The 55,974-nt window shown below is 47.0% G+C and overlaps 1 protein-coding gene across 1 annotated transcript; it reads right to left on the bottom strand.

Moving 5' to 3' along the window:
- Positions 1-5,237: 5,237 nt before the first annotated feature.
- On the bottom strand, positions 5,238-53,883 carry LOC124027366 (lethal(2) giant larvae protein homolog 1-like; the record flags this gene model as incomplete). The annotated part of the gene is made up of 12 exons (XM_046339815.1): positions 5,238-5,403; positions 5,707-5,817; positions 5,985-6,095; positions 6,155-6,235; positions 6,429-6,577; positions 7,983-8,037; positions 9,841-9,976; positions 11,687-11,849; positions 20,070-20,216; positions 20,525-20,682; positions 26,171-26,252; positions 53,757-53,883. Coding segments are annotated over 12 exons (1,486 nt in total), but the record flags the coding sequence as incomplete, so codon positions are not given.
- Positions 53,884-55,974: the final 2,091 nt, after the last annotated feature.

Genomic DNA, 55,974 nt, shown 5'->3' with positions numbered 1-55,974 from the left:
ATACACACCTCATCTAACATAGTGGAGACAGTAGATACACACTCATCTAACATAGTGGATACAGTAGGTACACACCTCATCTAACATAAGTGGAGACAGTAGATACACACCTCATCTAACATAGTGGAGACAGTAGATACACACCTCATCTAACATAGTGGAGACAGTAGATACACACCTCATCTAACATAGTGGAGACAGTAGATACACATCTCTAACATAGTGGAGACAGTAGATACACACCTCTAACATAGTGGAGACAGTAGATACACACCTCTCTAACATAGTGGAGACAGTAGGTACACACCTCTAACATAGTGGAGACAGTAGGTACACACACTCTAACATAGTGGAGACAGTAGGTACACACTCATCTAACATAGTGGAGACAGTAGATACACACCTCTAACATAGTGGAGACAGTAGATACACACTCATCTAACATAGTGGAGACAGTAGATACACACCTCATAACATAGTGGAGACAGTAGATACACACCTCTAACATAGTGGAGACAGTAGATACACACCTCTAACATAGTGGAGACAGTAGATACACACCTCTAACATAGTGGAGACAGTAGATACACACCTCATCTAACATAGTGAGACAGTAGGTACACACCTCTAACATAGTGGAGACAGTAGATACACACCACCTCTAACATAGTGGAGACAGTAGATACACACCTCATCTAACATAGTGGAGACAGTAGATACACACTCTAACATAGTGAGACATTATTAGATACACACCTCTAACATAGTGGAGACAGTAGATACACACCTCATCTAACATAGTGGAGACAGTAGATACACACCTCATCTAACATAGTGGAGACAGTAGATACACACCTCTAACATAGTGGAGACAGTAGATACACACCTCAACATAGTGGAGACAGTAGATACACCTCTCTAACATAGTGGAGACAGTAGATACACACCTCTAACATAGTGGAGACAGTAGATACACACCTCTAACATAGTGGAGACAGTAGATACACACCTCATCTAACATAGTGGAGACAGTAGATACACACCATCTAACATAGTGGAGACAGTAGATACACTCATCTAACATAGTGGAGACAGTAGATACACACCTCTAACATAGTGGAGACAGTAGATACACACCTCTAACATAGTGGAGACAGTAGATACACACCTCATCTAACATAGTGGAGACAGTAGATACACCTCTAACATAGTGGAGACAGTAGATACACACCTCTAACATAGTGGAGACAGTAGATACACACCTCATCTAACATAGTGGAGACAGTAGGTACACACCTCTAACATAGTGGAGACAGTAGATACACACCTCATCTAACATAGTGGAGACAGTAGATACACACTGTTCTCTAACATAGTGGAGACAGTAGATACACACCTCTCTTTCTTACATAGTGGAGACAGTAGATATACACCTCTAACATAGTGGAGACAGTAGATACACCCTCATCTAACATAGTGGAGACAGTAGATACACACCTCTAACATAGTGGAGACAGTAGATACACCCTCTAACATAGTGGAGACAGTAGATACACACCTCATCTAACATAGTGGAGACAGTAGATACACACCTCTCTAACATAGTGGAGACAGTAGATACACACCTCTAACATAGTGGAGACAGTAGATACACACCTCATCTAACATAGTGGAGACAGTAGATACACACCTCTAACATAGTGGAGACAGTAGATACACACCTCTAACATAGTGGAGACAGTAGATACACACTCTCTAACATAGTGGAGACAGTAGATACACACCTCTAACATAGTGGAGACAGTAGATACACACCTCATCTAACATAGTGGAGACAGTAGATACACACCTCATCTAACATAGTGGAGACAGTAGATACACACCTCTAACATAGTGGAGACAGTAGATACACACCTCATCTAACATAGTGGAGACAGTAGATACACACCCTAACATAGTGGAGACAGTAGATACACACCTCATCTAACATAGTGGAGACAGTAGATACACACCTCTAACATAGTGGAGACAGTAGATACACACCTCATCTAACATAGTGGAGACAGTAGATACACACCTCTAACATAGTGGAGACAGTAGGTATGGTACACCTCTAACATAGTGGAGACAGTAGATACACACCTCTAACATAGTGGAGACAGTAGATACACACCTCTAACATAGTGGAGACAGTAGATACACACCTCATCTAACATAGTGGAGACAGTAGATACACACCTCATCTAACATAGTGGAGACAGTAGATACTACACCTCATCTAACATAGTGGAGACAGTAGATACACACTCATCTAACATAGTGGAGACAGTAGATACACACCTCATCTAACATAGTGGAGACAGTAGATACACACCTCATCTAACATAGTGGAGACAGTAGGTACACACCTCTAACATAGTGGAGACAGTAGGGGTACACACACTCTAACATAGTGGAACAGTAGATACACCCCTCATCTAACATAGTGACGACCTGTCACACCTCATCTAACATAGTGGAGACAGATGACCTGTCCCTCTAACCCCTAGTGGAGACCTGTCCCTCTACACCCTCATCTAACATAGTGGAGACCTCTAGATACACACCTCTAACATAGTGGAGACAGTAGATACACACCTCATCTAACATAGTGGAGACAGTAGATACACACCTCTAACACAGTGGAGACAGTAGGTACACACCTCTAACATAGTGGAGACAGTAGATACTGTCACCTCACCATAGTGGAGACAGTAGATACACACCTCTAACATAGTGGAGACAGTAGATACACCCCTCATCTAACATAGTGAGACAGTAGATACACACCTCTAACATAGTGGAGACAGATGAGGTGTCCCTCTGACACCTGTCCCACTCTGTCCCCTCTGACGACCTGTCCCTCTCTACTGTCCACTCTGTGACCTGAGGGGGTCCCTCTACTAACATAGTGGAGACAGTAGGTACACACCTCTAACATAGTGGAGACAGCAGATACACACCTCATCTAACATAGTGGAGACAGTAGATACACACCTCTGTCCCCTAGTGGAGACAGTCCCTCTGATACACACCTCTAACATAGTGAGACAGTAGATACACACCTCATCTAACATAGTGGAGACATCTGATACACACCTCTAACATAGTGGAGACAGTAGGTCTGATGACCTCTCCCTCATAGTGGAGACAGTAGATACACCCCCTCTCTAACATAGTGGAGACAGTAGTACACACCTCATCTAACATAGTGGAGACAGTAGATACACACCTCTAACATAGTGAGACAGTAGATACACACCTCCCTAACATAGTGGAGACAGTAGATACACACCTCATCTAACATAGTGGAGACAGATACACACCTCATCTAACATAGTGGAGACAGTAGATACACACCTCATCTAACATAGTGGAGACAGTAGATACACTCATCTAACATAGTGAGACAGTAGATACCCCGACACCTCTAACATAGTGGAGACAGTAGATACACACCTCTAACATAGTGGAGACAGTAGATACACACCTCATCTGACATAGTGTCCCTCTGACGACCTGTCCCTCTGATGACCTGTCCCCTCTGTCCCTGTGTGTGTGTGTGTGTGTTTACCCTCTGTCAGCAGTCAACTCCTGTTGTCTCTGATGACCTGTCGCTAGATTCTTCCCTCCATATCGGCCAACTCTACACACACACACACACACACACACACACACACACACACTGTCCCACACACACACACACACACACACACACACACACACACACAGGTTAGATGACTGATACACACATTGCAGCAGAGAGACAATTTGTCAATAATTCATCCAGCTGTGAACGCCTGTCCCTCTGATGACCTGTCCCTCTGATGACCTGTCCCTCTGACCTGTCCTCTCCCTGTCCCTCTGACGACCTGTCCCTCTGACGACCTGTCCTCTGATGACCTGATGACCTGTCCCTCTGATCCTGTCCCTCTGATGACCTGTCCCTCTGACCCTCTGACCTGTCCCTCTGACCCCTCTGACGACCTGTCCCTCTGACGACCTGTCCCTCTGACGACCTGTATCTCTGACCCCTCTGACGACCTGTCCCTCTGACGACCTGTCCCTCTGTTGACCTGTCCCTCTGATGACCTGTCCCTCTGATGACCTGTCCCTCTGATGACCTGTCCCTCTGTCCCCTCTGACGACCTGTCCCTCTGATGACCTGTCCCTCTGACCCCTCTGATGACCTGTCCCTCTGACCCCTCTGATGACCTGTCCCTCTACCCCTCTGATGACCTGTCCCTCTGACCCCTCTGATGACCTGTCCCTCTGACCCCTCTGATGACCTGTCCCTCTGATGACCTGTCCTCTGATGACCTGTCCCTCTGACCCCTCTGATGACCTGTCCCTCTGACCCCTGTCCCTCTGACCCTCTGACAACTGTCCCTGACCCTGTCCCTCTGACCCCTCTGATGACCCTGTCCCTCTGACCTGTCCTCTGATGACCCTGTCCCTCTGACCCCTCTGATCCCTCTGACCTGTCCCTCTGACCCCTCTGATGACCTGTCCTCTGACCCTCTGATGACCTGTCCTCTGACCCTGTCCCTCTGATGACCTGTCCCTCTGACCCTGTCCCTCTGTCCCTCTGATGACCTGTCCCTCTGACCCCTCTGACCCTGTCCCTCTGACCCCTCTGATGACCTGTCCCTCTGACGACCTGTCCCTCTGACGACCTGTCCCTCTGACGACCTGTCCCTCTGACGACCTGTCCCTCTGACCCTCTGATGACCTGTCCCTCTGCCCTCTGACGACCTGTCCCTCTGAATGTGTGTGTCTGACAGTGTCTCACCCCTCTGTGTGTCCCTCTGTGTCTGTGTGTCCCTGTGATGACCTGTCCCTCTGATGACCTGTCCCTCTGATGACCTGTCCCTCTGACCCCTCTGACGACCTGTCCCTCTGTGACCTGTCCCTCTGACGACCTGTCCCTGTGTGTCCCTGTGTACACCTGTCTCTCCTGACGTGTCCCTCTGACTCCAGGCCCTGAGCGCCCTCTGACCTGTTCTGACGAGCCCTCTGACGACCTGAATGTGTGTGTCCCAGCGTCTCACTCCGTGAGTGTGTGTGTGTCCAGGTGACAGGATGTGGTGATGGCGGAGGAGTGTGTGCGTGTGGTAGGTGTGTGTGGTGTGTGAGGTGTGTGTGTGTGGTCAGGTGGTCTATTACAACCAGCGTGTCTCCTCCAGGCTGAGCGCCACCCGGCTTTAGGATCATCATAGTCTGGGAGAGGACAGGATGTATTGATGGCGGAGGAGGGGGGGGTCAGGTAGGGAGGAGGGACAGAGGGCCACCCGGTGGTCAGGAGGTCTATTACAACCAGCTCCTCCTCCAGTAGCACCACGAGGGCTTTAGGATCATCATAGTCTGGGAGAGGAAACACACATTATTAACACAGGGGGGTCAGGAGGGAGGAGGGACAGAGGGCCACCCGGTGGTCAGGAGGTCTACTACAACCAGCTCCTCCTCCAGTAGCACCACGAGGGCTTTAGGATCATCATAGTCTGGGAGAGGAAACACATTATTAACACAGGGGGGGTCAGGTAGGGAGGAGGGACAGAGGGCCACCCGGTGGTCAGGAGGTCTATTACAACCAGCTCCTCCTCCAGTAGCACCCCGAGGGCTTTAGGATCATCATAGTTTGGGAGAGGAAACACACATTATTAACACAGGGGGGGGTCTGGTAGGGAGGAGGGACAGAGGGCCACCCGGTGGTCAGGAGGTCTACTACAACCAGCTCCTCCTCCAGTAGCACCACGAGGGCTTTAGGATCATCATAGTCTGGGAGAGGAAACACACATTATTAACACAGGGGGGTCAGGTAGGGAGGAGGGACAGAGGGCCACCCGGTGGTCAGGAGGTCTATTACAACCAGCTCCTCCTCCAGTAGCACCACGAGGGCTTTAGGATCATCATAGTCTGGGAGAGGAAACACACATTATTAACACAGGGGGGGGTCAGGTAGGGAGGAGGGACAGAGGGCCACCCGGTGGTCAGGAGGTCTATTACAACCAGCTCCTCCTCCAGTAGCACCACGAGAGCTTTAGGATCATCATAGTCTGGGAGAGGAAACACACATTATTAACACAGGGGGGGGTCAGGTAGGGAGGAGGGACACAGGGCCACCCGGTGGTCAGGAGGTCTACTACAACCAGCTCCTCCTCCAGTAGCACCACGAGGGCTTTAGGATCATCATAGTCTGGGAGAGGAAACACACATTAACACAGGGGGGGGGGGTCAGGTAGCCTAGCGACGAGGAGGGCCAATCCCAGAGCAGACTAGGTGAATAATTATTATTATTTAAAATCGGTAGATGTGCCCTTGAGCAAGGCACTTAATCCTAATGGTGTCTGTGAGTCGCTCTGGAGAAGTGCGTGTCTCTCTCACCGTGCTCCGGGTCAGTGGTGTGACGGTGAAGAAGTCTATAACTCTGGATGTGAAGTCTAGAGTGACGTGTTGTTTGTCCTGTTGGATGGTCACACAGTGACGGTCTCCGTAACTGGCCCTGGGCATTCCTCCACTGTAGAGGACTACTGGACACCTACACGAGAGACAGAGACAGACAGAGAGACAGAGAGAGAGAGAGGGGCAGTGAGGGGCAGTGAGAGAGGGGGCAGTGAGAGACAGAGAGAGAGGGGCAGTGAGAGACCGAGAGAGAGAGGGGCAGTGAGAGAGGGGGGCAGTGAGAGACAGAGAGAGAGAGGGGCAGTGAGAGACAGAGAGAGAGAGGGGCAGTGAGAGACAGAGAGAGAGGGGCAGTGAGAGACAGTGAGAGAGAGGGGCAGTGAGAGACAGTGAGAGAGGGGGCAGTGAGAGACAGAGAGAGAGGGGCAGTGAGAGACAGAGAGAGAGGGGCAGTGAGAGACAGACAGAGAGAGAGAGAGGCAGTGAGAGAGGGGGCAGTGAGAGACAGAGAGAGAGGGGGCAGTGAGAGACAGAGAGAGAGAGAGAGAGAGGGGGCAGTGAGAGACAGAGAGAGAGGGGCAGTGAGAGACAGAGAGACAGAGAGAGAGGGGCAGTGAGAGAGAGGGACAGTGAGAGACAGAGAGAGAGAGGAGGACAGAGAGAGAGAGGGGCAGTGAGAAAGGGGGCAGTGAGAAAGAGGGGCAGAGAGAGACAGAGAGAGAGGGGGCAGAGAGAGAGGGGGCAGTGAGAGAGGGGGCAGTGAGAGACAGAGAGAGAGAGGGGCAGTGAGAGACAGAGAGAGAGAGGGGCAGTGAGAGACAGTGAGAGAGAGGGGCAGTGAGAGACAGTGAGAGAGGGGGGCAGTGAGAGACCGAGAGAGAGGGGCAGTGAGAGACAGAGAGAGAGAGGGACAGAGAGAGAGAGGGACAGAGAGAGAGGCAGTGAGAGAGGGGGCAGTGAGAGACAGAGAGAGGGGTGGCAGTGAGAGACAGAGAGAGAGAGAGAGGGGCAGTGAGACAGAGAGAGACAGAGAGAGAGAGGGGCAGTGAGAGAGAGGGGCAGTGAGAGACAGAGAGAGAGGGGCAGTGAGAGAGGGGGCAGTGAGAAAGAGGGGCAGTGAGAGACAGAGAGAGAGAGGGGCAGTGAGAGACAGAGAGAGAGGGCAGTGAGAGAGAGAGGACAGTAGATAGATAGTGTTACCAGAATGGACCCTAGTGACAGTAGATACTGATAGTGTTACCAGAATGGATCCTAGTGACAGTAGATACTGATAGTGTTACCAGAATGGATCCTAGTGACAGTAGATACTGATAGTGTTACCAGAATGGACCCTAGTGACAGTAGATACTGATAGTGTTACCAGAATGGACCCTAGTGACAGTAGATACTGATAGTGTTACCAGAATGGACCCTAGTGACAGTAGATACTGATAGTGTTACCAGAATGGACCCTAGTGACAGTAGATACTGATAGTGTTACCAGAATGGACCCTAGTGAAAGTAGATACTGATAGTGATAGATAGTGGTCCTGACTCCTCACCCTGACTGAATCGTCCTCCATAAGATCTTGTTGATGGCTTTACAAGGGAACGGACCTAAGACACAACGAGACAGATGACAAGTAGTTAAAAACCTGTTGAATCTAGGGGGCACTATTTTCATTTTTGGAAAAATAACGATCCCAAAGTAAACAGGCTATTTTGTCAAGACAAGATGCTGGAATATGCATATAATTGACAGCTTGGGATAGAAAACACTCTAAAGTTTCCAAAACTGTAAAAATATTGTCTGTGAGTATAACAGAACTGATATTGCAGGCAAAAGCCTGAGAAGAATCCAATCAGGAAGGGACTCTTATTTAGAAAGCTCTGCGTTCCTATGCGTCCCTATTGAGCAGTGAATGAGATATCAACCAGATTCCTTTTTCTATGGCTTACCTAATGTGTCTAGTGTCACAATACATAGTTTCAGGCTTTTATTTTGAAAAATGAGCCTGAACGTCAACATTGCATCAGTGATCAGCTGGAGTCTCTCAGAGTGTTTTGTGCGTAAGAGACAAATGCGGCCATTGTTTCTCTCTAGCCTACTAAGAAGCCACCTGTCCCGGTTGATATATTATCGAATAGATATTTGAAAAACACCTTGAGGATTGATTATAAACAACGTTTGCCATGTTTCTGTCGATATTATGGAGCTAATTTGTAATATTTTTCAGCGTTGTCGTGACCGCAATTTCGGTCTAATTCTCAGCCAAACGTGAAGAACTAACGGAGTTATTTCGGCTACAAAAATAATATTTTTGGAAAAAAGGAACATTTGCTATCTAACTGGGAGTCTTGTGAGTGAAAACATCCGAAACTCATCAAAGGTAAACAATTTAATTTGATTGCTTTTCTGATTTTCGTGACCAGATTGCCTGCTGCTAGCTAGGCATAATGCTATGCTAGGCTATCGATAAACTTACACAAATGCTTGTCTTGCTTTGGCTGTAAAGCATATTTTCAAAATCTGAGATGACAGGGTGATTAACAAAAGGCTAAGATGTGTTTCAATATATTTCACTTGTGATTTCATGAATATGAATATTTTCTAGTAATATTTATGTCTGTTGCGTTATGCTAATTAGTGTCAGTTGATGACAACGCTCCGGAACCCGGGTAGTTACAAGAGGTTTTAATGAGGTCCCAAGGGAACGGACCTGAGACACAACGAGATGACAAGGAGTTAATGAGGTCCCAAGGGAACGGACCTGAGACACAACGAGACAGACGACAAGGAGTTAATGAGGTCCCAAGGGAACGGACCTGAGACACAACGAGACAGACGACAAGGAGTTAATGAGGTCCCAAGGGAACGGACCTGAGACACAACGAGATGACAAGGAGTTAATGAGGTCCCAAGGAATGGACCTGAGACACAACGAGACAGACGACAAGGAGTTAATGAGGTCCCAAGGGAACGGACCTGAGACACAACGAGATGACAAGGAGTTAATGAGGTCCCAAGGAACGGACCTGAGACACAACGAGATGACAAGGAGTTAATGAGGTCCCAAGGGAACGGACCTGAGACACAACGAGACGACAAGGAGTTAATGAGGTCCCAAGGAACGGACCTGAGACACAACGAGACAGACGACAAGGAGTTAATGAGGTCCCAAGGGAACGGACCTGAGACACAACGAGATTACAAGGAGTTAATGAGGTCCCAAGGGAACGGACCTGAGACACAACGAGACAGATGACAAGGAGTTAATGAGGTCCCAAGGGAACGGACCTGAGACACAACGAGATGACAAGGAGTTAATGAGGTCCCAAGGACAACAAAGTGTGTATGTAGGGGTTAGGGTGTGTGCGTGTGTATAGGGGTTAAGGGGGGGGTGCATGTCTGTCTCTCACCATAGGGGATGGACGAGGACACAGGCTGGTGTGTGTACGTGTTACCACTGGCAACAGCCCACACGCTGTACCCCCCGTCGCTATGGGAACTGACGAAGGAGCTACCGGAACGTTCCCACACCAGGGACTCCAGCTGCTGCAGAGACACACACACACACACACACACACACACACACACACACACACACACACACACACACACACACACACACACACACACACACACACACACACACACACACACACACACACACACACACACAACACACACACACTGCATTTAGCCGTATGGTAACAGACACACACTGCATTTAGCCGTATTGTGACAGTCACACACTGCATTTAGCCGTATTGTAACAGAAACACTGCATTTAGCCGTATTGTGACAGTCACACACTGCATTTAGCCGTATTGTAACAGACACACTGCATTTAGCCGTATTGTGACAGACACACACTGCATTTAGCCGTATTGTAACAGACACACACTGCATTTAGCCGTATTGTAACAGTCACACACTGCATTTAGCCGTATTGTGACAGTCACACACTGCATTTAGCCGTATTGTAACAGTCACACACTGCATTTAGCCGTATTGTGACAGACACACACTGCATTTAGCCGTATTGTGACAGACACACACTGCATTTAGCCGTATTGTGACAGACACACACTGCATTTAGCCGTATTGTGACAGACACACACTGCATTTAGCCGTATTGTAACAGACACACACTGCATTTAGCCGTATTGTAACAGACACACACTGCATTTAGCCGTATTGTAACAGACACACACTGCATTTAGCCGTATTGTAACAGTCACACACTGCATTTAGCCGTATTGTGACAGACACACACTGCATTTAGCCGTATTGTAACAGACACACACTGCATTTAGCCGTATTGTGACAGTCACACACTGCATTTAGCCGTATTGTGACAGTCACACACTGCATTTAGCCGTATTGTAACAGACACACACTGCATTTAGCCGTATTGTAACAGACACACACTGCATTTAGCCGTATTGTAACAGACACACACTGCATTTAGCCGTATTGTAACAGACACACACTGCATTTAGCCGTATTGTGACAGTCACACACTGCATTTAGCCGTATTGTAACAGCCACACACTGCATTTAGCCGTATTGTAACAGCCACACACTGCATTTAGCCGTATTGTAACAGCCACACACTGCATTTAGCCGTATTGTAACAGACACACACTGCATTTCGCCGTATTGTGACAGACACACACTGCATTTAGCCGTATTGTGACAGACACACACTGCATTTAGCCGTATTGTGACAGTCACACACTGCATTTAGCCGTATTGTAACAGACACACACTGCATTTAACCGTATTGTGACAGTCATACACTGCATTTAGCCGTATTGTGACAGTCACACACTGCATTTAGCCGCATTGTGACAGTCACACACGGCATTTAGCCGTATTGTGACAGTCACACACTGCATTTAGCCGTATTGTAACAGACACACACTGCATTTAGCCGTATTGTGACAGTCACACACTGCATTTAGCCGTATTGTAACAGATACACACTGCATTTAGCCGTATTATAACAGACACACACTGCATTTAGCCGTATTGTAACAGACACACTGCATTTAGCCGTATTGTAACAGACACACACTGCATTTAGCCGTATTGTAACAGACACACTGCATTTAGCCGTATTATTGGCCCCTAGTAGCACAATAAGGAACAAATGAACTTCCTTGAACAATGGAAGGAGAGGTGCAATACGATGACAGGCAGAAAGACTTCTGACAAAGAGCCATGAAACACAGACAGAGCTGTAGTTATATTATTTACCTGTTTTCCAAGGAACATGTGTTCTGCGTTGCGGGTGCTGAGATCCCATAGGACGACCAGACCTCTGCTGTAGCCAATCAGAATCTTCCCTGGCTGCTTGGGGTGTTCCTGTAACGACTCCACCGGTCCCAGAGACTTCCCACACCTGTAGTCCTCAGGTACGCTGAAAAACACCGTTACCCATCAGCCACCTGTAGTCCTCAGGTACGCTGAAAAACACCGTTACCCATCAGTCACCTGTAGTCCTCAGGTACGCTGAAAAACACCGTTACCCATCAGCCACCTGTAGTCCTCGGGTACGCTGAAAAACACCGTTACCCATCAGCCACCTGTAGTCCTCAGGTACGCTGAAAAACACTGTTACCCATCAGCCACCTGTAGTCCTCGGGTACGCTGAAAAACACCGTTACCCATCAGCCACCTGTAGTCCTCAGGTACGCTGAAAAACACCATTACCCATCAGCCACCTGTAGTCCTCAGGTACGCTGAAAAACAACATTACCCATCAGCCACCTGTAGTCCTCAGGTACGCTGAAAAACACCTTTACCCATCAGCCACCTGTAGTTCTCAGGTACGCTGAAAAACACCGTTACCCATCAGCCACCTGTAGTCCTCGGGTACGCTGAAAAACACTGTTACCCATCAGCCACCTGTAGTCCTCGGGTACGCTGAAAAACACCGTTACCCATCAGCCACCGGTAGTCCTCGGATACGCTGAAAAACACCGTTACCCATCAGCCACCTGTAGTCCTCAGGTACGCTGAAAAACACCATTACCCAGCCGCCACCTGTAGTCCTCAGGTACGCTGAAAACACCATTACCCATCAGCCACCTGTAGTGAAAACCCTTTACCCAGCCACCTGTAGTCCTCAGTACGCTGAAAAACACCGTTACCCATCAGCCACCTGTAGTCCTCAGGTACGCTGAAAAACACCGGCCACCTGTAGTCCTCGGGTACGCTGAAAAACACCGTTACCCATCAGCCACCTGTAGTCCTCAGGTACGCTGAAAAACACCGTTACCCATCAGCCACCTGTAGTCCTCAGGTACGCTGAAAACACCGTTACCCATCAGCCACCTGTAGTCCTCAGGTACGCTGAAAAACACCGTTACCCATCAGCCACCTGTAGTCCTCGGGTACGCTGAAAAACACCGTTACCCATCAGCCACCTGTAGTCCTCAGGTACGCTGAAAAACACCGTTACCCATCAGCCACCTGTAGTCCTCAGGTACGCTGAAAAACACCGTTACCCATCAGCCACCTGTAGTCCTCAGGTACGCTGAAAAACACCGTTACCCATCAGCCACCTGTAGTCCTCGGGTACGCTGAAAAACACCGTTACCCATCAGCCACCTGTAGTCCTCAGGTACGCTGAAAAACACCATTACCCATCAGCCACCTCAGGTACGCTGAAAAACACCATTACCCATCAGCCACCTGTAGTCCTCAGGTACGCTGAAAAACACCGTTACCCATCAGCCACCTGTAGTCCTCAGGTACGCTGAAAAACACCGTTACCCATCAGCCACCTGTAGTCCTCAGGTACGCTGAAAAACACCGTTACCCATCAGCCACCTGTAGTCCTCAGGTACGCTGAAAACACCGTTACCCATCAGCCACCTGTAGTCCTCAGGTACGCTGAAAAACACCGTTACCCATCAGCCACCTGTAGTCCTCAGGTACACTGAAAAACACCATTACCCATCAGCCACCTGTAGTCCTCAGGTACGCTGAAAAACACCGTTACCCATCAGCCACCTGTAGTCCTCAGGTACGCTGAAAAACACCGTTACCCATCAGCCACCTGTAGTCCTCAGGTACACTGAAAAACACCATTACCCATCAGCCACCTCAGGTACGCTGAAAAACACCATTACCCATCAGCCACCTCAGGTACGCTGAAAAACACCATTACCCATCAGCCACCCCAGGTACGCTGAAAAACACCATTACCCATCAGCCACCTCAGGTACGCTGAAAAACACCATTACCCATCAGCCACCTGTAGTCCTCAGGTACGCTGAAAAACACTGATACTTAGGTGTCTGGTTAGACTGTAAACTCTCCTTCCAGACCCATATCAAACATCTCCAATCCAAAGTTAAATCTAGAATTGGCTTCCTATTTCGCAACAAAGCATCCTTCACTCATGCTGCCAAACATACCCTTGTAAAACTGACCATCCTACCAATCCTCGACTTTGGCGATGTCATTTACAAAATAGCCTCCAATACCCTACTCAACAAATTGGATGCAGTCTATCACAGTGCAATCCGTTTGTCACCAAAGCCCCATATACTACCCACCATTGCGACCTGTACGCTCTCGTTGGCTGGCCCTCGCTTCATACTCGTTGCCAAACCCACTGGCTCCATGTCATCTACAAGACCCTGCTAGGTAAAGTCCCCCCTTATCTCAGCTCGCTGGTCACCATAGCATCTCCCACCTGTAGCACTCGCTCCAGCAGGTATATCTCTCTGGTCACCCCCAAAACCAATTCTTTCTTTGGCCGCCTCTCCTTCCAGTTCTCTGCTGCCAGTGACTGGAACGAACTGCAAAAATCTCTGAAACTGGAAACACTTATCTCCCTCACTAGCTTTAAGCACCAACTGTCAGAGCATCTTACAGATTACTGCACCTGTACATAGCCCACCTATAATTTAGCCCAAACAACTACCTCTTTCCCAACTGTATTTAATTTATTTATTTATTTTGCTCCTTTGCACCCCATTATTTTTATGTCTACTTTGCACATTCTTCCATTGCAAAACTACCATTCCAGTGTTTTACTTGCTATATTGTATTTACTTTGCCACCATGGCCTTTTTTGCCTTTACCTCCCTTCTCACCTCATTTACTCACATCGTATATAGACTTGTTTACACTGTATTATTGACTGTATGTTTGTTTTACTCCATGTGTACCTCTGTGTCGTTGTATCTGTCGAACTGCTTTGCTTTATATTGGCCAGGTTGCAATTGTAAATGAGAACTTGTTCTCAACTTGCCTACCTGGTTAAATAAAGATGAAATAAATAAAAAATAAAAAAACACTGTTACCCATCAGCCACCTGTAGTCCTCAGGTACGCTGAAAAACACCGTTACCCATCAGCCACCTGTAGTCCTCAGGTACACTGAAAAACACTGTTACCCATCACAGTGATTCAGATGATGGAGAACCAAGACTGATAGGATCTCACCCCCCACACAGAGTGGGATTGTGCCCCCCTCCCCCAGAGTGGGATTGTGCCCCCTCCACACAGAGTGGGATTGTGCCCCCCCTCCACACAGAGTGGGATTGTGCCCCCCTCCACACAGAGTGGGATTGTGCCCCCTCCACACAGAGTGGGATTGTGCCCCCCTCCACACAGAGTGGGATTGTGCCCCCCCCCCTCCACACAGAGTGGGATTGTGCCCCCCTCCACACAGAGTGGGATTGTGCCCCCCCACACAGAGTGGGATTATTCCCCCCTCCACACAGAGTGGGATTGTGCCTCCCCCTCCACACAGAGTGGGATTGTGCCCCCTCCACACAGAGTGGGATTGTGCCCCCCTCCACACAGAGTGGGATTGTGCCCCCTCCACACAGAGTGGGATTGTGCCCCCTCCACACAGAGTGGGATTGTGCCCCCCTCCACACAGAGTGGGATTGTGCCCCCCTCCACACAGAGTGGGATTGTGCCCCCTCCACACAGAGTGGGATTGTGCCCCCCCTCCACACAGAGTGGGATTGTGCCCCCTCCACACAGAGTGGGATTGTGCCCCCCTCCACACAGAGTGGGATTGTGCCCCCTCCACACAGAGTGGGATTGTGCCCCCTCCACACAGAGTGGGATTGTGCCCCCCTCCACACAGAGTGGGATTGTGCCCCCTCCACACAGAGTGGGATTGTGCCCCCTCCACACAGAGTGGGATTGTGCCCCCTCCACACAGTGACTGAGGAGAGGGCAGTCCAGCACAAAGGATGGTCGCCAGAACCACCAAACCACGAACATTACCCACAAAGCATTTCATTGTGTCTCTCCATCCCTCACCCTCTGAACCTCCACCCCCTCTCTCTCCCTCACCCTCTGAACCTCCACCCCTCACCCTCTGAACCTCCACCCCTCTCTCTCCCTCACCCTCTGAACCTCCACCCCCTCTCTCTCCCTCACCCTCTGAACCTCCACCCCCTCTCTCTCCCTCACCCTCTGAACCTCCACCCCCTCTCTCTCCCTCACCCTCTGAACCTCCACCCCCTCTCTCTCCCTCACCCTCTGAACCTCCACCCCCTCTCTCTCCCTCACCCTCTGAACCTCCACCCCCTCTCTCTCCCTCACCCTCTGAACCTCCACCCCCTCTCTCTCCCTCACCCTCTGAACCTCCACCCCTCTCTCTCCCTCACCCTCTGAACCTCCACCCCCTCTCTCTCCCTCACCCTCTGAACCTCCACCCCCTCTCTCTCCCTCACCCTCTGAACCTCCACCCCTCTCTCTCCCTCACCCTCTGAACCTCCACCCGCTCTCTCTCCCTCACCCTCTGAACCTCCACCCGCTCTCTCTCCCTCACCCTCTGAACCTCCACGCCCTCTCTCTCCCTCACCCCATCCCTCACCCTCTGAAACTCCACCCCCTCTCTGTGATGTGACGTTGAGCCCTCGTTAGCACCGAGTCAAGGCTCTTCCCCCTAACAACCATGACAACAGGAGGCCCTTCCCCCTAACAACCATGACAACAGGAGGCCCTTCCCCCTAACAACCATGACAACAGGAAGGCCCTTTCCCCTAACGACCATGACAACAGGAGGCCCTTCCCCCTAACGACCATGACAACAGGAGGCCCTTCCCTAACGACCATGACAACAGGAGGCCCTTTCCCCTAACGACCATGACATCAGGGCCCTTCCCCTAGGACCAGGAGGCCCTTTCCCCTAACGACCATGACAACAGGAGGCCCTTTCCCCCAACGACCATGACAACAGGAGGCCCTTCCCCCATGACAACAGGAGGCCCTTTCCCCCTAACGACCATGACAACAGGAGGCCCTTCCCCCTAACGACCATGACAACAGGAGGCCCTTCCCCCTAACGACCATGACAACAGGAGGCCCTTCCCCCTAACGACCATGACAACAGGAGGCCCTTCCCCCTAACGACCATGACAACAGGAGGCCCTTCCCCCTAACGACCATGACAACAGGAGGCCCTTTCCCCCTAACGACCATGACATCAGGAGGCCCTTCCCCCTAACGACCATGACATCAGGAGGCCCTTTCCCCTAACGACCATGACAACAGGAGGCCCTTTCCCCCTAACGACCATGACAACAGGAGGCCCTTCCCCCTAACGACCATGACAACAGGAGGCCCTTTCCCCCTAACGACCATGACATCAGGAGGCCCTTCCCCCTAGACCATGACATCAGGAGGCCCTTTCCCCAACAGGGACCATGACAACAGGAGGCCCTTCCCCCTAACGACCATGACAACAGGAGGCCCTTCCCCCTAACGACCATGACAACAGGAGGCCCTTCCCCCCTAACGACCATGACAACAGGAGGCCCTTCCCCCTAACGACCATGACAACAGGAGGCCCTTTCCCCTTAACGACCATGACAACAGGAGGCCCTTCCCCTTAACGACCATGACAACAGGAGGCCCTTTCCCCTAACGACCATGACAACAGGAGGCCCTTTCCCCTAACGACCATGACAACAGGAGGCCCTTCCACTTAACGACCATGACAACAGGAGGCCCTTTCCCCTAACGACCATGACAACAGGAGGCCCTTCCCCCTAACGACCATGACAACAGGAGGCCCTTTCCCCTAACGACCATGACAACAGGAGGCCCTTTCCCCTAACGACCATGACAACAGGAGGCCCTTCCCCCTAACGACCATGACAACAGGAGGCCCTTCCCCCCTAACGACCATGACAACAGGAGGCTCTTCCCCCCTAACGACCATGACAACAGGAGGCTCTTCCCCCCTAACGACCATGACAACAGGAGGCCCTTTCCCCGACCATGACAACAGGAGGCCCTTCCCCCTACCATGACAACAGGAGGCCCTTCCCCTTCCCCCCGACCATGACAACAGGAGGCCCTTCCCCCTAACGACCATGACAACAGGAGGCCCTTCCCCCCTAACGACCATGACAACAGGAGGCCCTTTCCCCTAACGACCATGACAACAGGAGGCCCTTCCCCCCTAACGACCATGACAACAGGAGGCCCTTTCCCCTAACGACCATGACAACAGGAGGCCCTTCCCCTAACGACCATGACAACAGGAGGCCCTTCCCCCTAACGACCATGACAACAGGAGGCCCTTTCCCCCTAACGACCATGACAACAGGAGGCCCTTTCCCCTAACGACCATGACAACAGGAGGCCCTTCCCCCTAACGACCATGACCCCCTTCCCCCTAACGACCATGACAACAGGAGGCCCTTCCCCCTAACGACCATGACAACAGGAGGCCCTTTCCCCTAACGACCATGACAACAGGAGGCCCTTCCCCCGACCATGACAACAGGACCTTTCCCTTATGACAACAGGAGGCCCTTCCCCCGACCATAACGACCATGACAACAGGAGGCCCTTTCCCCTAACGACCATGACAACAGGAGGCCCTTCCCCCCTAACGACCATGACAACAGGAGGCCCTTCCCCCCTAACGACCATGACAACAGGAGGCCCTTCCCCCTAACGACCATGACAACAGGAGGCCCTTTCCCCCTAACGACCATGACAACAGGAGGCCCTTTCCCCTAACGACCATGACAACAGGAGGCCCTTCCCCTTAACGACCATGACAACAGGAGGCCCTTTCCCCTAACGACCATGACAACAGGAGGCCCTTTCCCCCAACGACCATGACAACAGGAGGCCCTTTCCCCTAACGACCATGACAACAGGAGGCCCTTCCCCCCTAACGACCATGACAACAGGAGGCCCTTCCCCCCTAACGACCATGACAACAGGAGGCTCTTCCCCCCTAACGACCATGACAACAGGAGACTCTTCCCCCTAACGACCATGACAACAGGAGGCCCTTTCCCTAACGACCATGACAACAGGAGGCCCTTCCCCCTAACGACCATGACAACAGGAGAACGACCATGACAACAGGAGGCCCTTCCCCCTAACGACCATGACAACAGGAGGCTCTTCCCCCTAACGACCATGACAACAGGAGGCCCTTTCCCCTAACGACCATGACAACAGGAGGCCCTTTCCCCGACCATAACGACCATGACAACAGGAGGCCCTTCCCCTTAACGACCATGACAACAGGAGGCCCTTCCCCCTAACGACCATGACAACAGGAGGCCCTTCCCCCTAACGACCATGACAACAGGAGGCTCTTCCCCCTAACGACCATGACAACAGGAGGCCCTTCCCCCTAACGACAATGACAACAGGAGGCCCTTCCCCCTAACGACCATGACAACAGGAGGCCCTTCCCCCTAACGACCATGACAACAGGAGGCCCTTTCCCCTAACGACCATGACAACAGGAGGCCCTTTCCCCCTAACGACCATGACAACAGGAGGCCCTTTCCCCTAACGACCATGACAACAGAAGGCCCTTTCCCCTAACGACCATGACAACAGGAGGCCCTTTCCCCCTAACGACCATGACAACAGGAAGGCCCTTTCCCCTAACGACCATGACAACAGGAGGCCCTTCCCCCTAACGACCATGACAACAGGAGGCCCTTCCCCCCTAACGACCATGACAACAGGAGGCCCTTCCCCCTAACGACCATGACAACAGGAGGCCCTTCCCCCCTAACGACCATGACAACAGGAGGCCCTTCCCCCTAACGACCATGACAACAGGAGGCCCTTCCCCCTAACGACCATGACAACAGGAGGCCCTTCCCCCTAACGACCATGACAACAGGAGGCCCTTTCCCCCTAACGACCATGAACGACCATGACAACAGGAGGCCCTTCCCCCCTAACGACCATGACAACAGGAGGCCCTTTCCCCTAACGACCATGACAACAGGAGGCCCTTCCCCTAACGACCATGACAACAGGAGGCCCTTCCCCTAACGACCATGACAACAGGAGGCCCTTCCCCTAACGACCATGACAACAGGAGGCCCTTCCCCTAACGACCATGACAACAGGAGGCCCTTCCCCCCTAACGACCATGACAACAGGAGGCCCTTCCCCCTAACGACCATGACAACAGGAGGCCCTTCCCCCCTAACGACCATGACAACAGGAGCAGTGGGAAATATACACACAACATACATACACACCTGTGACAGCTCTCCTCTCAGCTGACCAGGATGGAACCTGGAGAACCCAACCCATTCTAGAACCCAACCCATTCTAGAACAGACCCACACTACCTCCTCCCACTGGCTGAAGCAGCTGTCACTCACCTCTGCATTACCTGGTCCAGCAGGAGTGATTGGTTATCCCTCAACGAGAGGCGTGGCAGATCCAGGAAGTGTATGCCCCCTCCCTCGGTGCCGACACACAGCAGGTCACATGACCTCAACAACAGCAGAACTGTCACACGGCTTGCACTGGAGACAACATCACACACATTATAACACACACATACATGTATGTCTCTGTGTATGTATGTATCAACAACAGCAGAACTGTCACACGGCTTGCACTGGAGACAACATCACACACATTATAACACACACATACATGTATGTCTGCGTTCCAAGTGTCTCACTGTGTGTGTGTGTGTGTGTGTGTGTGTGTGTGTGTGTGTGTGTGTGTGTGTGTGTGTGTGTGTGTGTGTGTGTGTGTGTGTGTGTGTGTGTGTGTGTGTGTGTGTGTGTGTGTGTGTGTGTGTGTGTGTGTGTGTGTGTGTGTGTACCTGCAGCTCTCTAGTCCAGGTCGTCCCAGGAGACTGTAGTTGCGTTTTTCTTCCAGGTAGACCACACCTTCGCTCTTAGCCCCTCCCCTGTCCCGGGAAGCTCCGCCCAGCTCCCACAGGTGCAGCGTGTTGTCATCAAGCAGCGACAACAGACGGCCCTATCACAGAGCACAACACCAGGATGACATCACAGACCAGGAAGGAGGGACTGAAGGGTGAATTTGTAAACCTAGCACCTAAAACCAGGGGGGGGGCTACAAAATATCTGACCTCATCATGAGGGACTGCAGTGGCTTGTGGGTATGCAGTCAACTGATTTGTGCAGTTAAACTATTTCAATCCCAACAGTCAAATCCAGGATCACACGCCATCACACATATTTCTGTTAAATCAAAAATTCCCTGCAAATTCTGCCAGAGAATATTAAACCACACTATTTCTGCAAGAAAAACAGTCAAATCGTTGCATTATTGCATAACACTGACCCCATCGGCGTCCTACAGAAAGAGGGCTTCCAATTTCAACCAATCCAGGACATTTAGCATATGCACACAACCACTAGATATGCACACGACCACTAGATATGCACGATGCCTTGGCAGGAACTAATGGGGATCCATAATAAACCCCAGGAAGAGTAGCTGCTGCCTTGACAGGAACTAATGGGGATCCATAATAAACCCCAGGAAGAGTAGCTGCTGCCTTGACAGGAACTAATGGGGATCCATAATAAACCCCAGGAAGAGTAGCTGCTGCCTTGACAGGAACTAATGGGGATCCATAATAAACCCCAGGAAGAGTAGCTGCTGCCTTGACAGGAACTAATGGGGATCCATAATAAACCCCAGGAAGAGTAGCTGCTGCCTTGGTAGGAACTAATGGGGATCCATAATAAACCCCAGGAAGAGTAGCTGCTGCCTTGGTAGGAACTAATGGGGATCCATAATAAACCCAAGGAAGAGTAGCTGCTGCCTTGGCAGGAACTAATGGGGATCCATAATAAACCCAAGGAAGAGTAGCTGCTGCCTTGGCAGGAACTAATGGGGATCCATAATAAACCCCAGGAAGAGTAGCTGTTGCCTTGACAGGAACTAATGGGGATCCATAATAAACCCCAGGAAGAGTAGCTGCTGCAGGAACTAATGGGTATCCATAATAAACCCCAGGAAGAGTAGCTGCTGCCTTGGCAGGAACTAATGGGGATCCATAATAAACCCCAGGAAGAGTAGCTGCTGCCTTGGCAGGGACTAATGGGGATCCATAATAAACCCCAGGAAGAGTAGCTGCTGCCTTGGCAGGAACTAATGGGGATCCATAATAAACCCCAGGAAGAGTAGCTGCTGCCTTGGATGGAACTAATGGAGATCCATAATAAACCCCAGGAAGAGTAGCTGCTGCAGGAACTAATGGGGATCCATTGTAAACCCCAGGAAGATTAGCTGCTGCCTTGGCAGGAACTAATGGAGATCCATAATAAACCCCAGGAAGAGTAGCTGCTGCCTTGACAGGAACTAATGGGGATCCATAATAAACCCTAGGAAGAGTAGCTGTTGCCTTGACAGGAACTAATGGGGATCCATAATAAACCCCAGGAAGAGTAGCTGTTGCCTTGACAGGAACTAATGGGGATCCATAATAAACCCCCATAAAAACCCAGGAAGAGTAGCTGTTGCCTTGACAGGAACTAATGGGGATCCATAATAAACCCCAGGAAGAGTAGCTGCTGCAGGAACTAATGGGTATCCATAATAAACCCCAGGAAGAGTAGCTGCTGCCTTGGCAGGACCTAATGGAGATCCATAATAAACCCCAGGAAGAGTAGCTGCTGCCTTGGCAGGAACTAATGGGGATCCATAATAAACCCCAGGAAGAGTAGCTGCTGCCTTGGATTGAACTAATGGGGATCCATAATAAACCCCAGGAAGAGTAGCTGCTGCCTTGACAGGAACTAATGGGGATCCATAATAAACCCCAGGAAGAGTAGCTGCTGCCCTGGCAGGAACTAATGGGGATCCATAATGAACCCCAGGAAGAGTAGCTGCTGCCTTGGCAGGAACTAATGGGGATCCATAATGAACCCCAGGAAGAGTAGCTGCTGCCTTGGCTAGGAATAATAATGGGCCTTGGCAGGAACTAATGATCCATAATAAACCCCAGGAAGAGTAGCTGCTGCAGGAACTAATGGGGATCCCTAATAAACCCCAGGAAGAGTAGCTGCTGCAGGAACTAATGGGGATCCATAATAAACCCCAGGAAGAGTAGCTGCTGCAGGAACTAATGGGGATCCATAATAAACCCCAGGAAGAGTAGCTGCTGCCTTGGCAGGAACTAATGGGGATCCATAATGAACCCCAGGAAGAGTAGCTGCTGCCTTGGCAGGAACTAATGGGGATCCATAATAAACCCCAGGAAGAGTAGCTGCTGCCTTGGTAGGAACTAATGGGGATCCATAATAAACCCCAGGAAGAGTAGCTGCTGCAGGAACTAATGGGGATCCATAATAAACCCCAGGAAGAGTAGCTGCTGCCTTGGCAGGAACTAATGGGGATCCATAATGAACCCCAGGAAGAGTAGCTGCTGCCTTGGCAGGAACTAATGGGGATCCATAATAAACCCCAGGAAGAGTAGCTGCTGCAGGAACTAATGGGGATCCCTAATAAACCCCAGGAAGAGTAGCTGCTGCAGGAACTAATGGGGATCCATAATAAACCCCAGGAAGAGTAGCTGCTGCCCTGGCAGGAACTAATGGGGATCCATAATGAACCCCAGGAAGAGTAGCTGCTGCCTTGGCAGGAACTAATGGGGATCCATAATGAACCCCAGGAAGAGTAGCTGCTGCCTTGGCAGGAACTAATGGGGATCCATAATAAACCCCAGGAAGAGTAGCTGCTGCCTTGGTAGGAACTAATGGGGATCCATAATAAACCCCAGGAAGAGTAGCTGCTGCCTTGGCAGGAACTAATGGGGATCCATAATAAACCCCAGGAAGAGTAGCTGCTGCCTTGGCAGGAACTAATGGGGATCCATAATGAACCCCAGGAAGAGTAGCTGCTGCCTTGGCAGGAACTAATGGGGATCCATAATAAACCCCAGGAAGAGTAGCTGCTGCAGGAACTAATGGGGATCCCTAATAAACCCCAGGAAGAGTAGCTGCTGCAGGAACTAATGGGGATCCATAATAAACCCCAGGAAGAGTAGCTGCTGCCCTGGCAGGAACTAATGGGGATCCATAATGAACCCCAGGAAGAGTAGCTGCTGCCTTGGCAGGAACTAATGGGGATCCATAATAAACCCCAGGAAGAGTAGCTGCTGCCTTGGTAGGAACTAATGGGGATCCATAATAAACCCCAGGAAGAGTAGCTGCTGCCTTGGCAGGAACTAATGGGGATCCATAATAAACCCCAGGAAGAGTAGCTGCTGCCTTGGCAGGAACTAATGGGGATCCATAATGAACCCCAGGAAGAGTAGCTAGGAACTGGGGATCCATAATGCCCCAGGAAGAGTAGCTGGCAGGAACTAATGGGGATCCATAATGAACCCCAGGAAGAGTAGCTGCTGCAGGAACTAATGGGGATCCATAATGAACCCCAGGAAGAGTAGCTGCTGCAGGAACTAATGGGGATCCATAATAAACCCCAGGAAGAGTAGCTGCTGCAGGAACTAATGGGGATCCCTATTAAATTCAAATCTACCACATAATATGGTTCAATCAAGCCAACAAACTTTTCCCCTCAGCGCATTTTCATGACAAATTGGACAAAAATCATTGCATATTGTCATGATTGTTGCAATAAAGCATTGTAGACTGCAGAAAGAACCCAATGTGGAGGGACTGACTGAACGTTTGACTGGGCCCCCCACCTCGAGGGCAACATTTGACTGGCCCCCCACCTCGAGGGCAACATTTGACTGGCCCCCCCACCTCGAGGGCAACATTTGACTGGCCCCCACCTCGAGGGCAACATTTGACTGGCCCCCCCTCGAGGGCAACATTTGACTGGCTCCCCCACCTCGAGGGCAACATTTGAACTGGGCCCCCACCTCGAGGGCAACATTTGACTGGCCCCCCACCTCGAGGGCAACATTTGACTGGCCCCCACCTCGAGGGCAACATTTGACTGGCCCCCCCACCTCGAGGGCAACATTTGACTGGCCCCCACCTCGAGGGCAACATTTGACTGGCCCCCCCACCTCGAGGGCAACATTTGACTGGCCCCCCACCTCGAGGGCAACATTTGACTGGCCCCCCCCCCCCCACCTCGAGGGCAACATTTGACTGGCCCCCACCTCGAGGGCAACATTTGACTGGCCCCCACCTCGAGGGCAACATTTGACTGCCCCCCCACCTCGAGGGCAACATTTGACTGGCCCCCCACCTCGAGGGCAACATTTGACTGGCCCCCCCCCACCTCGAGGGCAACATTTGACTGGCTCCCCCACCTCGAGGGCAAAACATTTAACTGGCCCCCCACCTCGAGGGCAACATTTGACTGGCCCCCCACCTCGAGGGCAACATTTGACTGGCCCCCCACCTCGAGGGCAACATTTGACTGGCCCCCCCACCTCGAGGGCAACATTTGACTGGCCCCCACCTCGAGGGCAACATTTGACTGGTCCCCCACCTCGAGGGCAAAACATTTAACTGGCCCCCCCACCTCGAGGGCAAAAAAACATTTAACTGGCCCCCCACCTCGAGGGCAAAACATTTAACTGGCCCCCACCTCGAGGGCAACATTTGACTGGCCCCCCACCTCGAGGGCAAAACATTTATCTGGCCCCCCACCTCGAAGGCAAAACATTTATCTGGCCCCCCACCTCGAGGGCAAAACATTTAACTGGCCCCCCACCTCGAGGGCAAAACATTTAACTGGCCCCCCACCTCGAGGGCAAAACATTTAACTGGCCCCCCCACCTCGAGGGCAAAACATTTGACTGGCCCCCACCTCGAGGGCAACATTTGACTGGCCCCCCACCTCGAGGGCAACATTTGACTGGCCCCCCCACCTCGAGGGCAAAACAAAATACCCGTCCTACAGGAAGTGACCTAACAGTCTTACCCATCCTTGGAGGAAGTGACCTGACAGTCTTACCCATCCTTGGAGGAAGTGACCTAACAGTCTTACCTGTCCTTGGAGGAAGTGACCTAACAGTCTTACATGTCCTACAGGAAGTGACCTAACAGTCTTACCTGTCCTACAGGAAGTGACCTAACAGTCTTACCTGTCCTACAGGAAGTGACCTTAGTCTTACCTGTCCTACAGGAAGTGACCTTAGTCTTACCTGTCCTACAGGAAGTGACCTTACAGTCTTACCTATCCTACAGGAAGTGACCTAACAGTCTTACCTGTTCTAGAGGAAGTAATATAATATAATAATATATAATAATAATAATAATATATGCCATTTAGCAGACGCTTTTATCCAAAGAGACTTACAGTCATGTGTGCATACATTCTACGTATGGGTGGTCCCGGGGATCGAACCCACTACCCTGGCGTTACAAGCGCCATGCTCTACCAACTGAGCTACAGAAGGACCTTACAGTCTTACCTGTTCTAGAGGAAGTGACCTAACAGTCTTACCTGTTCTAGAGGAAGTGACCTTACAGTCTTACCGGTCCTACAGAAAGTGACCTTACAGTCTTACCTGTCCTTGGAGGAAGTGTATCTGCGATACGGCTGCAGTGTCTCTGTGTAGTCCTGTAAACTCCACCCCTGGAGATCCATAACTAACAGGACAGTCAAGGAACACAGCTATATACACACAGCTATATACACACAGCTATATACACACAGCTATATACACACAGCTATATACACACAGCTATATACACACAGCACTATACACACAGCACTATACACACAGCACTATACACACAGCACTATACACACAGCTCTATACACACAGCTCTATACACACAGCTCTATACACACAGCTCTATACACACAGCTCTATACACACAGCTCTATACACACAGCTCTATACACACAGCTCTATACACACAGCTCTATACACACAGCTCTATACACACAGCTCTATACACACAGCTATATACACACAGCACAGTCAAGGAATACAGCTATATACACACAGCTATATACACACAGCTATATACACACAGCACAGTCAAGGAATACAGCTATATACACACAGCTATATACACACAGCTATATACACACAGCACAGTCAAGGAATACAGCTATATACACACAGCTATATACACACAGCTATATACACACAGCTATATACACACAGCTATATACACACAGCTATATACACACAGCACAGTCAGGGAATACAGCTATATACACACAGCTATATACACACAGCACAGTCAAGGAATACAGCTATATACACACAGCTATATACACACAGCTATATACACACAGCTATATACACACAGCACAGTCAAGGAATACAGCTATATACACACAGCTATATACACACAGAACAGTCAGGGAATACAGCTATATACACACAGCACAGTCAAGGAATACAGCTATATACACACAGCTATATACACACAGAACAGTCAAGGAATACAGCTATATACACACAGCTATATACACACAGCTATATACACACAGCAATATACACACAGCTATATACACACAGCACAGTCAAGGAATACAGCTATATACACACAGCTATATACACACAGCACTATACACACAGCACTATACACACAGCACTATACACACAGCTATATACACACAGCACTATACACACAGCTATATACACACAGCTATATACACACAGCTATATACACACAGCAATATACACACAGCTATATACACACAGCACAGTCAAGGAATACAGCTATGTACACACAGCTATATACACACAGCACAGTCAAGGAATACAGCTATATACACACAGCTATATACACACAGCACAGTACACACAGGAATACAGCTATATACACACAGCTATATACACACAGAACAGCTCATAATACAGCTCTATACACACAGCTATATACACACAGCACAGTCACAATACAGCTATACACACAGCTATATACACACAGCACAGTCAAGGAATACAGCTATATACCAGCTACACACAGCAAGGAATACAGCTATATATACACACAGCTATATACACACAGCACAGTCAAGGAATACAGCTATATACACACAGCTATATACACACAGCTATATACACACAGCACAGTCAAGGAATACAGCTATATACACACAGCTATATACACACAGCTATATACACACAGCTATATACACACAGCTATATACACACAGCTATATACACACAGCACAGTCAGGGAATACAGCTATATACACAAGCATTTACACACAGCCTGGAGTCAAGGAATACAGCTATATACACACAGCTATATAAAACAGCTATATACACACAGCTATATACACACAGCACAGTCAAGGAATACAGCTATATACACACAGCTATATACACACAGAACAGTCAGGGAATACAGCTATATACACAGCACAGTCAAGGAATACAGCTTATACACACAGCTATATACAACAAACAGTCAAGGAATACAGCTATATACACACAGCTATATGACCACAGCTATATACACACAGCAATATACACACAGCTATATACAAAGCACAGTCAATGGAATACAGCTATATTTTCACAGCTTATACACACAGCACTATACACACAGCACTATATGAAAATATACACACAGCTATATACATACAGCACTATACACACAGCTATATACACACAGCTGTATACACACAGCTATATACACACAGCTATATACACACAGCATACCTGTTGAATTAACAGCTATTACACACAGCTATATACACACACACAGTCTACCTGGAATACAGCTATTACACACAGCTATATACACATCTACCTGTTGAATTAACTACAGCTATTCATACACACATGCTATATACCTGATCAGTCTGTTGAATTAACAGCTATATACACACAGTCTATATACCTGATCACCTGTTGAATTAACAGCTATACACACACCATGCTATATACACACAGCCAGTCAAGAATTACAGCTATATACACACCATGTCTATATACCTGATCACCTGTCAAGAATTAAGCTACTATACACCACCATGTCTATATACCTGAATACCTGCTGAATTAACTACTATTACACCACAGCTATATACCTGATCAGCACAGTCAAGAATAACTACTATTCACCAGCACCACACAGCTATATACCTGATCTACCTGTTGGAATACAGCTATATACACACAGCACAGTCAAGGAATACAGCTATATACACACAGCACAGTGGGGCAAAAAACTACTTAGTCAGCCACCAATTGTTAACTAAGTTCTCCACCACCACCACCATGTCTAAAAATGTTCTACCTGTTGAAGCATTTCAACTCCTATTGGCATACCAGTCTCCAGATCTCAACCCCTGAAAATCTTTGAATTAACTACTGTTCACCAGCAACAGCCCCAAAACATCACTGTCTATATAGATCTGCCTGGAGGAATGGGCTAAAATACCAGCAATGTCTGAAAACCTGATCTAGACTTTGAATTAACTTTTCCTCGGTCACCACCATGTCTATATACCTGATCTACCTGTTGAATTAACTACTATTCACCACCACCAATGTCAAATATAATTAAAAATCTACCTGTTGAATTAACTACTTTATTTTCTCACCATGTCTATATACCTGATCTACCTGTTGAATTAACTACTATTCATCATACACTACCATGTCTATATACCTGATCTACCTGTTGAATTAACTACTATTCACCACCACCATGTCTATATACCTGATCTACCTGTTGAATTAACTACTATTCACCACCACCACCATGTCTATATACCTGATCTACCTGTTGAATTAACTACTATTCACCACCATGTCTATATACCTGATCTACCTGTTGAATTAACTACTATTCACCACCACCACCATGTCTATATACCTGATCTACCTGTTGAATTAACTACTATTCACCACCACCACCATGTCTATATACCTGATCTACCTGTTGAATTAACTACTATTCACCACCATGTCTATATACCTGATCTACCTGTTGAATTAACTACTATTCACCACCATGTCTATATACCTGATCTACCTGTTGAATTAACTACTATTCACCACCATGTCTATATACCTGATCTACCTGTTGAATTAACTACTATTCACCACCACCACCACCATGTCTATATACCTGATCTACCTGTTGAATTAACTACTATTCACCACCATGTCTATATACCTGATCTACCTGTTGAATTAACTACTATTCACCACCACCACCATGTCTATATACCTGATCTACCTGTTGAATTAACTACTATTCACCACCATGTCTATATACCTGATCTACCTGTTGAATTAACTACTATTCACCACCATGTCTATATACCTGATCTACCTGTTGAATTAACTACTATTCACCACCACCATGTCTATATACCTGATCTACCTGTTGAATTAACTACTATTCACCACCACCACCATGTCTATATACCTGATCTACCTGTTGAATTAACTACTATTCACCACCATGTCTATATACCTGATCTACCTGTTGAATTAACTACTATTCACCACCACCACCATGTCTATATACCTGATCTACCTGTTGAATTAACTACTATTCACCACCACCACCATGTCTATATACCTGATCTACCTGTTGAATTAACTACTATTCACCACCATGTCTATATACCTGATCTACCTGTTGAATTAACTACTATTCACCACCATGTCTATATACCTGATCTACCTGTTGAATTAACTACTATTCACCACCACCATGTCTATATACCTGATCTACCTGTTGAATTAACTACTATTCACCACCATGTCTATATACCTGATCTACCTGTTGAATTAACTACTATTCACCACCATGTCTATATACCTGATCTACCTGTTGAATTAACTACTATTCACCACCACCATGTCTATATACCTGATCTACCTGTTGAATTAACTACTATTCACCACCATGTCTATATACCTGATCTACCTGTTGAATTAACTACTATTCACCACCATGTCTATATACCTGATCTACCTGTTGAATTAACTACTATTCACCACCATGTCTATATACCTGATCTACCTGTTGAATTAACTACTATTCACCACCATGTCTATATACCTGATCTACCTGTTGAATTAACTACTATTCACCACCATGTCTATATACCTGATCTACCTGTTGAATTAACTACTATTCACCACCATGTCTATATACCTGATCTACCTGTTGAATTAACTACTATTCACCACCATGTCTATATACCTGATCTACCTGTTGAATTAACTACTATTCACCACCATGTCTATATACCTGATCTACCTGTTGAATTAACTACTATTCACCACCATGTCACCACCATGTCTATATACCTGATCTACCTGTTGAATTAACTACTATTCACCACCATGTCTATATACCTGATCTACCTGTTGAATTAACTACTATTCACCACCATGTCTATATACCTGATCTACCTGTTGAATTAACTACTATTCACCACCACCATGTCTATATACCTGATCTACCTGTTGAATTAACTACTATTCACCACCATGTCTATATACCTGATCTACCTGTTGAATTAACTACTATTCACCCACCACCATGTCTATATACCTGATCTACCTGTTGAATTAACTACTATTCACCACCATGTCTATATACCTGATCTACCTGTTGAATTAACTACTATTCACCACCACCACCATGTCTATATACCTGATCTACCTGTTGAATTAACTACTATTCACCACCATGTCTATATACCTGATCTACCTGTTGAATTAACTACTATTCACCACCATGTCTATATACCTGATCTACCTGTTGAATTAACTACTATTCACCACCACCACCATGTCTATATACCTGATCTACCTGTTGAATTAACTACTATTCACCACCACCACCATGTCTATATACCTGATCTACCTGTTGAATTAACTACTATTCACCACCACCACCATGTCTATATACCTGATCTACCTGTTGAATTAACTACTATTCATTCACCACCATGTCTATATACCTGATCTACCTGTTGAATTAACTACTATTCACCACCACCATGTCTATATACCTGATCTACCTGTTGAATTAACTACTATTCACCACCACCACCATGTCTATATACCTGATCTACCTGTTGAATTAACTACTATTCACCACCATGTCTATATACCTGATCTACCTGTTGAATTAACTACTATTCACCACCACCACCATGTCTATATACCTGATCTACCTGTTGAATTAACTACTATTCACCACCACCACCATGTCTATATACCTGATCTACCTGTTGAATTAACTACTATTCACCACCACCATGTCTATATACCTGATCTACCTGTTGAATTAACTACTATTCACCACCATGTCTATATACCTGATCTACCTGTTGAATTAACTACTATTCACCACCACCACCATGTCTATATACCTGATCTACCTGTTGAATTAACTACTATTCACCACCATGTCTATATACCTGATCTACCTGTTGAATTAACTACTATTCACCACCACCACCATGTCTATATACCTGATCTACCTGTTGAATTAACTACTATTCACCACCACCACTATATACCTGATCTACCTGTTGAATTAACTACTATTCACCACCATGTCTATATACCTGATCTACCTGTTGAATTAACTACTATTCACCACTACCATGTCTATATACCTGATCTACCTGTTGAATTAACTACTATTCACCACCATGTCTATATACCTGATCTACCTGTTGAATTAACTACTATTCACCACCACCATGTCTATATACCTGATCTACCTGTTGAATTAACTACTATTCACCACCACCACCATGTCTATATACCTGATCTACCTGTTGAATTAACTACTATTCACCACCATGTCTATATACCTGATCTACCTGTTGAATTAACTACTATTCACCACCACCACCATGTCTATATACCTGATCTACCTGTTGAATTAACTACTATTCACCACCATGTCTATATACCTGATCTACCTGTTGAATTAACTACTATTCACCACCATGTCTATATACCTGATCTACCTGTTGAATTAACTACTATTCACCACCACCACCATGTCTATATACCTGATCTACCTGTTGAATTAACTACTATTCACCACCACCATGTCTATATACCTGATCTACCTGTTGAATTAACTACTATTCACCACCATGTCTATATACCTGATCTACCTGTTGAATTAACTACTATTCACCACCATGTCTATATACCTGATCTACCTGTTGAATTAACTACTATTCACCACCATGTCTATATACCTGATCTACCTGTTGAATTAACTACTATTCACCACCACCACCATGTCTATATACCTGATCTACCTGTTGAATTAACTACTATTCACCACCACCATGTCTATATACCTGATCTACCTGTTGAATTAACTACTATTCACCACCACCACCATGTCTATATACCTGATCTACCTGTTGAATTAACTACTATTCACCACCACCACCATGTCTATATACCTGATCTACCTGTTGAATTAACTACTATTCACCACCATGTCTATATACCTGATCTACCTGTTGAATTAACTACTATTCACCACCACCACCATGTCTATATACCTGATCTACCTGTTGAATTAACTACTATTCACCACCATGTCTATATACCTGATCTACCTGTTGAATTAACTACTATTCACCACCACCACCACCATGTCTATATACCTGATCTACCTGTTGAATTAACTACTATTCACCACCATGTCTATATACCTGATCTACCTGTTGAATTAACTACTATTCACCACCATGTCTATATACCTGATCTACCTGTTGAATTAACTACTATTCACCACCATGTCTATATACCTGATCTACCTGTTGAATTAACTACTATTCACCACCATGTCTATATACCTGATCTACCTGTTGAATTAACTACTATTCACCACCATGTCTATATACCTGATCTACCTGTTGAATTAACTACTATTCACCACCACCACCACCATGTCTATATACCTGATCTACCTGTTGAATTAACTACTATTCACCACCACCATGTCTATATACCTGATCTACCTGTTGAATTAACTACTATTCACCACCATGTCTATATACCTGATCTACCTGTTGAATTAACTACTATTCACCACCACCACCATGTCTATATACCTGATCTACCTGTTTAATTAACTACTATTCACCACCACCACCACCATGTCTATATACCTGATCTACCTGTTGAATTAACTACTATTCACCACCATGTCTATATACCTGATCTACCTGTTGAATTAACTACTATTCACCACCACCACCATGTCTATATACCTGATCTACCTGTTGAATTAACTACTATTCACCACCATGTCTATATACCTGATCTACCTGTTGAATTAACTACTATTCACCACCATGTCTATATACCTGATCTACCTGTTGAATTAACTACTATTCACCACCACCATGTCTATATACCTGATCTACCTGTTGAATTAACTACTATTCACCACCACCACCATGTCTATATACCTGATCTACCTGTTGAATTAACTACTATTCACCACCATGTCTATATACCTGATCTACCTGTTGAATTAACTACTATTCACCACCACCACCATGTCTATATACCTGATCTACCTGTTGAATTAACTACTATTCACCACCATGTCTATATACCTGATCTACCTGTTGAATTAACTACTATTCACCACCATGTCTATATACCTGATCTACCTGTTGAATTAACTACTATTCACCACCACCACCATGTCTATATACCTGATCTACCTGTTGAATTAACTACTATTCACCACCATGTCTATATACCTGATCTACCTGTTGAATTAACTACTATTCACCACCACCACCATGTCTATATACCTGATCTACCTGTTGAATTAACTACTATTCACCACCACCACCACCATGTCTATATACCTGATCTACCTGTTGAATTAACTACTATTCACCACCACCACCATGTCTATATACCTGATCTACCTGTTGAATTAACTACTATTCACCACCATGTCTATATACCTGATCTACCTGTTGAATTAACTACTATTCACCACCATGTCTATATACCTGATCTACCTGTTGAATTAACTACTATTCACCACCACCATGTCTATATACCTGATCTACCTGTTGAATTAACTACTATTCACCACCATGTCTATATACCTGATCTACCTGTTGAATTAACTACTATTCACCACCATGTCTATATACCTGATCTACCTGTTGAATTAACTACTATTCACCACCACCACCATGTCTATATACCTGATCTACCTGTTGAATTAACTACTATTCACCACCACCACCATGTCTATATACCTGATCTACCTGTTGAATTAACTACTATTCACCACCATGTCTATATACCTGATCTACCTGTTGAATTAACTACTATTCACCACCATGTCTATATACCTGATCTACCTGTTGAATTAACTACTATTCACCTACTATTCACCACCATGTCTATATACCTGATCTACCTGTTGAATTAACTACTATTCACCACCACCATGTCTATATACCTGATCTACCTGTTGAATTAACTACTATTCACCACCACCACCATGTCTATATACCTGATCTACCTGTTGAATTAACTACTATTCACCACCACCACCATGTCTATATACCTGATCTACCTGTTGAATTAACTACTATTCACCACCATGTCTATATACCTGATCTACCTGTTGAATTAACTACTATTCACCACCATGTCTATATACCTGATCTACCTGTTGAATTAACTACTATTCACCACCACCACCATGTCTATATACCTGATCTACCTGTTGAATTAACTACTATTCACCCACCATGTCTATATACCTGATCTACCTGTTGAATTAACTACTATTCACCACCATGTCTATATACCTGATCTACCTGTTGAATTAACTACTATTCACCACCATGTCTATATACCTGATCTACCTGTTGAATTAACTACTATTCACCACCATGTCTATATACCTGATCTACCTGTTGAATTAACTACTATTCACCACCACCACCATGTCTATATACCTGATCTACCTGTTGAATTAACTACTATTCACCACCACCACCATGTCTATATACCTGATCTACCTGTTGAATTAACTACTATTCACCACCACCACCATGTCTATATACCTGATCTACCTGTTGAATTAACTACTATTCACCACCACCACCATGTCTATATACCTGATCTACCTGTTGAATTAACTACTATTCACCACCATGTCTATATACCTGATCTACCTGTTGAATTAACTACTATTCACCACCATGTCTATATACCTGATCTACCTGTTGAATTAACTACTATTCACCACCATGTCTATATACCTGATCTACCTGTTGAATTAACTACTATTCACCACCATGTCTATATACCTGATCTACCTGTTGAATTAACTACTATTCACCACCACCACCATGTCTATATACCTGATCTACCTGTTGAATTAACTACTATTCACCACCACCATGTCTATATACCTGATCTACCTGTTGAATTAACTACTATTCACCACCACCATGTCTATATACCTGATCTACCTGTTGAATTAACTACTATTCACCACCACCACCATGTCTATATACCTGATCTACCTGTTGAATTAACTACTATTCACCACCACCATGTCTATATACCTGATCTACCTGTTGAATTAACTACTATTCACCTGATCTACCTGTTGAATTAACCATTCACCACCACCACCATGTCTATATACCTGATCTACCTGTTGAATTAACTACTATTCACCACCACCACCATGTCTATATACCTGATCTACCTGTTGAATTAACTACTATTCACCACCATGTCTATATACCTGATCTACCTGTTGAATTAACTACTATTCACCACCACCACCATGTCTATATACCTGATCTACCTGTTGAATTAACTACTATTCACCACCATGTCTATATACCTGATCTACCTGTTGAATTAACTACTATTCACCACCATGTCTATATACCTGATCTACCTGTTGAATTAACTACTAATTCACCACCACCACCATGTCTATATACCTGATCTACCTGTTGAATTAACTACTATTCACCACCATGTCTATATACCTGATCTACCTGTTGAATTAACTACTATTCACCACCATGTCTATATACCTGATCTACCTGTTGAATTAACTACTATTCACCACCACCACCATGTCTATATACCTGATCTACCTGTTGAATTAACTACTATTCACCACCATGTCTATATACCTGATCTACCTGTTGAATTAACTACTATTCACCACCACCATGTCTATATACCTGATCTACCTGTTGAATTAACTACTATTCACCACCACCACCATGTCTATATACCTGATCTACCTGTTGAATTAACTACTATTCACCACCATGTCTATATACCTGATCTACCTGTTGAATTAACTACTATTCACCACCATGTCTATATACCTGATCTACCTGTTGAATTAACTACTATTCACCACCACCACCATGTCTATATACCTGATCTACCTGTTGAATTAACTACTATTCACCACCATGTCTATATACCTGATCTACCTGTTGAATTAACTACTATTCACCACCATGTCTATATACCTGATCTACCTGTTGAATTAACTACTATTCACCACCACCACCATGTCTATATACCTGATCTACCTGTTGAATTAACTACTATTCACCACCATGTCTACCTGATGTCTATATACCTGATCTACCTGTTGAATTAACTACTATTCACCACCACCACCATGTCTATATACCTGATCTACCTGTTGAATTAACTACTATTCACCACCACCACCATGTCTATATACCTGATCTACCTGTTGAATTAACTACTATTCACCACCATGTCTATATACCTGATCTACCTGTTGAATTAACTACTATTCACCACCATGTCTATATACCTGATCTACCTGTTGAATTAACTACTATTCACCACCACCACCATGTCTATATACCTGATCTACCTGTTGAATTAACTACTATTCACCACCATGTCTATATACCTGATCTACCTGTTGAATTAACTACTATTCACCACCACCACCATGTCTATATACCTGATCTACCTGTTGAATTAACTACTATTCACCACCACCACCATGTCTATATACCTGATCTACCTGTTGAATTAACTACTATTCACCACCACCACCATGTCTATATACCTGATCTACCTGTTGAATTAACTACTATTCACCACCATGTCTATATACCTGATCTACCTGTTGAATTAACTACTATTCACCACCACCATGTCTATATACCTGATCTACCTGTTGAATTAACTACTATTCACCACCATGTCTATATACCTGATCTACCTGTTGAATTAACTACTATTCACCACCATGTCTATATACCTGATCTACCTGTTGAATTAACTACTATTCACCACCATGTCTATATACCTGATCTACCTGTTGAATTAACTACTATTCACCACCATGTCTATATACCTGATCTACCTGTTGAATTAACTACTATTCACCACCATGTCTATATACCTGATCTACCTGTTGAATTAACTACTATTCACCACCATGTCTATATACCTGATCTACCTGTTGAATTAACTACTATTCACCACCACCACCATGTCTATATACCTGATCTACCTGTTGAATTAACTACTATTCACCACCACCATGTCTATATACCTGATCTACCTGTTGAATTAACTACTATTCACCACCATGTCTATATACCTGATCTACCTGTTGAATTAACTACTATTCACCACCACCATGTCTATATACCTGATCTACCTGTTGAATTAACTACTATTCACCACCATGTCTATATACCTGATCTACCTGTTGAATTAACTACTATTCACCACCACCACCATGTCTATATACCTGATCTACCTGTTGAATTAACTACTATTCACCACCATGTCTATATACCTGATCTACCTGTTGAATTAACTACTATTCACCACCATGTCTATATACCTGATCTACCTGTTGAATTAACTACTATTCACCACCACCACCATGTCTATATACCTGATCTACCTGTTGAATTAACTACTATTCACCACCACCACCATGTCTATATACCTGATCTACCTGTTGAATTAACTACTATTCACCACCATGTCTATATACCTGATCTACCTGTTGAATTAACTACTATTCACCACCATGTCTATATACCTGATCTACCTGTTGAATTAACTACTATTCACCACCATGTCTATATACCTGATCTACCTGTTGAATTAACTACTATTCACCACCACCACCATGTCTATATACCTGATCTACCTGTTGAATTAACTACTATTCACCACCATGTCTATATACCTGATCTACCTGTTGAATTAACTACTATTCACCACCACCACCATGTCTATATACCTGATCTACCTGTTGAATTAACTACTATTCACCACCATGTCTATATACCTGATCTACCTGTTGAATTAACTACTATTCACCACCATGTCTATATACCTGATCTACCTGTTGAATTAACTACTATTCACCACCACCACCATGTCTATATACCTGATCTACCTGTTGAATTAACTACTATTCACCACCATGTCTATATACCTGATCTACCTGTTGAATTAACTACTATTCACCACCACCACCATGTCTATATACCTGATCTACCTGTTGAATTAACTACTATTCACCACCATGTCTATATACCTGATCTACCTGTTGAATTAACTACTATTCACCACCATGTCTATATACCTGATCTACCTGTTGAATTAACTACTATTCACCACCACCATGTCTATATACCTGATCTACCTGTTGAATTAACTACTATTCACCACCACCACCATGTCTATATACCTGATCTACCTGTTGAATTAACTACTATTCACCACCATGTCTATATACCTGATCTACCTGTTGAATTAACTACTATTCACCACCATGTCTATATACCTGATCTACCTGTTGAATTAACTACTATTCACCACCACCATGTCTATATACCTGATCTACCTGTTGAATTAACTACTATTCACCACCACCACCATGTCTATATACCTGATCTACCTGTTGAATTAACTACTATTCACCACCACCATGTCTATATACCTGATCTACCTGTTGAATTAACTACTATTCACCACCACCACCATGTCTATATACCTGATCTACCTGTTGAATTAACTACTATTCACCACCACCACCATGTCTATATACCTGATCTACCTGTTGAATTAACTACTATTCACTACCACCACCATGTCTATATACCTGATCTACCTGTTGAATTAACTACTATTCACCACCATGTCTATATACCTGATCTACCTGTTGAATTAACTACTATTCACCACCATGTCTATATACCTGATCTACCTGTTGAATTAACTACTATTCACCACCACCACCATGTCTATATACCTGATCTACCTGTTGAATTAACTACTATTCACCACCACCATGTCTATATACCTGATCTACCTGTTGAATTAACTACTATTCACCACCACCATGTCTATATACCTGATCTACCTGTTGAATTAACTACTATTCACCACCACCATGTCTATATACCTGATCTACCTGTTGAATTAACTACTATTCACCACCACCATGTCTATATACCTGATCTACCTGTTGAATTAACTACTATTCACCACCATGTCTATATACCTGATCTACCTGTTGAATTAACTACTATTCACCACCATGTCTATATACCTGATCTACCTGTTGAATTAACTACTATTCACCACCACCACCATGTCTATATACCTGATCTACCTGTTGAATTAACTACTATTCACCACCATGTCTATATACCTGATCTACCTGTTGAATTAACTATATACCTGTCTATATACCTGATCTACCTGTTGAATTAACTACTATTCACCACCATCATGTCTATATACCTGATCTACCTGTTGAATTAACTACTATTCACCACCATGTCTATATACCTGATCTACCTGTTGAATTAACTACTATTCACCACCACCATGTCTATATACCTGATCTACCTGTTGAATTAACTACTATTCACCACCATGTCTATATACCTGATCTACCTGTTGAATTAACTACTATTCACCACCACCACCATGTCTATATACCTGATCTACCTGTTGAATTAACTACTATTCACCACCATGTCTATATACCTGATCTACCTGTTGAATTAACTACTATTCACCACCATGTCTATATACCTGATCTACACTACTATTCCCACCACCACCATGTCTATATACCTGATCTACCTGTTGAATTAACTACTATTCACCACCACCATGTCTATATACCTGATCTACCTGTTGAATTAACTACTATTCACCACCACCACCATGTCTATATACCTGATCTACCTGTTGAATTAACTGCTATTCACCACCACCATGTCTATATACCTGATCTACCAGTTTAATTAACTACTATTCACCACCATGTCTATATACCTGATCTACCTGTTGAATTAACTACTATTCACCACCACCACCATGTCTATATACCTGATCTACCTGTTGAATTAACTACTATTCACCACCACCATGTCTATATACCTGATCTACCTGTTGAATTAACTACTATTCACCACCACCACCATGTCTATATACCTGATCTACCAGTTTAATTAACTACTATTCACCACCACCATGTCTATATACCTGATCTACACAAACATAAAAGTTAACATGATCATTGTGTGTCTCCAGTTCTTACCCATAATTACTGAAACTCTCTGACACACAGGGAGCGGGGCTGTGTATTTGTCCAGTGATGCGTAAGGGAAGCGCTAGCGAGGATAAAGAGATTTCACGGTCTGAATAACGACCAACAGAATCATTGTCCTCAACTCTGACACATTTAGAGCTAGCTACTACATAATCCAGCATAGCTAGAGCTAGCTACTCCATAACCCAGTACATAACCCAGTACATCTAAATCTAGTTACAGTACATAACCCAGTACATCGAAATCTAGTTACAGCGTAGCTACAACACACAACTAATCCTAGTTACAACATAGCTACAACACACAACTAGAGCTAGCTACTACATAACCCAGCACATCTAAATCTAGTTACAGTACATAACCCAGTACATCTAAATCTAGTTACAGTACATAACCCAGTACATCGAAATCTAGTTACAGCGTAGCTACAACACACAACTAATCCTAGTTACAACATAGCTACAACACACAACTAGAGCTAGCTACTACATAACCCAGCACATCTAAATCTAGTTACAGTACATAACCCAGTACATCTAAATCTAGTTACAGTACATAACCCAGTACATCGAAATCTAGTTACAGCGTAGCTACAACACACAACTAATCCTAGTTACAACATAGCTACAACACACAACTAGAGCTAGCTACTACATAACCCAGCACATCTAAATCTAGTTATTAGCTACAACACACAACTAGAGCTAGCTACAGCACATCTAAATCTAGTTATTAGCTACACACATCTAACTAGAGCTACAACACTAGTACATAACCCAGCACATCTAAATCTAGTTATTAGCTACAACACACAACTAGAGCTAGCTACTACATAACCCAGCACATCTAAATCTAGTTATTAGCTACAACACACAACTAGAGCTAGAGCACATCTAAATCTAGTTATTAGCTACAACACACAACTAGAGCTAGCATAACCCAGCACATCTAAATCTAGTTATTAGCTACAACACACAACTAGAGCTAGCTACTACATAACCCAGCACATCTAAATCTAGTTATTAGCTACAACACACAACTAGAGCTAGCTACTACATAACCCAGCACATCTAAATCTAGTTATTAGCTACAACACACAACTAGAGCTAGCTACTACATAACCCAGCACATCTAAATCTAGTTATTAGCTACAACACACAACTAGAGCTAGCTACTACATAACCCAGCACATCTAAATCTAGTTATTAGCTACAACACACAACTAGAGCTAGCTACTACATAACCCAGCACATCTAAATCTAGTTATTAGCTACAACACACAACTAGAGCTAGCTACTACATAACCCAGCACATCTAAATCTAGTTATTAGCTACAGCATCAGTGACCAAGCTTTTTTCTGTATACATTTCAAATCTCTTTTTCCATTTTCTAATTAAATACCTTTCTGCAACCCGCCTCCCACAACGTGGTACAGATCTGCTATTAAATCGACCTTATAACTGGAATCTCCATCAGCAGCTAGCCTTCCGTAGCTAGCCTTCCGTAGCTAGCCTTCAGTAGCCAGCCTTCAGTAGCCAGCCTTCAGTGGCTAGCCTTCAGTGGCTAGGCTTCAGTGGCTAGGCTTCAGTGGCTAGGCTTCAGTGGCTAGGCTTCAGTGGCTAGCCTTCAGTAGCTAGCCTTCAGTAGCCAGCCTTCAGTGGCTATGCTTCAGTAGCCAGCCTTCAGTGGCTAGGCTTAAGTAGCCAGCCTTCAGTGGCTAGGCTTCAGTAGCCAGCCTTCAGTAGCCAGCCTTCAGTGGCCAGCCTTCAGTGGCCAGCCTTCAGTGGCCAGCCTTCAGTGGCCAGCCTTCAGTGGCCAGCCTTCAGTAGCCAGCACATCTAAATCCGTTAGCCAGCCTTCAGTGGCCAGCCTTCAGTAGCCAGCCTTCAGTGGCCAGCCTTCAGTGGCTAGCCTTCAGTGGCCAGCCAGTGGCTACTGGTGGCCAGCCTTCAGTGGCCAGGCCAGCTTCAGTGCTTCCGTGGCTAGCCAGTGGCCTTCAGTGGCTAGCCTTCAGTGGCCAGCCTTCAGTGGCCAGCCTTCAGTGGCCAGCTTCAGTGGCTAGGCTTCAGTGGCTAGCCTTCAGTGGCTAGGCTTCAGTGGCTAGCCTTCAGTGGCTAGCCTTCAGCTAGGCTTCAGTGCCAGCCTTCAGCCTTCAGTGGCTAGCCTTCAGTGGCTAGGCTTAAGTAGCCAGCCTTCAGTGGCTAGGCTTCAGTAGCCAGCCTTCAGTAGCCAGCCTTCAGTGGCCAGCCTTCAGTGGCCAGCCTTCAGTGGCCAGCCTTCAGTGGCCAGCCTTCAGTGGCCAGCCTTCAGTAGCCAGCTTTCCGTAGCCAGCCTTCAGTGGCTAGCCTTCAGTGGCCAGCCTTCAGTAGCCAGCCTTCAGTGGCCAGGCTTCAGTGGCTAGGCTTCAGTGGCTAGCCTTCAGTGGCCAGCTTTCAGTGGCTAGCCTTCAGTGGCCAGCCTTCAGTGGCCAGCCTTCAGTGGCCAGCCTTCAGTGGCTAGGCTTCAGTGGCTAGCCTTCAGTGGCTAGGCTTCAGTGGCTAGGCTTCAGTGGCTAGCCTTCAGTAGCTAGGCTTCAGTAGCCAGCCTTCAGTGGCTAGGCTTCAGTAGCCAGCCTTCAGTAGCCAGCCTTCAGTAGCCAGCCTTCAGTAGCCAGCCTTCAGTGGCTAGCCTTCAGTGGCCAGCCTTCAGTGGCCAGCCTTCAGTAGCCAGCCTTCAGTGGCTAGCCTTCAGTGGCTAGCCTTCAGTGGCCAGCCTTCAGTAGCCAGCCTTCAGTGGCTAGCCTTCAGTGGCTAGCCTTCAGTGGCTAGCCAGCTAATCAGCTACTAGCTATTTAGTCATTGTTAGCCACTGTTAGCAGTCTTTAGCTCAGACACCAGCCGCTTTAGCCCGGATAGACAGATAATATCTGCCAGTCTGCACATGATATCAGATGATCAGCCCTGAGCCTATCGGACTGCTTTCTTTCTCTCCACTAAATCACCAGATTCCTGCCGAAAACTCTGGACCATTACACCGGATCATCGCAGCTAGCTAGCTGCTACCGAGTGGCTATCGTGGCTAACGCCCTTGTCCAGAAGCAAGCACCAGCTAGCCTCGAGCTAGCCCATTCCCCCGGCTAGCAAACGAAGTACATCAACTACACTACCTCTCTTGTCAACTGGCCTGGACCCTTTGTCCACACGGAGCCCCGCCCATCCATCACAACTGGCCTGGACCCTTTGTCCACACGGAGCCCCGCCCATCCATCACAACTGGCCTGGACCCTTTGTCCACACTAAAGTCTTCGAAAGCCAAGTGAACAAACAGAACACCGACCATCTCGAATCTCACCGTACCTTCTCCGCTGTGCAATCTGGTTTCCGAGCTGGTCATGGGTGCACCTCAGCCACGCTCAAGGTCCTAAACGATATCATAACCGCCATCGATAAAAGACAGTACTGTGCAGCCGTCTTCATCGACCTGGCTAAGGCTTTCGACTCTGTCAATCACCACATTCTTATCGGCAGACTCGACAGCCTCGACGCAGGTAGTAGAGGTACACAGTCCATCATCTCTCTCACACACAGATCTGTCAACCCACCCAGCCTCTGGCTCATGTCTGTCTCAGTCAGGCCAAGCAGCCCCTCTCTGGAGAACCAACCCACACACCTCTTAACAGAGCCTGCAACAATAGCCTACTGAGCTCAGAGCAACAGGATGGGTGTGTGAAGTAGGGTGATGAATGAGGAAAGAGGAGGGAATTAAACTTTGAGTCTATAAGAAGAAACTGGCTGAAGGAGAGCAGAGCGAGAGGTGGAGAGGAGCGAGAGAGCGAGGTGGAGAGAGAGCGAGATGGAGAGAGAGAGAGAGAGAGAGAGAGAGAGAGAGAGAGAGAGAGAGAGAGAGAGAGAGAGAGAGAGAGAGAGAGAGAGAGAGAGAGAGAGAGAGAGAGAGAGAGAGAGAGAGAGAGAGAGAGAGAGAGAGAGAGAGAGAGAGAGCGAGAGGTGGAGGAGAGAGAGAGAGAGAGAGCGAGGTGGAGAGAGAGAGAGTGGAGAGAGTGGAGAGAAAGCGAGGTGGAGAGAGAGAGAGCGGCGAGGTGGAGAGAGAGAGAGCGAGCGAGGTGGAGAGAGAGAGAGCGAGCGAGGTGGAGAGAGAGAGCGAGCGAGGTGGAGAGAGAGAGAGCGAGCGAGGTGGAGAGAGAGAGAGCGAGTGGAGCGAGGGGTGGAGAGAGAGAGAGCGAGCGAGGTGGAGAGAGAGAGAGCGAGCGAGGTGGAGAGAGAGAGAGAGCGAGGTGGAGAAGGGAAGGGGAGAGAGAGAGAGCGGAGAGAGGCGAGCGAGGTGGGAGAGAGAGAGAGAGAGCGAGGTGGAGAGAGAGAGAGCGTGGAGAGGGAGGAGGTGGGAGAGAGAGAGAGCGAGCGAGGTGGGAGAGAGAGAGAGCGAGGTGGAGAGAGAGAGCGAGCTGGTGGAGAGAGAGAGAGCGAGGTGGTGGGAGAGAGAGCGAGCGAGGTGGAGAGAGAGAGCGAGGTGGAGAGAGAGCGAGCGAGTGGAGAGAGAGCGAGCGAGGTGGAGAGAGAGCGAGCGAGGTGGAGAGAGAGAAAAGGGTGGAGAGGGAGAGAAAAGAGAGAGAGAGCGAGCGAGGTGGGAGAGAGAGAGCGAGGAGGTGGAAGAGAGAGAGAGCGAGCGGGTGGAGAGAAGAGAGCGAGGTGGAGAGAGCGAGCAGGTGGAGAGAGAGAGAGCGAGCGAGCGAGGTGGGAGAGAGAGCGAGCGAGGTGGAGAGAGAGCGAGCGAGGTGGAGAGAGCGAAAGCGAGGTAGAGAGAGAGCGAGAGCGAGGTGGAGAGAGAGCGAGCGAGGTGGAGAGAGAGCGCAGCGAGGTGGGAGAGAGAGAAAAGGGTGGAGAGGGAGAGAAAAGAGAGAGAGAGCGAGAGGTGGGAGAGAGAGCGAGCGAGGTGGAGAGAGAAAGCGAGGGGTGGAGAAAGAGAGCGAAGGGTGGAGAGAGAGAGCGTGCGAGGTGGAGAGAGAGAGCGAGCAGCGAGGTGGAGAGAGAGAGAGCGAGGTGGAGAGAGAGCGAGCGAGGTGGGAGAGAGAGAGCGCAGGTGGGAAGAGAGGGTGGAGAGAAGCGGAGGTGGAGAGAGAGAGAGCGGCGAGGTGGAGAGAGAGAGAGCGAGCGAGGTGGAGAGAGAGCGAGCGAGGTGGAGAGAGAGAGAGCGAGGGTGGGAGAGAGAGAGAGCGCAGCGAGGTGGAGAGGTGGGAGAGAGAGAGAGCGAGCGAGGTGGAGAGAGAGAGAGCGAGCGAGGTGGAGAGAGGAGAGAGCGAGGAGGTGGAGAGAGAGAGAGAGCGAGGGGTGGAGAGGGAGAGCGAGCGAGGTGGAGAGAGAGCAGGAGGTGGAGAGAGGAGCTAGAGGTGGGAGAGAGTGGAGAGGAGCGAGCGAGGTGGAGAGAGAGCGAGCGAGGGAGGTGGAGAGGTGGGAGAGAGAGAAAAGGGTGGAGAGGGAGAGAGAAAGAGAGAGCGAGGTGGAGAGAGGAGCGAGAGGTGGAGAGAGAGAAAAGGGTGGAGAGGGAGAGAAAAGAGAGGAGGTGGAGAGGGAGAGAAGGGTGGAGAGGGAGAGAAAAGAGAGGGAGGTGGAGAAGGAGAGAAGGGTGGAGAGGGAGAGAAGGGGTGGAGAGGAGAAAAAGAGAGGGAGGTGGAGAGGGGAGAGAGAGGGGAGAGAGAGAGGGAGGTGGAGAAAAGAGAGGGAGGTGGAGAGGAGAGAAAAGAGAAGAGAAGGTGGAGAGGGAGAAAGAGGAGGAGGTGGAGAGGGAGAGAAAAGAGAGAGGAGGGTGGAGAGGAGAGAAGGGTGGAGAGGGAGAGAAAAGAGAGGGAGGTGGAGAGAAGGGTGGAGAGGGAGAAAAGAGAGGGAGGTGGAGAGAAGGGGGTGAGAGGGAGAGAGGTGGAGAGAAGGGTGGAGAGGGAGAGAGAGAGGGAGGTGGGAGAGGGAGAGAGAGGGTGGAGAGGAGAGAAAAGAGAGGAGGTGGAGAGGGAGAGAAAAGAGAGGGAGGTGGAGAGGTTGGAGAGGGTGAGAAGGGGTGGAGAGGGAGAGAAAAGAGAGGAGGTGGAGAGGAGAGAAGGGTGGAGAGGAGAGAAAAGAGAGGGAGAGGGAGAGGGAGAGAAAAGAGGGAGGGAGAGGGTGAGAAAAGAGAGAGGGAGGTGGAGAGGGAGAGAGAGAAGGGTGGAGAGGAGGGAGAGAAGGGTGGAGAAAAGAGAGGGAGGTGGAGAGGAGAGAAGGGTGAGAGGAGAGGGAAGAAGAGAGGGGAGAGGGAGAGGAGAGAAAGGGAGAGAGGTGGAGAGAAGGGGTGGAGAGGGAGAGAAAAGAGAGGGAGGTGGAGAGGGAGAGAAGGGTGGAGAGGGAGAGAAAAGAGAGGGAGGGAGGTGGAGAAGGAGAGAAGGGTGGAGAAGGAGAGAAAAGAGGGAGGTGGAGAGGGAGAGGGAGAGAAGGGGTGGAGAGGGAGAGAAAAGAGAGGGAGGTGGAGAAGGAGAGAAGGGTGGAGAGGGAGAGAAAAGAGAGGGAGGTGGAGAGAAGGATGGAGAGGGAGAGAGGTGGAGAGAAGGGTGGAGAGGGAGAGAGGTGGAGAGAAGGGTGGAGAAGGAGGCTAATTTAAATCTCCTCTTTTTGAGTCCACGATGCCCCATTAGAATACTAATGAGAGGAGAGAGAGAAAAAGAGAGGGAGAGAAGTAGAAACAGAGACGGAGAAAGAGACAGAGGGAGGAGTATTAGAGGATGAATGGGCGTATCTGTCTCTACAGCTGGGTTTCATCAGACACACAGAGAGAACTCCACGTTCTACAAGAGAACACAGAACACATTCTAGCACTCCGAAAGAGAACACAGAACACATTCTAGCACTCCAAAAGAGAACACAGAACACATTCTAGCACTCCAAAAGAGAACACAGAACACATTCTAGCACTCCAAAAGAGAACACAGAACACATTCAAGCACTCCAAAAGAGAACACAGAACACATTCTAGCACTCCAAAAGAGAACACAGAACACATTCTAGCACTCTGAAAGTGAAAAAACAGAACACATTCTAGCACAGAACCCAGACCTACAGAACAGGAAGACAGATTCTAGATAAGGAATCTGGATTAGAGTATGGGGACGCAGCCCCAGGAGGAATCTGGATTAGAGTATGGCGACACAGCCCCAGGAGGAATCTGGATTAGAGTATGGGGGCGCAGCCCCAGGAGGAATCTGGATTAGAGTATGGAGACGCAGCCCCAGGAGGAATCTGGATTAGAGTATGGGGACGCAGCCCCAGGAGGAATCTGGATTAGAGTATGGGGACGCAGCCCCAGGAGGAATCTGGATTAGAGTATGGGGACGCAGCCCCAGAACAAGGTCCACTAGAGGAGGGAAAGACCCTGCCATCCGTAGAGTAAATATTTGCCTGATGTCAGAGTATTGATAACAAACAGACAGACATAGCAGCCCAGTCCTGGTTCTAACAGATAGATCCTGGTCCAGCCCAGTCCTGGTTCTAACAGATAGATCCTGGTCCAGCCCAGTCCTGGTTCTAACAGATAGATCATGTGCTCAGTGTGAACCTGTTTTCATCTGTGAAGAGCACAGGGCGCCAGTGGCGAATTTGCCAATCTTGGTGTTCTCTGGCAAATGCCAAACATCCTGCACGGTGTTGGGCTGTAAGCACAACCCCCACCTGTGGACGTCGGGCCCTCATTCCACCCTCATGGAATCTGTTTCTGACCGTTTGAGCAGACATGCACATTTGTGGCCTGCTGGAGGTCATTTTGCAAGGCTCTGGCAGTGCTCCTCCTGCTCCTCCTTGCACAAAGGCGGAAGTAGCGGTCCTACTGCTGGGTTGTTGCCCTCCTACGGCCTCCTCCACGTCTCCTGATGTAATAATAATATAATAATATAATAATAATAATATATGCCATTTAGCAGACGCTTTTATCCAAAGCGACTTACAGTCATGTGTGCATACATTCTACGTATGGGTGGTCCCGGGATCGAAACCACTACCCTGGCGTTACAAGCGCCATGCTCTACCAACTGAGCTACAGAAGGACCTGTACTGGCCTGTCTCCTGGTAGCGCCTCCATGCTCTGGACACTACGCTGACAGACACAGCAAACCTTCTTGCCACATCTCGCATTGATGTGCCATCCTGGATGAGCTGCACTGCCTGAGCCACTTGTGTGGGTTGTAAACTCCGTGTCATGCTACCACTAGAGTGAAAGCACCGCCAGCATTCAAAAGTGACCAAAACATCAGCCAGGAAGCATAGGAACCGAGAAGTGGTCTGTGGGCCCCACCTGCAGAACCTTTCATTTCCACCTGTTGTCTATTCCATTTGCACAACAGCATGTGAAATCTATGGTCAATCAGTGTTGCTTCCTAAGTGGACAGTTTGATTTCACAGAAGTGTGATTGACTTGGAGTTACGTTGTGTTGTTTAAGTGTTCCCTTTATTTCTTTGATCAGTGTATATTACAGCCTTATTCTAAAATAGATTAAATCGTATATTTTTCTCATCAATCTACACACAATGCCCCGTAATGACATCACAATGCCCCGTAATGACATCACAATGCCCCGTAATGACATCACAATGCCCCGTAATGTCCTCTGTCATTGTCAACAAAGTGCATATAACAAAGTATTGAGATAAACTTTTGTTATTGACCAAATACTTATTTTCCACCATAATTTGCAAATAAATAAATACAAAAATCCTACAATGTGATTTTCTGGATTTGTTTTCTCATTTTGTCTGTCATAGTTGAAGTGTACCGATGATGAAAATTACAGGCCTCTCATCTTTTAAGTGGGAGAACTTTTACAATTGGTGGCTGACTAAATACTTTTGTCCCACTGTATATGATTCTCCATTCAGTAGAGGAGCAACAGTCTCTCTCTCTCCCTCCTCCCCTCCCCTCTCTCTCCCTCCTCCCCCTACCCCCCTTACCCCTCCTCCCCCCTTCCCTCCCCTCCTCTCAGCTGTGCCTGGTACTACCAACCAGTCTATCACAGCAAGCTGAAAGACATGACACACACACACAAACATAGATCTAGAACTGAATTAATGGAAGATGATGACATGAGAGCACCAGACTGAAGGACTGACCAACTAGGATGTGTCCTCTACAATATCTCTATATGTGCTGATGGAAAGACTTTCCTTCTCCTCAGACAGAGACAGAGCTACCTCACACTACAATATCTCTATATGTGCTGATGGAAAGACTTTCCTTCTCCTCAGACAGAGACAGAGACACCTCACACTACAATATCTCTATATGTGCTGATGGAAAGACTTTCCTTCTCCTCAGACAGAGACAGAGACACCTCACACTACAATATCTCTATATGTGCTGATGGAAAGACTTTCCTTCTCCTCAGACAGAGACACCTCACACTACAATATCTCTATATGTGCTGATGGAAAGACTTTCCTTCTCCTCAGACAGAGACACACTCACACTACAATATCTCTATATGTGCTGATGGAAAGACTTTCCTTCTCCTCAGACAGAGACACCTCACACTACAATATCTCTATATGTGCTGATGGAAAGACTTTCCTTCTCCTCAGACAGAGACACACCTCACACTACAATATCTCTATATGTGCTGATGGAAAGACTTTCCTTCTCCTCAGACAGAGACAGAGACACCTCACACTACAATATCTCTATATGTGCTGATGGAAAGACTTTCCTTCTCCTCAGACAGAGACAGAGCTACCTCACACTACAATATCTCTATATGTGCTGATGGAAAGACTTTCCTTCTCCTCAGACAGAGACAGAGACACCTCACACTACAATATCTCTATATGTGCTGATGGAAAGACTTTCCTTCTCCTCAGACAGAGACAGAGACACTCACACTACAATATCTCTATATGTGCTGATGGAAAGACTTTCCTTCTCCTCAGACAGAGACAGAGCACCTCACACTACAATATCTCTATATGTGCTGATGGAAAGACTTTCCTTCTCCTCAGACAGAGACAGAGCTACTCACACTACAATATCTCTATATGTGCTGATGGAAAGACTTTCCTTCTCCTCAGACAGAGACAGAGCACCTCACACTACAATATCTCTATATGTGCTGATGGAAAGACTTTCCTTCTCCTCAGACAGAGACACCTCACACTACAATATCTCTATATGTGCTGATGGAAAGACTTTCCTTCTCCTCAGACAGAGACAGAGCTACCTCACACTACAATATCTCTATATGTGCTGATGGAAAGACTTTCCTTCTCCTCAGACAGAGACACCTCACACTACAATATCTCTATATGTGCTGATGGAAAGACTTTCCTTCTCCTCAGACAGAGACAGAGCTACCTCACACTACAATATCTCTATATGTGCTGATGGAAAGACTTTCCTTCTCCTCAGACAGAGACAGAGCTACCTCACACTACAATATCTCTATATGTGCTGATGGAAAGACTTTCCTTCTCCTCAGACAGAGACAGAGACACCTCACACTACAATATCTCTATATGTGCTGATGGAAAGACTTTCCTTCTCCTCAGACAGAGACAGAGCTACCTCACACTTCTCAGACAGAGACAGAGCTACCTCACACTTCTCAGACAGAGACAGAGCTACCTCACACTTCTCAGACAGACACAGAGCTACCTCACACTTCTCAGACAGAGACAGAGCTACCTCACATTCCTCAGACAGAGACAGAGCTACCTCACTCTCCTCAGACAGAGACAGAGCTACCTCACATTCCTCAGACAGAGACAGAGCTACCTCACATTCCTCAGACAGAGACAGAGCTACCTCACACTCCTCAGACAGAGACAGAGCTACCTCACACTTCTCAGACAGAGACAGAGCTACCTCACATTCCTCAGACAGAGACAGAGCTACCTCACACTCCTCAGACAGAGACAGAGCTACCTCACACTTCTCAGACAGAGACAGAGCTACCTCACACTTCTCAGACAGAGACAGAGCTACCTCACACTTCTCAGACAGAGACAGAGCTACCTCACACTTCTCAGACAGAGACAGAGCTACCTCACACTCCTCAGACAGAGACAGAGCTACCTCACACTTCTCAGACAGAGACAGAGCTACCTCACACTTCTCAGACAGAGACAGAGCTACCTCACACTTCTCAGACAGAGACAGAGCTACCTCACACTTCTCAGACAGAGACAGAGCTACCTCACACACTCCTCAGACAGAGACAGAGAGACGGACAGAAAGAGAGACAGACAGACAGACAGAGAGACAGACAGACAGAAAGAGAGACAGAGCTACCTCACTTCTCAGACAGAAAGAGAGAGAGAGACAGAAAGAAAGAGAGAGAGAGAGACAGAAAGAGAGAGAGAGACAGAAAGAAAGAGAGAGAGAGAGACAGAAAGAGAGAGAGAGACAGAGAGACAGAAAGAAAGAGAGAGAGAGAGACAGACAGACAGACAGACAGACAGACAGACAGACAGACAGACAGACAGACAGACAGACAGACAGACAGACAGACAGACAGACAGAGAGACAGAGCTACCTCACACTTCTCAGACAGAAAGAGAGAGAGAGAGACAGAAAGAGAGAGAGAGACAGAAAGAAAGAGAGAGACAGAAAGAAAGAGAGAGACAGACAGACAGACAGACAGAGACAGACAGACAGACAGACAGACAGACAGACAGACAGACAGACAGACAGACAGACAGACAGACAGACAGACAGACAGACAGACAGACAGACAGACAGACAGAAAGAGAGACAGAGCTACCTCACACTTCTCAGACAGAAAGAGAGAGAGAGACAGAAAGAAAGAGAGAGAGAGAGACAGAAAGAAAGAGAGAGAGAGAGACAGAAAGAAAGAGAGAGAGAGAGACAGAAAGACAGAAAGACAGACAGACAGACAGACAGACAGACAGACAGACAGACAGACAGACAGACAGACAGAAAGAGAGACAGAGCTACCTCACTTCTCAGACAGAAAGAGAGAGAGAGACAGAAAGAAAGAGAGAGAGAGAGACAGAAAGAAAGAGAGAGAGAGAGACAGAAAGAGAGAGAGAGACAGAAAGAAAGAGAGAGAGAGAGACAGAAAGAAAGAGAGAGACAGACAGACAGACAGACAGACAGACAGACAGACAGACAGACAGACAGACAGACAGACAGACAGACAGACAGAAAGAGAGAGACAGAAAGAAAGAGAGAGAGAGAGACAGAAAGAAAGAGAGAGACAGAGAGACAGAAAGAGAGAGAGAGACAGAAAGAGAGAGAGAGACAGAAAGAAAGAGAGAGACAGAAAGAAAGAGAGAGACAGACAGACAGACAGACAGAAAGAAAGAGACAGACAGACAGACAGACAGACAGACAGACAGACAGACAGACAGACAGACAGACAGACAGACAGACAGACAGACAGACAGACAGACAGACAGACAGACAGACAGACAGACAGACAGACAGACAGACAGACAGACAGACAGACAGACAGACAGAGAAAGGAGCATGTGTACAGGGCTGGTAAAGGATACAGCTTGATGGCTCCAGACTTGGTCCCGATGGCCATGAGCTGCAGCTGGGGGTCAAAGGCCAAAGCACAGGGCTGGTGGGGGAACCCATGTTCCACGGTCTGATGGAGGGAGAAACAGAGAGGGGTTACTCAGAGGAAGACAGGAACAGAGGACAGAGAGGGGTTACTCAGAGGAAGACAGGAATGGAGGACAGAGAGGGGTTACTCAGATGAAGACAGGAACGGAGAGGAGGACAGAGGTACCAGAGGAGGACAGAGGTACCAGAGGAGGACAGAGGTACCAGAGGAGGACAGAGGTACCAGAGGAGGACAGAGGTACCAGAGGAGGACAGAAGTACCAGAGGAGGACAGAAGTACCAGAGGAGGACAGAGGTACCAGAGGAGGACAGAGGTACCAGAGGAGGACAGAGGTACCAGAGGAGGACAGAAGTACCAGAGGAGGACAGTACCAGAGGGGAGGACAGAGGTACCAGAGGAGGACAGAGGTACCAGAGGAGGACAGAGGTACCAGAGGAGGACAGAGGTACCAGAGGAGGACAGAGGTACCAGAGGAGAGGAGGACAGGGCCTTTGCTTTCAGTGAGTAATTCTGGGGCAGGTCCACAACAACAAGGCCCTGCTGACTCCCAAACCGACCCGTGCTGCATCTGTCAATTAGGACTAGAGGTAAAGTGACTCCATGGTGAGTCGGGGTACTAGAGAGTACAGTGACTAGTTGTCATGGTGGGTGTTTAGGGGTGTAGAGGGTACAGTGACTAGTTGTCATGGTGGGTGGGGGGTGTTAGGACTAGTTGTCATGGTGTGTTAGGGTGTAGAGAGTACAGTGACTAGTTGTCATGGTGGGTGGGGGTGTAGAGAGTACAGTGACTAGTTGTCATGGTGTGTGTTGGTAGAGGTACAGTGACTAGTTGTCATGGTGTGTTAGGGGTATAGAGAGTACAGTGACTAGTTGTCATGGTGGGTGTGTTAGGGTGTAGAGAGTACAGTGACTAGTTGTCATGGTGTTAGTGTGTTAGGGGTGTAGAGGTGTAGAGAGTACAGTGACTAGTTGTCATGGTGGGTGTGTTAGGGGTGTAGAGAAGTACAGTGACTAGTTGTCATGGTGTGTTAGGGGTGTGTAGTTGTCATGGTGTGTTAGGGGTGTAGGGTACAGTGACTAGTTGTCATGGTGGGTGGGGTGTAGAGGGTACAGTGACTAGTTGTCATGGTGTGTTAGGGGTGTAGAGGGTACAGTGACTAGTTGTCATGGTGTGTTAGGGGTGTAGAGGGTACAGTGACTAGTTGTCATGGTGTGTGTTAGGGGTGTAGAGAGCAGTGACTAGTTTGTCATGGTGGGTGGGTTTATAGAGGGTACAGTGACTAGTTGTCATGGTGTGTTAGGGTGTAGAGGGTACAGTGACTAGTTGTCATGGTGTGTTAGGGGTGTAGAGGTACAGTGACTAGTTGTCATGGTGTGTTAGGGTGTAGAGGGTACAGTAGTTGTCATGGTGTTAGGGTGTAGAGAGTAGAGGGGTGTGTTAGGGGTGTAGAGAGTACAGACTAGTTGTCATGGTGTGTTAGGTGTAGAGGGCATGGTGACTAGTTGCCATGCGGTGGTGTGTTAGGTATAGAGAGGCAGTGACTAGTTGTCATGGTGGGTGTGTTAGGGGTAGAGAGTACAGTGATTTAGTTGTCATGGTGGGTGTGTTAGGTGTAGAGAGTACAGTGACTAGTTGCCATGGCGGGTTAGGGGTATAGAGAGTACAGTGACTAGTTGTCATGGTGGGTGTGTTAGGGGTGTAGAGAGTACAGTGACTAGTTGTCATGGTGTGTTAGGGGTGTAGAGAGTACAGTGACTAGTTGTCATGGTGGGTGGGGGTGTAGAGGGTACAGTGACTAGTTGTCATGGTGGGTGTGTTAGTGGTGTAGAGAGTACAGTGACTAGTTGTCATGGTGTGTTAGTGGTGTAGAGAGTACAGTGACTAGTTGTCATGGTGGGTGGGGGTGTAGAGGGTACAGTGACTAGTTGTCATGGTGGGTGTGTTAGGGGTGTAGAGGGTACAGTGACTAGTTGTCATGGTGGGTGGGGGTGTAGAGGGTACAGTGACTAGTTGTCATGGTGGGTGGGGGTGTAGAGAGTACAGTGACTAGTTGTCATGGTGGGTGGGGGTGTAGAGAGTACAGTGACTAGTTGTCATGGTGGGTGGGGGTGTAGAGAGTACAGTGACTAGTTGTCATGGT

Source organism: Oncorhynchus gorbuscha, unplaced genomic scaffold (genome assembly GCF_021184085.1).
Source record: "Oncorhynchus gorbuscha isolate QuinsamMale2020 ecotype Even-year unplaced genomic scaffold, OgorEven_v1.0 Un_scaffold_3142, whole genome shotgun sequence".
NCBI classification, from domain to species: domain Eukaryota; kingdom Metazoa; phylum Chordata; class Actinopteri; order Salmoniformes; family Salmonidae; genus Oncorhynchus; species Oncorhynchus gorbuscha.
This window is presented reverse-complemented; position numbering and strand designations above follow the sequence as displayed.